This window comes from Littorina saxatilis, linkage group LG9, assembly GCF_037325665.1.
Source record: "Littorina saxatilis isolate snail1 linkage group LG9, US_GU_Lsax_2.0, whole genome shotgun sequence".
In the NCBI taxonomy this organism is placed as follows: Eukaryota; Metazoa; Mollusca; class Gastropoda; order Littorinimorpha; family Littorinidae; genus Littorina; species Littorina saxatilis.
This window is the reverse complement of record NC_090253.1, coordinates 60,603,168-60,675,256: the sequence shown is the minus strand read 5'-3', so window position 1 is coordinate 60,675,256 and position 72,089 is coordinate 60,603,168. Positions and strand designations below refer to the sequence as shown.

At 40.9% G+C, this 72,089-nt stretch overlaps 2 protein-coding genes and 2 long non-coding RNA genes across 5 annotated transcripts; 2 read left to right on the top strand and 2 right to left on the bottom strand.

Annotated features, from left to right (window-relative positions):
- Window positions 1-31,337: 31,337 nt before the first annotated feature.
- On the top strand, window positions 31,338-58,650 carry LOC138976685 (uncharacterized). Of its 2 annotated transcripts, XR_011459115.1 has the most exons (5): window positions 31,338-31,550; window positions 47,129-47,292; window positions 54,173-54,246; window positions 55,740-55,848; window positions 56,417-58,650. It is a non-coding gene; the product is annotated as an uncharacterized lncRNA (long non-coding RNA). The 2 variants fall into 2 exon arrangements; XR_011459114.1 differs by lacking the exon at window positions 31,338-31,550 and having other exon boundaries at window positions 46,878-47,292.
- On the top strand, window positions 31,921-33,752 carry LOC138977495 (uncharacterized). The gene is made up of 2 exons (XR_011459309.1): window positions 31,921-32,072; window positions 32,623-33,752. It is a non-coding gene; the product is annotated as an uncharacterized lncRNA (long non-coding RNA).
- On the bottom strand, window positions 33,909-37,112 carry LOC138977494 (uncharacterized). Its single transcript, XM_070350344.1, has 3 exons — window positions 36,913-37,112; window positions 36,204-36,407; window positions 33,909-35,823 (listed from the first exon to the last, which is right to left on the bottom strand). Exons 1-3 carry the CDS (start codon window positions 37,035-37,037, stop codon window positions 35,808-35,810), a joined length of 345 nt encoding a protein of 114 aa, XP_070206445.1. The 5' UTR covers window positions 37,038-37,112; the 3' UTR covers window positions 33,909-35,807.
- Window positions 49,221-52,664, bottom strand: LOC138976684 (keratin-associated protein 4-4-like). The gene is made up of 3 exons (XM_070349559.1): window positions 52,172-52,664; window positions 51,836-51,920; window positions 49,221-50,185 (listed from the first exon to the last, which is right to left on the bottom strand). Exons 1-2 carry the CDS (start codon window positions 52,662-52,664, stop codon window positions 51,880-51,882), a joined length of 534 nt encoding a protein of 177 aa, XP_070205660.1. The 3' UTR covers window positions 49,221-50,185; window positions 51,836-51,879.
- Window positions 58,651-72,089: the final 13,439 nt, after the last annotated feature.

Genomic DNA, 72,089 nt, shown 5'->3' with positions numbered 1-72,089 from the left:
AAAATATTGTTTGTAGATTTTATGTCCCTCATGGACACACATTGGTGTCATTTAAGTACCAATGCATTGTGGACAAATACGAGATACCGCTCGCGAAAGATTTCAACCGACGCTCGATCATACCGGCTTGTGGTGAAAGCGTGCTAGTGTCTTCTTTAATGCATTACAGTGTCCGTATGTTTTCAGCTGATTCCGTGGTCGAACGGTTCTCACGTTCGCCTGATGCGTGATTGAGTCGAGTTCAAATCTCCAACTGCCCGTAATTTTTTTTTTTACTCTTTGGCATTTGTTTATTTTTGTTTATTTTCTTCATGTGCAAAAGAGTACGTTATAATAGCAAAATTGATTTAAAAAAAATAATTTTAGGCTGGAATGTTTTTTTAAAATCTTTGGTTAACATGATATTAGTTTATTGATAAAGTTGGTAAACATTTGATTAAACAAATTAAATAAATAACCATGAAGAAGGATTCTTCCCGCTTAAAAAAACAAAGGTGAGAGAGAAAAAACCCACCTAAAATGCGGTAGCAGCCACCTGCATGCAACTGAGATTAAAAACAAAAAAATGAAAAATAAATAAAAAGGGTCTCCCCGTGTTTTTATTTCATTCAGTTTGTTTTGGTAGTTGCTATTGACTTTGAAACTGACACGCTGGTTAAAAAGCTGCAACATTGTGTCCTTCAAAGTCAAACTGTCGTTTAACTACCGCCCAGTATTTATTTTTACTGCCCAGTAATTATTTATTTTTCCCCGGTATTCATGTGTGTCTAGCGGATGGTCGGCAGCTACCAGTTGGTTATTTTTAGAATTGAAGATTCCCGATGCTTGCTCTTCTCTGCGCACGCGTTACCGGCGTTTTTGCCGGCGTGTCAGTTTCAAAGTCAATAGCAACAAGTCGCGTAAGGCAAAAATACAATATTTAGTCAAGTAGCTGTCGAACTCACAGAATGAAACTGAACGCAATGCCATTTTTCAGCAAGACCGTATACTCGTAGCATCGTCAGTCCACCGCTCATGGCAAAGGCAGTGAAATTGACAAGAACGCTTTTCTGTACCTCTCTTTGTTTTAACTTTCTGAGCGTGTATTTAATCCAAACATATCATATCTATATGTTTTTGGAATCAGGAACCGACAGGGAATAAGATGAAAGTGTTTTTAAATTGATTTGGACAATTTAATTTTGATAATAATTTTTATATATTTAATTTTCAGAGCTTGTTTTTAATCCGAATATAACATATTTATATGTTTTTGGAATCAGCAAATGATGGAGAATAAGATAAACGTAAATTTGGATCGTTTTATAAATTTTTATTTTTTTTTACAATTTTCAGATTTTTAATGACCAAAGTCATTAATTAATTTTTAAGCCACCAAGCTGAAATGCAATACCGAAGTCCGGGCTTCGTCGAAGATTACTTGACCAAAATTTCAACCAATTTGGTTGAAAAATGAGGGCGTGACAGTGCCGCCTCAACTTTCACGAAAAGCCGGATATGACGTCATCAAAGACATTTATCAAAAAAATGAAAAAAACGTTCGGGGATTTCATACCCAGGAACTCTCATGTCAAATTTCATAAAGATCGGTCCAGTAGTTTAGTCTGAATCGCTCTACACACACACACAGACACACACACACACACACACGCACACACACACACACACACACGCACATACACCACGACCCTCGTTTCGATTCCCCCTCGATGTTAAAATATTTAGTCAAAACTTGACTAAATATAAAAACCTAAACAAACTGAATGAAATAAAAACACGGGGAGATTATATTTGTATTTTTACACCCCCGGTATAGGGGTGTGTATAGGTTTCGGTCGATGTGTTTGTTTGTGTGTTTGTGTTCGCATATAGATCTCAAGAATGAACGGACCGATCGTCACCAAACTTGGTGAACAGGTTCTATACATTCCTGAGACGGTCCTTACAAAAATTGGGACCAGTCAAACACACGGTTAGGGAGTTATTGGTGGATTAAAATTATACAAGGACTTATAGAGGGACATCTTAATGGTCAAAGGGAAATAACCATTCTCACTCAGTCACTGCCACCAACTGAGAAGGTTATTTCCCTTTGACGGGGGTGTTTTTCCTACCTCGGAGGAATTTCTTGTTTTTATAAACCTCAGTTGCATGCAGGTGTACAGGGTTATAATACCTAGTAAACGCCCACCCCCCAGTTTCGACTAGTGGAGTAGACAAGGAAAATAAAAGATTATTCAGTCTGCTGTTATTGTTGTTTTTCAATTGTTTCCTTTCCTTTGACATGTTTCGGGGATTGGACAGAAAAAGGTTAGAGAATCGCAATACATTTTTGACTGGGAGGAAAAAGAAGAAACGAGAGCTTTATCTTTGGTTTAAACATAAGTTTATTTCAACAAATGTTACAATCATGACATGTATACAAAAGACACAGGTAACAGCAACAAGCTAGAAGCTTATAGTGGTGTTCCTGCATGGATATTATAACTTGACGTAAGGCGGTAACGGCTGAACAATTTGTCTAAATAAACCAATTTGGAAATCCAAAGCATCATGATTATAATCATCCTCATCTCATTAATCATCCAAAATTATAATAACATAACAAACGTTGCATAATCATTATAAAGAAAGACAGTAAGAGGAAGGAAGGAGGGGAAGAAAAGGAATAAAAAGAAGAGGGATGGGTAGGAGTTGTGCAGAAATTAAAGTTGTTGTCCGGCTTGTGGAGCATTGATTCTGGTTTGCCCAAAAACACTAAGGGTCCCAGTCGAGATTTTCATTGTAAATATCGTTTTCCGGACAATGATGAATCTTCCAAAGACTGTTGAAATGTGTGGAAATTACCAGTGTAATGTCGTTTTCAAACACAAATCGAAACAGCGTCAGATCGGCAAAACGAAACAAGTCTCGTAAGGCGAAAATACATTTAGTCAAGCTGTCGAACTCAAAGAATGAAACTGAACGCACTGCATTTTTTCACCAAGGCCGTATAATCGTAGCCTCGTCGGTCCACCGCTGGTGGCAATGGAAGTGAAATTAACAAGCCAGAATAGCGCGGTAGTGGTTGCGCTGAGCAGGAAAGCACGCTTTTCTGTATAGATCTATTCTTTTTAACTTTTTGAGCTTGTTTTTAATCCAAACATATCATATCTATATGTTTTTTGAATCAGGAATCAACAAGGAATAAGATGAAATTGTTTTTAAATCGATGTTTAATTTAAATCGTAATTTTCATATTCTTATTTTTCAGAGCCTGTTTTTTTTTTATCCAAATATAGCATATTTATATATTTTTTTAATAAGAAAATAATGAAAAATAAAATAAAATTGTTTTTGGATCGTTTTATCAAAAAATAATTTTAATTACAATTTTCAGAATTTTAATGACTAAACTTATTTATTAACTTTTTAGCCTCAAAACTGAAAAGCAATACCAAAGTCCGGCTTTTGTCGAGAATTGCTTGGCCAAAATTTCAATCAATGTCATTGAAAAATGAGGGTGTGACAGTGCCGCCTCAACTTTATATACAAAAAGGGTATGACGTCATCAAAGACATTTATCCAAAAAATGAAAAAAACGTCTGAGGATATCATTCCCAGGAACTCTCATGTACAGTTTCATGAAGATCGGTCCTGTAGTTTACTCTGAATCGCTCTACACACACACACACCACGACCCTCGTCTCGATTCCCCCTCTATGCTAAAAGTTTTAGTCAAAGTTATTGTAATTTAATCTAACGACGATCTCTTTCCTGCTTACATGCGGTTGCAAACAGACCGAATTGGTTCTGTTCTCTTCACATAGGCCCTACTACTTTCAGTTCACTTACCTGCAAGGGTCAAGTCCCAAGAAATATGTTTCCGTATTCCTATTTTATCACTCTGCTCCTATATTGGTTTTTATTCTTTGACGTACATTTGTACTTCTTTTTTGGCTGGTTACTGGATAAACAACTCAACAGTTTTCTTTCCGTCCCAAACGCGATGTTTGGAATTGACTGACCTATGCTGGAAGAATTCATGCATCAACTTACGTCAAGCGATCACATGGTCTAGGTATTTTGTGGGCCTTTTCTTACTTTTAAAATGACCCTCAAAGCTAACCGAGACTGGTTGAGGTTGTGTCAATGCGACTTGCCAGCAGGTGATCATTGGCTTTTGTAACTATGATGACCAGTAATTTTTAATGAGTTGGGGCATTCTGACCAATCAGAGAATCTGTTTCAGTGAAACGCCTACTTGATTGAATTACATGTACAATTTTTGTTGATACTGTTTTACTGCATGTATCACATCCTCATAAAGAGTAAAAACTACATAAATATAAGAAATATGACATTTGACATAAGACGGTGAACATGAGGGTATGCCATCTTAAAATCTTCATAAGACAATTGACCAATTGGTCCAAACAGGTGTCCTGTTGAGACAACACGATTCTCAAGCCTTGTCTCCACAGACATGTACATTATAATGAAGTGGTTCTGAAACAAATTCATCAATATTCTGAGGCACACATTCACAGATAAATCTTGTATAATGCTTAAATACATCAAACCAACAAGGATTTTTGTACTTTATGCATTCAAACATTTGCAAATTCTCCACCTCTTTCTTCCACACAACCAGGGGACTGCATATCTTAAGAACTATGTACATTCTTCCCAGTAATCAACAAAATCCTTTTCAGTCACGTCAAATTCAGAACAACTGAATAACAATATACAACAGTCATCTTTAGTCCCCCATTTTCATGTGGTTGTACAGCTGAGATCTCTTTATTTTGTCCTTTTTTTCATCCCATAAAAAGCATACAACAATGTATTCAATTCTGGGAGAAAGTCTTTCTCTGGATCAAGTAAATTCATAAACAGGTGAGTTAATCTTGACATAATCAATGTTTTTATTTAATGTTACTTTTCCGAATCTTCAGGTTCCTCTTTGACCAAACATTTAAATACCTCCGAAATTCGTGAAGCTTGATTTCATAACTAATATAATAATAATAATAATTGTCAGTAAGTACTGGTGTCACATGACTGATGTGAACCAGTTGATTGGCTAATGGCGATGCGCTTAAATCTGTTAGCGCACTCCTGGAGTGCGCTAACTTTTCCACAGAGCGTATTCTTACACCCTTTGCCAAAGCGAGACTGTACTCTCATCCTCAGAATTAATTAATGACATGTAGCTTATATTCTCCACAATACCAATGATTATGACCATAAATGTCCTGCTTTTCAATTAAAGCAGAAGTGTTTTTTTTTCTGACAGATTGCATGCGCCTGTGCCACCCACAGTCGCACTGATCTAAAAATAGAACCCGCTGTGTCTAATTTTTCCGTTTCGACTTGCGAAGATTCCTCTCATAATTATGCCATGTTGGTGGCATGTACCTTATTATCCACATTACCAAATGATGAGTTAGTATACAATTCCCAGCAGCTAACAGAAAACACAAGTGTTATTCCGATAACGTAGCAGCTAGATCAGCACGCAGCAGACTACACTGAAATACGACTGCATCTGTTCAGTAAATGAATGTTTTCCGTTTATTTTAAGGCAAGAACAATCGGAATCGAAAACGTGTAGGGTTTAGAACGTTCTTACCACATATAAGACTTATTACCAGCCTGCTTAATGACACACAGTGTGCAGACTCAGTGCAACGGGACGAGCAATTTTTGTTTTTGAAATGAGACTCAGTGCAATAGCCTAGCAGACGACATAAATCCCGCTCAGCAAATTAACATGTTAGGCAAATGTGAACGATAAAACGATGGGGATATAATACGTGTAGGGTTCAGAGCATTCTTACCGTTCATATTTAGTACCAGACTCCCCGATGAGGGAAGATACCACACGAAAAACATGCCACGTTTATTTTGAAAATGGGCTTTCCGTCGACCTTGGCAAGGGGCAAAACTCTGCACAGTCAATCTGTCGAAGCTCGATGAAGGTTTCGAACCGCAAATAACTGAAAGCACAGTCCTTTCTCCGAGTTCAAATGAGAGAAAGATCATCACTGTTTAGCTTAACGCTACACTGGAATTTACCAACAGAAATTAAAACAAGAGTTTGCGTGTGATGAAAGCACGACACACGAGACAGCCCACACAAAAGTAGATCTTCCATACGACCTGACCACACAGTTATGCCTATTCAAATGCGCGTAGCAAAATGTGCGTGTTGTATCTTCTTTTTTCTCTGGCGGTACCGACAATATCGTTATTGAAACAATCCCAGTGCACTAAGGGATTTATAGAGCAAATCTCGAAAATAATTATTGAACTCAGCGCTATGCGCTTCGTTCAATAATGAATTTTCTCGATTTGCTCTATAAATCCCTTAGTGCACTGGGATGTCTCAATAACTTAAATAATAATAATAATAATAATAATAATAATAATAATAATAATAATAATAATATTAATAATAATAATAATTGTCAGTAAGTACTGGTGTCACATGACTGATGTGAACCAGTTGATTGGCTAATGGCGATGCGCTAAAACTGTTAGCGCACTCTTGGAGTGCGCTAACTTTTCCACAGAGCGTATTCTTGCGCCCTTTGCCTAAGCAAGACTGTGCTCTCATCCTCAGAATTAATTAATGACATGTAGCTTATATTCTCCACAATACCAAATGACCATAAATTCCCTGCTTCTCAATTAAAGCAGAAGTGGTTTTTTTTCTGACAGATTGCATGTGCCTGTGCCAGTGCCAGTGATCTAAAAAAATGGAAGCCGCTGTGTTTCATCTAATTTTCGCCGACTTGCATAGATTCTTCTCATATGCCGTGTTAGTGGCATGTAGCTTATCATCCACATTACCAAATGATGAGTTAGTATACAATTCCCAGCGGCTAACAGAAAACACAAGTGTTATTCCGATAACGTACCAGCAAGACCAGTTTGGAAGACTGACTCGATCGACTCTGTAGCAGACAACACAGAAATACGACTACATCAGTTCAGTAAATGAATGGTTTCAGAATTATTATTTCAAAGCAAGAACAATCGTAATCGAAAACGTGTAAGGTTCAGAACGTTCTTACCATATATAAGATTTATTAGCAGCCTGCCTTATGCGTACAGACTCAGTGCAGACTGCAGTCGTTCCATTGCCCAGGTTGACAGGTAGCCTAGCAGACGACATTAACCCCGCTCAGCAAATTAACATGTTGGGCAAATGTGAACGAAAAAACGATGGGGATATAATACGTGTAGGGTTCAGAGCATTCTTACCGTTCATATGTAGTATCAGACTCCCCGATGAGTGAAGATAGATCATAGAACACGAGAAATATGCCACATTTGTTTTGAAAATGTGCGAACCGTCGAGTCCCGCTTTGAGTCAATTCAAGGGGAGTCACTCCGCATAGTCAATCCGTCGAAGCTCGACTGGAGGTTTCGAATCGCAAATAATGAAGAGCCTTTCTCCGAGTTCAAATGAGGTCTCTCTGAAAGATCATCACTGTTCAGATTAAGGCTACACTGGAATTTACCAACAGAAATTAAAATGCGTGTGACGAAAGCACGACACACTTGAGACACCCCACACAAAAGTAGATCTTTACTGTGCACGACCTGACCACACAGTTATGCCTATTCAAATGCGCATTGCAAAATGTGCGTTAGGAATCTTCTTTTTTCTATGGCGGTACTGACAATATCGTTATTGAAACAATCCCAGTGCACTAAGGGATTTATAGAGCAAATCTCGAAAATAATTATTGAACTCAGCGCTATGCGCTTCGTTCAATAATGAATTTTCTCGATTTGCTCTATAAATCCCTTAGTGCACTGGGATGTCTCAATAACTTAAATAATAATATTAATAATAATAATTATAATAATAAATGAGCATTTATATAGCGCAACATCATAACTTTACAATTATGCTCTTTACACTTGACACATTTAAAATTAAAACACAGTTATACAAGCATTTACATCTACATTCATAGTCAGCAACGCTTAATTAAAAGCATACACCATCAAACATACATTACAAAAGATTCTTCCACTAACTAAGTAATAAAAACATGAATAAAATAGGTAGTGAAAACAAGGAAATACCAGCTGAATACCCTTAATCAAACAGAACATGTTATCAACAATACTGAAAACAGCCCTAGATGTTTATATACATTATCACATTATCACTAAAACAACAAATACACTACATGTAGCCTACTGATGGACTGAGAAAACAAAATCAGGGGTTGTATTTCTTGAAGAGGTGCGTTTTAAGTGCTCGTTTGAATGCTTGAGGTGACTGAGAGTGGCGGATGTGAAAGGGGAAAAAATTCCATTGTGTGGGTGCGCAGAAAGTAAAAGTGCGTTGTCCGTATGTTTTGGTTTTGGTGTGTGGAATGGTGAGGATGCGACAGTCAGAAGAGGCACGGAGTTGTCTTGCTGGAGAATAGACGGTGAGGAGTTCAGAGAAGTAAGCAGGAGACGAGCCAGAAAAGAAGTTAAAGCAGAGGGTGGACAGTTTGTAGTCAATGCGGGCTTGAATAGGTAACCAGTGCAGTGTGTGAAGAAGTGGTGTTGCGTGATCTCGTTTTCGTGCTTTCAGAATGAGGCGTGCTGCCGAGTTTTGGACTTTTTGTAGTTTATGCAGGAGGTACAGAGGACAGCCAGAGAGAAGAGAGTTGCAGTAGTCAAGTTTAGAAAGAACAAAGGCACAGACAAGAGTGTTAGTTGTTTGAGAGGAGAGTGTGTGGCGAATGGTGCTGATCTTACGAAGTTCAAAATAAGCTGCTCTACAGACTAAAGATATATGTTTGTTAAGGGTCATGTCAGATGAAAGGGTGAATCCAAGGTTTCTAGCTGATGGTAAGAAAAGAATGTCGGTGTTGCCTATTTGAACAGAAACAGGTTGGGGAGAGGGAAATGTAGTGTTCTTCTTTTTGCACAGTAAGACTTCAGTCTTATCATCATTCAGCTTAAGTTTGTTATCGATCATCCAAGATTTAACATCAGTGATGCATGTCTGAATGGTCTGGATGGCGGAATGTGTCTCTGCAGGGGGACTGGGTTTATACAGCTGGGTGTCATCAGCAAAAGACTGATTTAAAACAGAATGGTTTTGAATCAGTGTGGAGAGGGGCTTAGTGTACATGATGAAAAGGATGAGACCGAGTACTGAACCTTGAGGAGCGCCGAAAGAAAGTGGGGCTGGAGCAGACATCTGGCCATCGACAAGCACAGCCTGAGTCCTGCCAATGAGATAGGACTCAAGCCATGCTAGCGGTGGACCGGATATGCCGTACAGAGTCTGGAATCTATGGAGAAGCGTGACATGGTCAATCGTGTCAATATGTACTATTTCCTCCACATTCATTGAGAAGTTTATGCAACGTACACTAGATACAAATTTAATTCTGGCACAAATTTGACTTCATTTTATGTATGACCCAATCAACAGCGTTATCATAATTTATAGTAAGTTCAGATTATAATGCAAACTGTTGTAAAACTTTTGCACAGAAAGATTATTTGGTACCATCTAGAAAGAAGGTTGTGTCATCAGCAAACTAGGATCAGATGATCGCTTTATCTCCAACCTTGATTTCATGTATATTCACATTCTGGCAAATTGGAACAGACAAAATCTCTGCACAAAGAATGTACATAATATGGTAAAAAGGGATACCTCTGCCTGATTCCACGCTTTACACAGAACCACTTGGAATACTGACCATTCACATGTACACAGGACTTACAGTTGAATCTGCTAAAAAGAATGTCCAGGCGGAAAAAAGTTGGTTTCTTATATCCGATGTTGTTGGTTTTTTTTTATTCAGAGACCTCGGATATAAGACATTGTAAGGCCATTAATTTCTCTTATTCCAGGAGTCTCTTCTTATATCATATTTCGGGAAACGGAGTTGCGTTATATTCCCCCAGGCAGCTACGTGAATGTGCATGTAATTATGAAGTTGACCGTCGCCACTCGGTTTGCGTCACTCGCAGTGGTGTGTTGTACATTAAAAACTTGACTAAATGTAGAAGCACACACCCTTTGGCACGTTTAGGTCACCTGATTTATCAGCCCTTTACACAGACTCAATGTGTCTACTTAATTCCCACTTGAACATTCAGAAGGCATATAAAGAGAAAGTAAAATGACAGCCTACAGAAGTGTGTAACCCTTCACTAGAGATCCTTTAATCACCTCTCTGTCCCAGCTGACCAATAAATAGGTGCCTGTAACACTGATGCAGTGTGGCCGGGTATAGTGCTCTTCTTTTTCTTCACTCCCACATAAGAAGAGCTCTTCCCATTGTCCAGACTGTGTTCTGACCAAAACTTGACGGGTGTTCTTGCTGGCCACGTACAGGTTACCGTTACGATCCGTGCAGACTTTGCCCTCTGTTTTGAAACCAGAGTATGTGATCATCTCAGAATCTGATGTTATCAGGTTTACACGATGTACATGGTCACTGACATTGTCGGAAACGTGAGCAAAGACTCCGTGGTTATACACGTGACTGTTAATGTTCAGACTAACTGGTGTTGTTCTCTGCACTTTTTTCACCCTCTGCCCATCCTGTCTGAGGATATCAACACCGGGAGTTATTTTAACGTTTGGTTGCTGAGACTGGACTGTGTGCTTGTCATGCTTGTGGTAACTAAGCACGAGATTACCGTCACCACAAGTCCCTACTCCGTGATAGATTCTCTTAGTTTTAATGTACGTCACGTTTGTAAAATTATTCTCGCTGACACCAACGAATCGTATACGCTTTTCAGTTTGTGAAGTCACTGCAAGATGTTGTTTGTCTGGCAACAGCGCTATTCCAAAGGGTTTGAATGAGAGACTAATTTCAATGACAGTTCCTGGTGATGAGAGAGAAGATACCTTGATACTGTTATTGTTACAGTCCGCCATGTAGACACGATCTGACCGCTCGTCTGCCAATAACGCCGTTATCAAGGGTGTCTCCGTGTCGCCCTCTGTCTGAAGTCGAATGTTAAAGATGTATTTGTACTTGGGTGTCGTTGAGATAGGTGATTTTGGAAGGCCTGACAACAAAATTCAGTAGATCATATATAACATCGACAGCAGCAAAAATAAAAAGTATGCAAATTGGAGCAGGGCAACGCCCTCATGATTCCCATTTGCATGTGTTTAAACTGTATACATTTATTACCAATTCAGTGCCCCATATGGCTTTTGACCAATCAGGACGGATTCCAGGTGACCCTCTAAATGTGATGACGTTCAGGCAGGGACCCTTTTTGTTTATCACACTAAAAATAAACAAGACAAATTAAAATTTAAATCAACAAATTCAGCGTGATGTATTCTAAAAAATGACACTTCAAATGATGTCAGATAATACAGTCAATACTCTCTTTATCCCCCCCCAAAAAAATACCGAAAAGCTTGTCGGTGGGTGCTTTACGGAACAGCAAGGCACCACCCACTCTCTGAGTTTGCAATGCCGACCGGCTCACTTGAAGTCTAAATTATCAAAGTTCCGAAAAATCAAGTGAAATTGCGTCACTCGCTTTAGGTCAAATGTATCTTTACGTCATTTCCCATCCGTCTGGAGTCGGTTCTAAATCTGTCGCTCTCTGTTCAACAAGAAAAACCAAAGCATCCGAAACGCATGTTCAACATGGTTTATCTTGTGAGATTTGTGTGTCAAACGCATTTGACCTGTGAATATGCATCATGTCAGGTGTGTGACTCTGATTGGCTGAACCAGGTCACGAGAATTCTTTGATTGACAGGCATAATCAGGTAGGAGCGCTCACCCAATAAACATGCCAACATTGGCCCAGTGCTGGCGTTTTATTGGCAACCCCTGGCAAAGGCGGCCACCAAAATCAAGCATTAGCCCATAGATGGCAAAACAGAACCGGGCCATAAATGGCATGCCTTAATTGGCCCAGTTATGGCATGCCAAAAGCTAATATGGCCATTGAAATACCAGAACTGGCCCAACATTGGCTTGCCATTTATGGCCTGGTTCTGTTTTTAATGGAAGGGCGCTGGTTCTGAGCGACCCTTAGTTCTCCAGATAGGTGTGACCAGATGACGTCATTCATACTTTTGTCATCGGAGATCTTTCGTATTTCAATCAGTGTCATTTCCCAATTCTGTGTTCTGCGGTCGTTTTGACTGACTTGACAAGTTGAGAAAACCAAAGACACTTCATTTTTGCGAAGCAACTGAATATGAAAAGAAAAGAAAGCGTGCAGAAGTATGTTTGGGTCCTGCAAGACTTTATGGCCAACGATTTCTCCCTTGGAAGTAAATGAAGATGTCTGCTTTTCGTCTGCTTTGAAGGTAGGGAGATTTTACAGCGCACACGGTAAATTGCAAGTCGTATTGGACAAGAATTTTGTTATTCTTCTTTCTTCGAAGTACCATAGATTTGTTCTTGGCCATATTTTCGACCTGTGCATCGTTATATTATGGGAAAAACACGTTTGAACGCAAATTCGCAAAAGTAATTTTGACCATTTGCTCCCGAAATGCAACGTCGATTTGCCAAAACAAAAAGTTCTGGCTCAATATGCGGGAACATGCTGGTAGTGTCATATTTTTTTTAAATGGGTGTGGAAGAACTGCTCATAATTAACATAGTACTCCGGCCCTGTTCTTTTTTTCGTCACACCCAAAACCGTTATTTGTTTTGGGCGACGCAGCATTATTTGCCATTTATGGGCCATTGTTTTTTGTGTGTGTTGACATTCGTCTTTTGTTATGCGTGGTTTTAAAAACCAAGACTTTTCTCGAGACAATGCTGTGTATTACGTTAAAGCAGCTGACGTCACTGGTGATGATGACGCATTGTCAATCAAATCCGCCCTCCATGGTGTTTCTGCAGACGTGCGCTTATTTGCAGGCAACGTCTGCAGACTACCAGTGGGCAGTTTTCAATGTTTTGCATTCAAAGAATTTCCAAAGCACCTTCTTCGATTGCAGTACGTGTCCGATCTCCTCCGGCTTGTGGAGGTATATTTACTGTAACTTAGTCTTATTGGCATTTTGCTGGCAATGGCAGAAATGTGGCATTTTGCCGGGCCAGTTGTGCCTCACCGCCCGAGGCTACGGCAGACGTTGGGATGACGTCAGTAGATGTTTGTGTCTCTGTCTGTTGTGGAATTGGTAGGTCACTGCCCGAGGCTATGACAGACGTTGGGATGATTTATTTCAGCAGGTAAAGGGCCAATAACGGATAATATATGGGAAAATGCTGGGTTTTATATGGACCGGCAAAATGCTGGCAAAAGGCTGGCAAAAGGCTGGCAAAAGTTTGGGTTTTTGATGGCAAGCCATCAATAAGCCAGCAAATAAATGATGGCTAACGTGCACACTGGGGTAGACGACGAACTTTTTTTTTTTTTAAGCCTCTTTTCCAAGGTGTGCCTTTGGTCTATATGTCTTGGTGAAAACATGCAGTGCGTTCAGTTTCTGTGAGCTCGACAGATTGACTAAAATGTTGTAATTTTGCCTTACGCGACTTGTTTTGGTATACGATTGCATCGACGTTTCGTGTCTTCATACTCATTGCAATAAATTCGTTTCATATTAGTGTGTTTAATTGCATAGGGTGCATGCAGACCAACACAGTGTGTGAGTGCTTACATTAAAGTGATGGTCACATCTGCGTTACGCTTACGGCTTATGCGTCGCCTTATGAATGTTTTGATAACGCGGGATTTTGCCGAGTGGCCACACAAGCTTATGAAATGTTCATGACGTGGTTCAACTTGGTTCCGCACGACGTACGGAATTTCTTAGATTAGACAGCTGTTAGAAAGTTTCTTTTTACTTATTCTTGAAGAAACATTCAAATTATGTGGTCCAGAGTGCTTCTTGACTTCTTCATAAACCAATAACATCGTGACATTGCGAGGAAGATAACTGAATCGGGGTCCTGATTTGGCCTATTATGGTCCGCTGGACCCGAAAAGCAACAGCTAACTAACTAACTAACATAACTGAATCGAAGTCCGCCATCTTGTTTAAAGACTCCCGCCTCGTGCCGCGAGCGGTCGGCGTCACCGCTTGGCTTCTCATGATTGGTCAACTTGCTCCACACTAGGAAAAGATCATAAGGAATACAGCGAGTTCTAAGCTTATGATTTTATCGTGAGCCCACGCGCAAGGCGCTGCATAATAGATTCATAACGCAAGTGTGGCCACCTGCATAGCGCAGGTCGGACCGGGCCTTTAGGAAAACACCAGCTCTTTGTGCACGTGACATGGTACATAGTGCGCAATTTGGACAACAATCAATGGGATTAGATAACAAATATCCGAATCAATCTTGACTTACTTGAATCAACCAAGAAATGTTGTGGTGTTTACGCTTTGTGTCATTGTCCAATGAATTATTATTTACGCGTTTTATGGAGAAGTTTACGAAGACCATATTAATATGTAACCGAGTGCCGAAACACTACGATCACCTCGGGAGGCGAAGTGCAATCAAACAGGATTGAAAATGTTAGGGCTAATTTCTTAGCCCTATAAAAACTGTTATGCAAACCCGAAGGTTTCCATGAACATACAGACAATCGGAAACCACCAGACCCCATCACAAACAGATTTCTACAATCCACTGGTGTTGACTTTAAAGGCCAACAACTCGGGTGCAGAGTCTGCTGTGAAAGGAGCGGTAGCCTCCCCTGTCACAATCGCCCCCGTTTGAAATGAACTTCGTCCCGAAGTTCCGAACCGGGGGACCACTGTCCATCCCAAGTTCGCAGAATGGGAACAGCACGAAAATGTTCAGTGGTCATATTATGCCATTACCTGAACATATCATGCCGAGTCCCATCCCTGCTCGCAAGCGCCAGATGTAACCGAGTGCCGAAACACTACGATCACCTCGGGAGGCGAAGTGCAATCAAACAGGATTAAAACTGTTAGGGCCAATTTCCATGAACATACAGACAATCGGAAACCACCAGACCCCATCACAAACAGATTTCTACAATCCACTGGTGTTGACTTTAAAGGCCAACAACTCGGGTGCAGAGTCTGCTGTGAAAGGAGCGGTAGCCTCCCCTGTCACAAATAAATCAGCTAGAAAAAAACAACTCAAGATTACCTTGCGCTGTTCTTGAAGCCGTAGCTGGTGTCGGAATGTCGTATGGATTTACATCTGAGGCCACCGAAGATGTTTGAATGACGTCTGTCGACGTTTGGGTGTCTGTCAGTTGTGGTATTGGTAGGTCACTGCCCGAAGCTATGACAGACGTTGGGATGACGTCAGTAGATGTTTGGGTCTCTGTTAGTTGTGGAATAGGCAGGTCACTGCCCGAGGCTATCTCAGACGTTGGGATGACGTCAGTAGATGTTTGGGTCTCTGTCAGTTGTGGAAAAGGTAGGTCACTGCCCGAGGCTATCACAGACGTTGGGATGACGTCAGTTGATGTTTGGGTCTCTGTCAGTTGTGGAATAGGTAGGTCACTGCCCGAGGCTATCACAGACGTTGGAATGAAGTATGTACAAAACATAGAAATACGTTAAGCAAAAGCATTATTGATATAAATATAAGATGTTGGCTGGGGAAACAGTAAGTTATTCAGCCATACTTTAAACATAGTGTGTGCGTTAAGGAAGTGTTTCCATTGGAGGTCAGTCATCTTTAAGTCCGTACTATATTGACTGCAGTTGATCCTCTAATTCCAATAGCATGATACATGAACCATCCTCCCCTTTACGTCTGTCGTTAGCAAAGAACGAACTTGACGGTTAAAGCAATAACTAACATGATTATGGCTTACATCTTCGAGTATACTGAAAATCATGATAAAATGCAACATTTAAAAAAAAATTAAACTCAACTACACACAAAAATATAATATTGAAGTTCTGTTACTTACTCTACGTCCAAATAAACTTATATCATATATTACAGAACATAGCAAACAATTGTTTTTCATAATCACAACAACATCAAAACAGAAGAAATCAAAACACTGTTGAATCTCTTATTAAAACTATTTTAGCACTGTTTGAATATAGCCTTTAACTTTCACAGCAGAATGCAGTCTGTGAACCGGTAAGAATTCAGTTCTACCGCTCAACGTCAAAGACCTTGAATGGGTCGTCAAGTAGTCATTGATACATAGAGGGTAGGTTTAACCAAGTACTATTTTCCTTTTGCTTAAGTTCTATAGTGCGCGTTAAAAACAAAGTTCAATAGAGCCAGAACTGCAAACAGTCGCGTAAAATTCCAAGAGTTTTTACAATTATTATGATTATAATTACTTCTTTTGAATGACTTTTAACACAGCAACACGGTATCTTTCATCTGTAACTAACATATACATCAAAACACATGTTGTTTTTATTCGTCTTCAATTGAATTGTGTCATTGGCCAAATAAAATTCCCCAAAAATGTGACGACATGAGAGAGAAACAATTTTATGAGCTGCAGTCAAATTCTAATAATATTTGTTTGTGTGTCGTCTTCTCCTGATTGTTTTTTTGTGTTGATTTGTTTTTAGATCGTCGTTTTTTTCCTACCAACTCATGCCATGTGGTTTGCATAGTTTAAAAAAAAAGAAAAACAGAGATAAAGAGAACAAACGAACGTACGAACTTAATGTTATAAGGATAAAGGTTTTAAGGAACAATGCCTTTTCCAACATTGTTAGTGTCAGTGGTCATATTATGCCATTACCTGAACATATCATGCCGAGTCCCATCCCTGCTCGCAAGCGCCAGATGTAACCGAGTGCCAAAACACTACGATCACCTCGGGAGGCGAAGTGTAATCAAACAGGATTGAAAATGTTAGGGCTTCCATGAACATACAGACAATCGGAAACCACCAGACCCCATCACAAACAGATTTCTACGATCCACTGGTGTTGACTTTAAAGGCCAACAACTCGGGTGCAGAGTCTGCTGTGAAAGGAGCGGTAGCCTCCCCTGTCACAAATAAATCAGCTAGAAAAAAACAACTCAAGATTACCTTGCGCTGTTCTTGAAGCCGTAGCTGATGTCAGAATGTTGTATGGATTTACATCTGAGGCCACCGAAGATGTTTGAATGACGTCTGTCGACGTTTGGGTGTCTGTCAGTTGTGGTATTGGTAGGTCACTGCCCGAAGCTATGACAGACGTTGGGATGACGTCAGTAGATGTTTGGGTCTCTGTTAGTTGTGGAATAGGCAGGTCACTGCCCGAGGCTATCTCAGACGTTGGGATGACGTCAGTAGATGTTTGGGTCTCTGTCAGTTGTGGAAAAGGTAGGTCACTGCCCGAGGCTATCACAGACGTTGGGATGACGTCAGTTGATGTTTGGGTCTCTGTCAGTTGTGGAATAGGTAGGTCACTGCCCGAGGCTATCACAGACGTTGGAATGAAGTATGTACAAAACATAGAAATACGTTAAGCAAAAGCATTATTGATATAAACATAAGATGTTGGCGGGGGAAACAGTAAGTTATTCAGCCATACTTTAAACATAGTGTGTGCGTTAAGGAAGTGTTTCCATTGGAGGTCAGTCATCTTTAAGTCCGTACTATACTGACTGCAGTTGATCCTCTAATTCCAATAGCATGATACATGAACCATCCTCCCCTTTACGTCTGTCGTTAGCAAAGAACGAACTTGACGGTTAAAGCAATAACTAACATGATTATGGCTCACATCTTCGAGTATACTGAAAATCATGATAAAATGCAACATTTAAAAAAAATTAAACTCAACTACACACAAAAATATAATATTGAAGTTCTGTTACTTACTCTACGTCCAAATAAACTTATATCATATATTACAGAACATAGCAAACAATTGTTTTTCATAATCACAACAACATCAAAACAGAAGAAATCAAAACACTGTTGAATCTCTTATTAAAACTATTTTAGCACTGTTTGAATATAGCCTTTAACTTTCACAGCAGAATGCAGTCTGTGAACCGGTAAGAATTCAGTTCTACCGCTCAACGTCAAAGACCTTGAATGGGTCGTCAAGTAGTCATTGATACATAGAGGGTAGGTTTAACCAAGTACTATTTTCCTTTTGCTTAAGTTCTATAGTGCGCGTTAAAAACAAAGTTCAATAGAGCCAGAACTGCAAACAGTCGCGTAAAATTCCAAGAGTTTTTACAATTATTATGATTATAATTACTTCTTTTGAATGACTTTTAACACAGCAACACGGTATCTTTCATCTGTAACTAACATATACATCAAAACACATGTTGTTTTTATTCGTCTTCAATTGAATTGTGTCATTGGCCAAATAAAATTCCCCAAAAATGTGACGACATGAGAGAGAAACAATTTTATGAGCTGCAGTCAAATTCTAATAATATTTGTTTGTGTGTCGTCTTCTCCTGATTGTTTTTTTGTGTTGATTTGTTTTTAGATCGTCGTTTTTTTCCTACCAACTCATGCCATGTGGTTTGCATAGTTTAAAAAAAAAGAAAAACAGAGATAAAGAGAACAAACGAACGTACGAACTTAATGTTATAAGGATAAAGGTTTTAAGGAACAATGCCTTTTCCAACATTGTTAGTGTCAGACATGACATTTATGGATAATATATATGAACATGCATGTATAATGAGTACTTAATTAATGATGAAATGATGCTGCATTTATTTGTTTAATTTTTATCCTGATTGTTTTTATCTTAAATTAAATATACCGAGCAACAAAAGAAACGCGAATTATTTTTCGATATTTTGATTTTAAAAAACGCAACCCCCCGCGGGTTAAGGGGAGTCTCATATTGGTTGGGACGAGAAAGAATTTACCCGATGCTACCCAGCATGTTGTAAGAGGCGACTAACGGTTCTGTTTCTCCTTTTACCCTTGTTAAGTGTTTCTTGTATAGAATATAGTCAATGTTTGTAAAGATTTTAGTCAAGCAGTATGTAAGAAATGTTAAGTCCTTTGTACTGGAAACTTGCATTCTCCCAGTAAGGTCATATATTGTACTACGTTGCAAGCCCCTGGAGTAATTTTTTGATTAGTGCTTTTGTGAACAAGAAACAATTAACAAGTGGCTCTATCCCATCTCCCCCCTTTCCCCTATCCCATCTCCCCCCTTTCCCCGTCGCGATATAACCTTGAATGGTTGAAAACGACGTTAAACACCAAATAAAGAAAGAAAGAAAGTAAAAAACGCAGTTAATCTGAGTGACAATTTTCTGGACATAGATGCCCTATGCAGTCATGTGTAAGAAAGCTGTTGTGTGAATATTTTCCCATTGCTGCTGTCTCAACGCACGGGACAAGCAGTTTCCACGTGAAACACATGATGCGCGCTTACAGCACGTGCAAGCGGAGTAGGGGAAACCTCATGTGTGAGATGTGTTCACTGATGCATTAGTAATAAAAAGAGACCATGGCACGCTCACTGCCAGTCTAACTTTTGACAGAGTCAAGATGCCAAGATTGACACCAGAACAACGCGAGAGGGCAGTGGGTCGATTATCGGCTGGTGATGACCCAGAAGCGGCAGCAGTCGCTTTCAATGAGCATCTGTCAACAGTATATCGCTTTCAGCAACGTTTTGTCAACACTGGAAGAACTGCTGATACACAACGAAGTGGAAGACCTCGCGTTACCACACTGAGACAAGATCGCCAGATCCTGCGTCATCATTTGAGAAACCGATTCCATACAGCCAATGAAACAGCCAGGAACACCGTCGGTAACCACCAGAGACCTATCAGTGGCCAGACAATACGCCGAAGACTTGCTGAGCGAGACCTCCAAAACTGCCGTCCAGCTAGAGGACCAGTCCTCACTCAAAGACATCGCATGGCGCGCCAGCAGTGGGCCCAGGATCACATCAACTGGAACTGGAGACAATGGCGAAACATTCTGTTCACCGATGAGAGCCGTTACTGCATTAGTCATGTTGATGGGCGTGTCAGAGTGTGGCGAAGAAGAGGTGAACGCTATGCTGGTGACTGCGTCATGGAACACAATGCCCAGGGTGAACCAAACGTCATGATCTGGGGTGGAATCGGCCTCAACCAATCTTTGGGACCTGTGTTTTTCAACAATCTTGGTCCTGGTCGGGGAAACGGCATCACAGCACAGCGTTATATTGACCAGATCCCACAGCCTCATGTTGTGCCCTTTTTCCAGGCGCGCAGAAACTGTGTTCTGCAGCAAGACAACGCTCGCCCGCACACAGCCAGGCTCACCCAGGCCTTCCTGCAGCACAATAACATCGACATCATGGCCTGGCTCGCCCTCAGCCCATATTTGAATCCTATTGAACATTTCTGGGACCAACTTCAAAGAAAGGTCAACCAGTTACGCCCAGGACCAAGAACTGCCGCAGAACTGCGTCAGGCCCTTATCCACGCCTGGTGCAACATCCCGAGAGACACCATCAACCGACTTATTCACTCCATGAGGCGCCGCTGCCAGGCCGTCATCAACGTCCATGGGGGTCACACACCGTACTGATCATCTGCAGAGGCGCCCTTTGCCCGTGGCAGCAAAAGACTATGCCATAGCCAAGAACAGTGTGCGAGGAACATACCACCGTGATTTTGATTTGTTCCGATGTTACGTTTATGAGAAATGACATTTTAAAATTGTGATTGAACGTTTTTCTGGAGAAAATTCGCGTTTCTTTTGTTGCTCGGTATATAATGATTATCTTAATTTGTATTATCATTATAATTATTTAAGCGTGTATTATTATTATTATTGTAATGGGGATTTGGTATTGTTGTAGAAATCAGCTCTCCACAAAATAATGTCGTGGAAAAATCTATGCAAAGCATAATAAAATTATTATATGAACACAAAATATAACTGAAATCTATATGAACACCCATAACAAACATAAAAACATTAAAAAAAAATCAGATTAAACTAAAAAATTTAACCTATAGTAACTTTGAAACTAATTATCTACTCAAAATAAAGGCTGATGTTAATGGTTACATAAAATTTGTTCTCAGCATTTTTTCATTGTATTTTATTTTGCTGTGGAAGAAAATCTATAGATGAAAGTTTAATTCCAGGGGAGACAGTTACCTTGACTGCAAAGAGCAATTTATTGAAGTTATTTCCCTTGTCTGTCAGACATACTTCAATCTCTAACTTCCTGTTGGCTAGAAGTCTGTCAATCCACATGTATCGGCGTTTTTTTGCTTTTTCTTCTTATTGACTTAATAATAATAATAATAATAAGAACATTTATATAGCGCTAAATCAAAAACTTTCGTTAAAAAGGCTTGCTCTAAGCGCTTGACATCTAAACTAAAACGTCATTCACACTCTTTACAATGATGTACAAGAACTTCATGTCACACTCTTTCATTCAGTATAGCACCATTCACACAGTTATTATTCTGTACAAAACAATAAGCTAGTCTAACATTTAAAATGTTCATAAAATGAAAACAAGAGAAAACCAGACTGATTAAAACAACTGCTTAGTGCTAACAAAACATGAATCTTAATAATAACGTAATACATATTTAACTATTAAGACCATAAAAAACCTATATGCTAAAATAACTTCGAACTTTTAAAAACTTCTTATAAAATACACAACACATCTAGATAAACACCAGAATGATAAAACAAAAGGCAACTCGTTAAAACTATTAAATGCATCAATGTCTAAAACACGAAAGACTCAAATATAAAATACACAATTCTCTAAAATTGTTTATTAAAACTGAAACCGACCTGCTCAAAGTAAACCATACCCACCCCCTCCCTACCCACCCCCAACCCTCCTCCTACACCAAATACTAATTATTTCTACTCTTAACTTCCCAACTACACGTTATCCATAAACTATGCACAGGAACATGTGTGTCAGCATTATGTGGCACCGACATGACTTGTGCATATCTAGCCTACAGCTAAGGGTTAAAAAATTGTATTTTTGACTTGCTTATTGGATGCAAGTTAATCTTATCCTTCTCTCTGAAATGAAGAATGACTTCTTTCAAGAATAGGTAAGTTGATCAACTGAAGGAAAGATTTGGGAATTTGACATTTTGTTAGCGCGCGGCCTTCGGCTTCGAGTTTGCTGGCAGAGAGAGTTTCTCACACTTTCGATTTTCTTTTCGCCTAGAAGAACACTGTTCTATTTATTCATGTTTGTTTTGTCTGAAAGATGAATGAATGAACTAACTTTTCCAAAAACATAAAGTTGATTGATGCAGTGGTTTGTTTTTAAGTTGTGGAAGAGTGAAAATGCCATCCGAATCCCGATTCGCGGGTCGCATAAATGTATACGGCACCATAAAAACTGAATTTTTGTTTATCATGTTATGTCTCATTGTCTGTTTCTTGGTGAACTTTGGTTGGTTCCTAATCTGGTCGAGTCATTGTGGCAGCAGTTGTCAGTAGCTTTAGTAGTAATAGGCTCTTCATATATCTGGGTTTTTTATTTGTATCTTTTTATTTTTCCACAGATGTTCAACGTTCAGTTCCGCATACTGACACAGTGGAATATTCTGTGTCTGAGTCTCGGAAAAGAGAAAAATTACCCTTGTTCCCGAGGCATGTATAGACCAGAGAGGCAGGCAGAGGCTGTGTCAGTGTGTGCGGTGATAAAGTTGAAAAACAAATATTTTTTTGAAAGAGAAATAAAAAAAATACATCACAGAGAAAATAAATGTACTAGATTTGTGAAAATGAGATGCTTATATTTAATAATTAATATTCCAATTTTGATGTTTGCGTGTTTCTGTTAGGTTTGGGAATCAATGTGATCCTATTTAACTTCCAAGTATTTATTTTTCAGAAAGCTATAAGTATCATGGTGCTCACTGCTTATTTGAACTGAAGGGGAAGAAGCTCCCATGGGGTCGCCTTCACGCGGCGGGAGTGTTTCCACAGAGCTACCCCACCCCTTCACTTCTCTTCTTTTGTCTTATTTCTGCCTTATCAGTCCTTTCACCTATATTTCCTTCCAAGAAAACTCGCCCTACTATTCCCTGCAGTTTTCCAATTCTTTTCTTGTTGTCTTATTATGACTGGATTCATCACCTTTATTTCCCTTACCAAAAGTCTTCTTTTCCACATCCTTATTTCTCTGCCCCCCGCATGTCGTAAGAGGCGACTAACGGATTCGGTTTCTCCTTTTACCCTTGTTGAGTGGTTCTTGTATAGAATATAGTCAATGTTTGTAAAGATTTTAGTCAAGCAGTATGTAAGAAATGTTTAGTCCTTTGTACTGGAAACTTCCATTCTCCCAGTAAGGTCATATATTGTACTACGTTGCAAGCCCCTGGAGCAATTTTTTGATTAGTGCTTTTGTGAACAAGAAACACTTAACAAGTGGCTCTATCCCATCTCCCCCCTTTCCCCTATCCCATCTCCCCCCTTTCCCTCGTCGCGATATAACCTTCGTGGTTGAAAACGACGTTAAACACCAAAAAAATAAAGAAAGGGGAAGAAAGCTGAGATGGACAGTGACGAACCGGATGAGGGACTCGTTCCTACCGATGGCTGTACGACTCTACAACCAGTCCCTGTGAATGTGACAGTATGCTAGATAGACTTGAGTGCTGTAAAATTTGACTGTGAGGACTATGGGTGATGTGAACTGTGATGTGAGGACTATGGGTGATGTGAACTGTGACTGCGGAAGGGCAATGAGTGCTGTGAACTGTGACTTGGAGGACTATGGGTGATGTGTAGTAGGTGTGAGCGATAGTAGAGTACGTAGAGGACGTGTGATTGGCGGGAGGGGGGGGGTAAGAGTGAAATGTTGACGTCTGTTTACCTTGTATGATGGGGGGGGGGGGGGGGGTTATGATGTAATGTAATGTATGATCATGTACTATGTGTTGATTGCGTATGTATGGGGGTTATGATGTAATGTATATGTATGATGATGTATTCTGTGTCGATTGTGAATGTATGGTGGGGTGGGGGGGTATGATGTAATTTAATGTACGATGATATATTTGGTGTTTGATAGTGTATGATTGTTTGTTAGTTGTAGATTATAGTACGATGTTTGATGTTGTAATGTTTGTGCGTGTGTTATAATGCAATATGTTATGATGTAATGTGTGATGATGTATTCGGTGTTTGATAGTGGATGTATGCTTGTGCGGGTGTCATATGTAGCCGTACGAGGGTTCCAGTGTGTGAGTTGTGCATGGCCGGGCGCTAGAGTGCTGCATGAATGAGTAAGTGCATGTGGAGTTGTATGGCTGGGTGAATTGTGGGTTGCGTACGTCCGAGGGGCACATGTAGCCTGTGTGTCTGAAGTAGTGGGTATGTGTGCGTAAGGGTGTGTTGATATTGAACTTCAGTTGTTGCTTTGTAAATGTCTATGTATCAGTGTATTATGTCTTGCCACACACATGCCAAATTTCCTTGTATTGATGAGGACAATAAAATTTCTTGTATTTCTTGTATCTTGTATCTTGACCTTAACACCGCCACCGATGCCAGTAACACTGGGCGAAAAGTCACGTTTTGGCACTATAACGTGGCATATAACATGAAACATGAAGTTAATCAACTGAATTTTGTGGCATTATACCTGTGCGATTCACATCAAGTTAGAAAAACTGCCGTAACGCAATAAAATCCCTGAGATTTTAGCGGGTTGCAAAACACAGTAAAACATCGAGTTTGGGTGTCTGCGTTTTGGACGTTTTCGCTACATTAACGCACGGCGATTCACGTCGTGTTAAACGCGTTTCAGCAGTGCGCAAAACACCACGAAACCTATGGAGTTTCGATAAGTTTTTCTGGTTTCTAAAACTTGATGTTAGAGTGTTGTTTTGATGGATTATTCTGCGTTTTCATCAGCCTGGTGCCGAACCTGCAGAATCAGACGAGTATCGGCTCCCTCTCTCTCTCTCTAGTTTCTCTCTCAGCACGGTCACACACACACACACACACTGCACATACATCATACACACACACACACACCGTCACACACATTCACACTGTCACTGCACACGGCACACACACATGCACACACATGCACACACACACACACACACACTGTGACTGACACTGACTGACCGTCACACACACACACACACACACACGGTCACACACTGACTGACCGTCACACACACACACACGGGCACACAGTGACACACACACACCCCTTGAACTGACACACACACACGCACACACATACACACACTGATCATCAGTTTATAAATGTGAAAAAAAGTGCAGTGCACAAACATTTTTGGGGGTATCTCTTATTTTCTCTATAATTATGAGCCTTGTCACAGTACAGTGTACAGGAGAGACTGCATTGCCCGTGCGTTGAGCAGAGAAAGTAGGTCATTCTAACCTGACTATTTAGCGCGGTCAGATTTTAGTTTTCTTCTATATTCCTTTGCACTTTTGCTGGGGTACTGGCCGAGTTAATCGTTTTCCCATGTGTGTGGGACCTGTAAGGAATTCGAAGCGGCGAAGGACCACATATAGGCATTTGTTCTACTTCCCCCCCCCCCCCCCCTCCCCGAAACATCCGTCCGAGATTGTGGCTACTGACTGGACTTGCAACTTTCTCAACTTGTACAGTACGAACTGCAGTGACTCGAATTTGAGTTTTGGGATTTCTCTTGCTCTACCTTTTCTGATAATGTTTTACTTAGCTCGTGTTTAGATGCAATACATACTGTCTCTTTACATTTAGTCAAATTTTGACTAAATGTTTTAACATAGAGGGGGAATCGAGACGAGTGTCGTGGTGTGTGTGTGTGTGTGTGTGTGTGTGTGTGCGTGCGTGTGCATGTGTGTGTGTGTAGAGCGATTCAGACCAAACTACTGAACCGATCTTTATGAAATTTTACATGAAAGTTCCTGGGTATGATATCCCCGGAAATTTTTTAAATTTTTTTCGATAAATACCTTTGATGACGTCATATCCGGCTTTTTGTAAAAGTTGAGGCGGCACTGTCACACCCTCATTTTTCAATCAAATTAATTGAAATTTTAGTCAAGCAATCTTCGACAAAGGCCGGACCTCGGTATTGCATTTCAGCTTGGTGGCTTAAAAATTAATTAATGACTTTGGTCATTAAAAATCTAAAAATTGTAGAAAAAAATGTATAAAACGATCCAAATGTACGTTCATTTTATTCTTCATCTGACATCATTTTCTGATTCCAAAAACATATAAATAAAAATATAATTTTTTTTATCAAAATTAAATTTTCGAAATCAATTTAAAAACACTTTCATCTTATTCCTTGTCGGTTCCTGATTCCAAAAAAATATAGATATGATATGTTTGGATTAAAAACACGCTCAGAAAGTTAAAACGAAGAGAGGTACAGAAAAGCGTGCCATCCTTCTCAGCGCAACTACTACCCCGCTCTTCTTGTCAATTCCACTGCCTTTGCCACGAGCGGTGGACTGATGAAAAATTGCATTGCGTTCAGTTTCATTCTGTGAGTTCGACAGCTTGACTAAATGTTGTATTTTCGCCTTACGCGACTTCTTTTGTTTTAGGATCGATTTTGATAATGATTGCGAAAGGAGAATAGCCGGTGTTAGTTTTACAGTCGGTTTTATGAAGTTTGAGTAAAGAAGTGCGTGGTTTTTACCCTCCCTTTCGTTTCCCTTCCCCTTCTTTAGTTTGCTATTATTGTGCCTAAGAGCCGAAATGGCTGCACTCTAACTCATCTTTGATCTCCCAAAAGACTCCATAAACAAACTAGTGTATCAAGAGGCTGGCTGGCTGCCCCTCGATGAAGAAAGAAGACTAAAGTCGGCCCAGTACGTATCAAGAGCAAGTACTTTTGACAATGCTGTGAACGAAGAGCTCACTGCTGAGTTCGACACAATAACCTCGGCCTCTTACCAAAACCTAAAAAGAAAAACACCCAAAATACACGAAGCAACGATCCCACTAGCAGACTATATGTTCAACCGATATTTCAAGAAAGTGGGGGTAAACCCAGGTAGGATGGCCCACATTCCCATTCACCCCTTCCCATTTTGGTTCATGGAATCCCCCATTATCATCCCTGATCATGATCTGGGTGTAACAAAAAAAAGATAACCATGTACTTGTCTCATCAATAGTAAAAGAAATAATCTCAAACAATAACAAAGATCACCTACAAATATTTACTGACGGCTCCAAAAAAAATGATGACCAAGCTGACTGTGCTTTTGTCATTCCTGACCTCAAAATAAGTTTAAAAAATTAAACTCAACAAGGATGTGTCCATTTTCACTGCAGAAATGCTGGCTACGTTATCTTCAGAGCATGCCACTATATCAATGACCCCCCTCGACCTCCAACAAGAGTCGTGATTCTCTCCGACTCAAAACCAGCATAACTGCTCTTCAAAATGGTTCCAGAAACCGGGAAGAGCTTCAGACGGAAATATTGTTCCTCTGTCACCAGATCATTGCCTCTTGAACAGAACTGACCCTTAGGCTACGTACTTCCCCTCACACACATGGATCAGAGGCAAGGATATGGCTGACAGAGAAGCAAAAGAGGCTGTTACAGATCAAGCAGCATTTCATGACATAAAATTAACAAAGACGTCCCGAGCAAAACACAAAATGGCCAAAGTTGCCTGGCGTCACTGGGACTGGGAAACAGAATTGAAAATAGAAGGCAATGCCCATGGTTGGCTTATTCTGCCCCGACAAACAAAACAAAACAGGCCTACACTCCCCACCTCCCTCCTTAAAATACTTCTCAGAATTCGCACGGATGGCCATGGATGCGCTCACAAGTGCTTTCCCCGTCTCTGTGAATGTGGACAGTTTATATCTTTGTTACACCTCTTTGACCGCTGCCAATCACTCCAGCAAGATTTCTGCAACCTACACACCCTTGTCAACGAACATAACCTGAAACCCCATGAGTTTTTTTTAGATAAACATTGCACGCTTCAATGGAAGCTGGCATACACCCTGTGTCTCTCAATAGTAGAAGGCTGAAATAGGATATCTGTTTTAAAAAACCCTGATCTCCGTTCCTCACACCGAGCTTTTTCTTCTTCATTGTATTATTTTTCCAGTTATCTATTTACTTACCTATTCCGCCAAAAATATAACAATATCCCACATAAAAAAAATTAAAAAAAATAAGCCTACAAAACCGCTCCAGTCCAACCATATTCCGCGTACACAATCTTCACTTCCATCCCCATTTTGAAATATCGCAACAGACTTCCAGATATAATTATAACACGATCATATATGTGTTCTCTGGTTGCATGTTTGTTCAGTGTCTTGTCCCCACATAAAGCATATTAACTCTACCTGTCCTAAAGCAAGTTGCAGTTCTAAGAGGACGTTAAAACTAGTTATCATCATCAACACACACACACACACACACACACACATATGAAAGAACCCATGTATATTTTTATGATTGTTGTTTTGGTCTGAATACAATTTGGAATCTTACTACACTCTTGTTAATTGATTTTACATTTTGTTGTCAGAAGTATTTTGTTCGTCGGTTCGTGTCTGGTGCGTGTGGTTTGAATGCCGTCCTGTCAAATGTCTTTTAAAAACACATTCACGGTAACATCTTCGACGCAGACACAGACAGTTAGGAAGGGCTCCTAATATGGACCACTTTTTGTTTCATGCTGATAACTTGCTTGTTTTCTTGCGAAGAAGTTTTATTTTGTGTTTGGTAGTCCTTTTCTCTTAGGTTAACCGTTAGGCCTAATTAGAGTGAAATAGCTTTGATAAACATTCCACAAAAATTAAATACAGACAAAATCACAAATGGTCCATAATAGGAGCCTGGGCGCCTAATATGGATCAGTGAAGCGGCCTTCACAAATCACTGTAAAAAGCCCCCTATACTTCAAAATAACATGATACAACTTAGTGTACAAGTCAGTCTAATTCAAATATGCTTTAGATTGATCTGTTTCGGGTTGATGAGAGCATTATTTGAAGCACACCAGGAAACTAAAGAAGCTTATCAAAAACAGAGTGAAAATAAGTGAAATTATCAACTTCCACGAAAAGAAGACTTTTTTTTTTTAAATCTCGAGGACTAGTTATAGGTTATTTCCAGCAAGCTTCTTAATGAATTATTGAAAATAGCTTTTAGCTTTTTTTTCTCGATTTGTTGAAGGTGGTCCATATTAGGGGACTCGCACATACTTTGAGATCTTGCTAATATTTTTTGTTTGCACGGTAAAAACTCGGGGTCAACCCTGCTAAAATGTAACAAATGCGGTCTTAGCTGTCATATATATAGCAATTTTTGTGTGATAAAAGCTTTGGCTGTGGACAGAAACGAGTCCGTTTTCGGCGGCAAAGCCGTTTAGAGTGAACGCTGCCAAACTGAGTGAAAACAAGTCGCGTAAGGCGAAAATACAATATTTAGTCAAGTAGCTGTCGAACTCACAGAATGAAACTGAACGCAATGCCATTTTACTCGTAGCATCGTCAGTCCACCGCTCATGGCAAAGGCAGTGAAATTGACAAGAAGAGCGGGGTAGTAGTTGCGCTAAGAAGGATAGCACGCTTTTCTGTACCTCTCTTTGTTTTAACTTTCTGAGCGTGTTTTTAATCCAAACATATCATATCTATATGTTTTTGGAATCAGGAACCGACAAGGAATAAGATGAAAGTGTTTTTAAATTGATTTGGACAATTTAATTTTGATAATAATTTTTATATATTTAATTTTCAGAGCTTGTTTTTAATCCGAATATAACATATTTATATGTTTTTGGAATCAGCAAATGATGGAGAATAAGATAAACGTAAATTTGGAGCGTTTTATAAATTTTTATTTTTTTTTACAATTTTCCGATTTTTAATGACCAAAGTCATTAATTAATTTTTAAGCCACCAAGCTGAAATGCAATACCGAACCCCGGGCTTCGTCGAAGATTACTTGACCAAAATTTCAACCAATTTGGTTGAAAAATGAGGGCGTGACAGTGCCGCCTCAACTTTCACGAAAAGCCGGATATGACGTCATCAAAGACATTTATCAAAAAAACGAAAAAAACGTTCGGGGATTTCATACCCAGGAACTCTCATGTCAAATTTCATAAAGATCGGTCCAGTAGTTTAGTCTGAATCGCTCTACACACACACACAGACACACACACACACACACACACACACACACACACACACACACACACATACACCACGACCCTCGTCTCGATTCCCCCCTCTACGTTAAAATATTTAGTCAAAACTTGACTAAATATAAAAAGAGAAAAAGCCTAACGGTTTTGAGATTTGTGTTTCTGCAATACAGCGAACAAAACTTTTTTGAGCGCTCAAGCGCCGTTAGTTTTTCAGAACAGGAGGTGGTCCATATTAGGAGCCGGTCCATATTAGGAGCTACGTGAAGCTACCACCGCTCGGCTTTACACACACACACACACACACTTTTAATTAGTTGCTTTTGGCACACGGCCTCATCATCTGAACTTGAAACAAGTCGCGTAAGGCGAAAATACAATATTTAGTCAAGTAGCTGTCGAACTCACAGAATGAAACTGAACGCAATGCCATTTTTCAGCAAGACCGTATACTCGTAGCATCGTCAGTCCACCGCTCATGGCAAAGGCAGTGAAATTGACAAGAAGAGCGGGGTAGCAGTTGCGCTAAGAAGGATAGCACGCTTTTCTGTACCTCTATTTGTTTTAACTTTCTGAGCGTGTTTTTAATCCACACATATCATATCTATATGTTTTTGGAATCAGGAACCGACAAGGAATAAGATGAAAGTGTTTTTAAATTGATTTGGACAATTTAATTTTGATAATAATTTTTATATATTTAATTTTCAGAGCTTGTTTTTAATCCGAATATAACATATTTATATGTTTTTGGAATCAGCAAATGATGGAGAATAAGATAAACGTAAATTAGGATCGTTTCATAAATTTTTATTTTTTTTTACAATTTTCAGATTTTTAATGACCAAAGTCATTAATTAATTTTTAAGCCACCAAGCTGAAATGCATTACCGAAGTCCGGGCTTCGTCGAAGATTACTTGACCAAAATTTCAACCAATTTGGTTGAAAAATGAGGGCGTGACAGTGCCGCCTCAACTTTCACGAAAAGCCGGATATGACGTCATCAAAGACATTTATAAAAAAAATGAAAAAAACGTATGGGTATTTCATACCCAGGAACTCTCATGTCAAATTTCATAAAGATCGGTCCAGTAGTTTAGTCTGAATCGCTCTACACACACACAGAGACACACACACGCACACACGCACATACACCACGACCCTCGTTTCGATTCCCCCTCGATGTTAAAATATTTAGTCAAAACTTGACTAAATATAACAACTACAAAACACAGCAACGTACAACAACAGCATGGTTGTGCCTGTCGGGTTATCAGTCACCATAAAGGTGCCTGTACTTGTCAGTCTCTCTTTTTAGATCAGTGCCAGTGGCCTGTGCCGGCGATAGTTTGGTAAAGTCGCGCAGACCGCGCATGCGCCATGTGCAGTAAAATGTTATCAAAAATGGCGGATAAATCTAACTCGTGCTAAGAAACGTTTCAAAACCAAGCTTTATGGACGTTTTTATGACTACGTACTCCAGCAGACATCAACTTGTGGTCGACGTGTGTGGGTTTTGCTCAAAATACGTAAGTATTCGTCAGCCGTTTGGCTTCTCGAATTAAGTTTCAACTTTGTCTCTGTCTCGAACCACAGGCGGAAGGTATCCTTCACTGGACCACAACTTTCTATGAGTATGAAAGTAGTCTGGTGGTCCAGTGGACGATACCTTTCGCCTGTGCTCGAACCAAATACTAAGCTTACCAGTTACCACACTGTCATACTCATAGTCATAGTGATAGCACTGATACATTTGTACAGGTAAACATGGCTGTTTGCTGAAAATCAGTCTTTGTGAAAAATTGTAATGATCATGATGTCTCTGAAGTTTGATAGACGATTTCACAGTTCCGAAACTCGCGCATGCGCATTCGAAACCTCCGCCGCGTACGAGTAAAGCGCCGACCTCTTCATTGCTCAGTTGATCACACCATGGATTTGAGCGACATTTCTCTGCAGAAACTACGACTCTGGAGCGTTGATGCGCTTAAATACTTCCTTAGTGTCAGAAAACTAAGCGTTGATGGCGATTTTGATGAACTTGTTGCGAGGTGAGTGAACATTTAAGGTTGTTTTTGTACGTTCTTGACATGAGTTTTGCAGGTGCCACTTCAGTGAGTGACGATCGTGGCATACTCATGATACTGATGGTCTTTAGGTATATATCTGTGCGTCTCACTTTTCTCCTGTTTTCAACAAACAATAGTTTAAATATTTACAATGAGTAAAAGTATTTTTGCATCTAGATGCCAAAATTATAGCTCATGTGATGTATGAAAAGACCCTGCCAACCTGCCCTCACTCTCTGTTGTGGCCGTGTCTAGATCAGACTGATCAGTGCATCTATGACTCTGTTTCCTACTTCTTTTTCTCAACTACTGTAACAGTAGAGGATGAAATAAACTTGTGTTTTTTTAACACCATTGTAATCAACTGTTCATGAGATTTCTCGTTCGTGTGGGTGTTATGTTGTGTTGGATATGAGTTAACTTTAAACTGTGGACACAGTGTGGTTTGGTTAAACAGAGATTTGATCTGCCTGTGTGTACACTGTTCTAAGAGTAAAAAATAAAATTAAATAAATATATTTTTCTGTCGCAGGAGCTGGGCTGCCTTTGAATCGGACACCCCAGTTGACGATGAAGCTGAGCAGAGAGAGAGGCGGCTTCTTTGCGAATACAAGAGCAAGCTGACTGTTGACGGTGAGACTTATCCGGATCCTGCTACCTTTGATGATGGGTGGCTGTCTGAAGAAACTGGCAGGTTTTCCTGGCCCAGCTTGTATATCAGCGACATTTCTGACTATTTGAAGAAGACTGCAGCAAACCAGATCGACCTGATACACCGTCTTCTCAATAACTACAAGGAAGGCAAGGCATACAGGTACTTTACTTGTGAGTGGGTACGTGAGATAATGTACCACCCAGGCTGCAGTGTATCCTTCAATGAGTATCCGGAACAAACCCTACAGAGTCTGGGTGATGATAACCAAGAAAAATGAAACCTCTGCAGGTGGCGAGATCAAGACGGCCCACTGCACCTGTGCAGTCTACTAGTACTGGCGCTTCAACTTCATGAGGCAGACCCATGCCGTTCAAAAGAACAGATTTTTTGTACAACTACAAGTGTTTTTGACCTATGCTGTCCAACATATTGTTGTCATGGAATTATTGCCTAAGGGGGTAAAAACCACTGTGTTGTTTTACAAATGATCAGTATTGGCCAACTGCTGAAAACCTGTCTGTGCTTTTGTGAACAAGAATTTTTAGAAACAATTGACAAGTGGCTCTATCCCATCTTCCCCCTGTCGCGATATAACCATCGTGGTTGAAAACAACGTTAAACACCAAAGAAAGAAAGAAAGAAAACCGGTCTTAAACAAGTTACGCCAAAATTCCATGGCAAGACGAATGAATGAGAAAAGTTGACAAACACAGAAATAACTCTTTGTTTGTGCAGCCTGTGAAGTCTGCCAGCTTTTCAACATAATTGATGAGCAAGAAGCAATGCCATGTATAATGATGGTTTTGTCTAAATTCAATACATATTTTTCTTATTAAATTAATGCAACAATTTGATGTGTGAAGAGTGTGCCTGCTTTTCATAAGACTATTAAGAGTAAGTCATGTGCTCTAGAAGAATGGATGAAATGTATGAATATAGTTTTGATCAATATCTTATTTTTATTTGAATTAATGTGACAAGTTGAATAACACAGAATTGTGAGCCACCATATTTGTTTATCAATTTGAACTGTGTGCATGGTCTGTGTGTGAACTGTGAGAAAAGTGACCCTAAAAATAAGATTTGGACTGCATCTCACATCCATTTGATCAACTCTCATACACACACTTAGACATAATTAGACATTGCAAAAGACTTTGGAACAAATCACAAGATTTATTGCATAGGTCACAATAATACTTACACAACACATTATCCATAGTTAAGTTATGGTATTGGTAAAGATCCAACTTGTAACCCCACAAAAGCATCTATCTAGCAATGGTATCAATTTGCACAACACACAATCCTGGTATGTCGGATAAAATAAGACTAGTGCATCAAATCACTTTTGGTCGAACAAATTAAAACATGAAAATTGAAATGCAAATAAAAACTCCAGCTAGTATTCATAACCTCAACAAACTGAACTATTTGTGAAAACACACCTTTCCTCAGCTTTATGAAAACTATGTGCACGAAGAAGTCTAGACATTGCCAAATAGAAACCCATCAAAACACAAACATACAGTGGAACCTCCCTTAAGACTCCCTCCTTTTTTGCCTGTTCATATCCTCTGTAAAATTACCCCCACTGTTTAAGACTCCCTTCTTTTTAAGACTTGGTTTCCTCAGATCTGTTTAGGTCTTAAAAGGGGGGTTCCACTGTACAAAAATCTTACAACAAAAAAATTCTGTGAAGATGTGCATGTCCTGAGTTTTTTTTATAAGAAATGTATCCAAAATTTACAAACAACAATGTTCTATTGTTCATAATTCACACTCTACTAAGCAAGTAAAAACAAATCCTAGTTAATTATGTATAATGGTCACAACCATCTTTACACTCTCTGACCATGTTGCAGTTTGTACAGTTATAGCAGAGTACTGTCAAACATTTTCACCATGCTGGAGTGGAAAAGTACATTCATCATATCTTTTGGTAACCAGAAACTGATTTCATTGCAACACGGTACACCCCCTTTTCAATGATAGAATGAAACACAAATGCGCATATTGGCGGTTTGAATTGAATCACTGGGCAGTCTGACAGCATTTCTGAGTCATGTCCATATGTCTGATATTCGCCCCTCATACACCGCCGAAACATAACAAATGTAACTGTTGGGGCATACAGCCACAAGGATTTTCAAAGTGTTGTGATGTTTGTAATCGCTCCAGGTTGCAGCCTGGGTTGCCAAATCTTGGTGTTTCGATGAAAATTTCAGTGCAATCAATGATTGCAACAAGGTTCGTCAGGTCTCTTCCCCTGTAGCGCACTGGCTTGGTTGCGAGAACAGTCTCCACATCAGGTATCTGCACCATATGGCAGAGAGTTGCAGACAGCGCCTTCATCCAGCTTGTAAACACTTTTGATGCCAGGCTTACCGAAATGGCAAATCTGTCCGCCAGGTCTTGGAGGTCAAGGCCTAGTCTGAGTCTCATCAGCACTAAGACAAGCTCGTCGATGCTACGGAGAAAGCGTTTGGGGCCAAACTTTGATGGAGTTTTACGGAACACTCGCTTTCTTTTAACACTTGCCTGGCCCAGATGCCGTCTCACAACGAAGTCTTTCACAAAGTCGTGAATCAACTGTACAAGAGCTATGCTCCGGACACCAGTATAGTACTTGACATTCTTTGCTGTCAGCAAATCACGGAAAATATTGGGCTGGCTTTTTGCATGTTTACCTTTCACTAGCACTCGACACTTTTTTGAGTTGCTTCTTTCAGGCTTGGGTGGAAGGGGTGAAGCTGCACTTGCTCTTTCTTGGGTAGTCTGGCGCAGGGCTTCAAGCTCCTTTCTCAGCTGTGAGCACTGCACGTGAAGCGCAAGGATGTCTTGTGTCAGTCTGCGGACTTGTCAAAAGAGCTGGGTTGCCACCGTCATCAGGACAAAGATGGCCAGCAGCAAACCGTTGATGCTGAGGGACCCTCCTTGTGTTGCCTGGACCTCGATGACTGGGTCTGCTGTCTCCATGGGCTCCGGTGTACCGCCTGGTTCTGGGGCTGGTTCCGGCACTTCCCGTCTGGCCCGCTTTGACAAAGGCGCGGAGTCGTGCATCAGCACTCTGGCAACCTTTAAAACATAAAATTGCAAATCATACTTAGCCACAATAACATAAAACAAGTGGCATGAAGCGAAATTACCACATCTAGTCAATCTGTTGAACTCGCAGTGACTTAAATTGAATGCACCGCATCTTTTACTTGACCAGGTAATATGACATCATAAGAGACATTAATAGAAAATATATAAAAACAACAAATGGGGATATCGTTCTCAGGAACTCTGTGGTAAAGTTTATTGAGGATTGGTCCACTAGTTTGCCGCAAAAATATTACATCCCAAGATGTCTGATGAACTATGCACTCCGGTTGGCCCCGTCTTAAATTAAAAAAAAAAAGAACGACCATCAAAACAGAAACTTAAAATGGTTTGCAACGTAACTAACTGACCTTTTTTTTAAAGTCCGGAAATCCAAGAAGTTCTGTTGGGAAGGGGTGCCTGTCGGTCGCCCATCCACAAAATGTTTGGAGCAGATTTTCTGATCCTTGGAGGGTGAAAGAAGCCTTTTGCTTGCTGGATGAATCCTGTTGATGAGTATCTTCCATTTGTCACGACTGCTTGGATTGGTCTTGCGTGTTGGAATGGACCACAACCTGGAAGAACACAGTTAGGAATAACATGAAATTCAAATGAAAGAAAACATTATGAAAATGAGGCCACATATCAAAGCAAAGTGTACGCTCTGCACCTTCCTCTTGAGTCTTGTAGTTGTACTTTTTGACTTGTCAGTGTCACATGGGCAGATCAACTGCATATTATTATCCAAATACACATTGTCTATCGCCAGTACAACTATCTTTACAATACCGGGATGTTCGTGCTTTATTTCACCAGTCAGTTTGTATGACTGTGATCATGACACTTCAAGACTGTGTGACAGACAGCGAGTTAAGTCAGTTACCTACTCTCACTCACTGACTGCAGTGACTCAGCTGCGAAAAGGGGACACTACAGGCATATTTCACTTAAAACCTTTGTTGTGAGACAACAAAATTAAAAATAAGTCCTAACAAAACAGGTAAATACTATTGTTAAAACTTATATGAAACAAATCAATAGCTCAAAAACGAACATTTTTAGGAAAGAAAGTAAACATACCTGAAGGGTGCCGAGCACTCGCACTCGCTCTGCAAAACGTCATGAACTGCGCACGTTGTGGTCTTCCACTTCTTCAAACGGTACATGCCATTACTGCATTCATTAACTGCACAATGGTACGCCATTGATTTCGCCTCGAACGTCAAAATACATGTACTAGGATGAAATAAGTTGAACAATGTCTACTCCAAATCGCAGAGGTATGGTGCCTACTCGACTTCCGGTAAGGCCGCGAAAATGGTTGCGCGCGCATACGGAGAGCGATCTTCTTTGAGCCTATGTTTTCACGGAACTGTGAAAGCGTCTATTCAGTCCCTAATTCATTCAGTGATTCATTTTGATGGGACGTCAACCCATGGTGAGACTAATAATGATATTTGATCGTATTCTGCCAGTGCCATTGCCAACTGCCATGGTTGTTCTTGTGTGCACTAATTAGTAATTTACTAGCAATAGGAGTTCGAGTTCTACTATAGTAGTATTTTACTAAATCATTACTACTAGTACTAAATACTACTGCTACTACTAGCTTTAAACAAGCTATGGTTTGAATGACCAGCTAAATGCTAATAGTTAATAAGTACATTATTTTTGCATCAGCGAGGTATACATAAATTTAACGAAGTGGATTCACAGCGCGCGTCGCGTTGTGCAGCGTTGCGATTTACAACGCGCTGCGCTACGAGGAACGCTGCGATTCACGACGCGCGATGTATTCTGCCGATATATTTCCTTCACAATCGCAAAGTTTACAACAGCTACATCTATCTGATCTATTTGAGAAATAAAACTGTCAATAAAACGAAAAACAGAGCTGAGCCATTCTCTCTCTCACTCTTTCAACTGAATTCACCAGTATATCGCCGCGTCGATGTAAAAACGTGCCTACCTCTGCTGAACAATCCTTCTCATTGCGGTCAATGCGCATGCGCCAATCTTGGACTTACAAAAATGCGACCCTTTGACCGATCGAACCATGGGTTAGGGTAAGGCTAAGGGTTAGGTTGTTCACGACCTGATTAATCTCCCCATGTTAGCGCATGCGCATTGACCGCAATGAGAAGGATTGTTCAGGCAGAGTTTTCAGTTTGTGACACCGGCCTTGAATACTTGGCAGTCATACTAATACTCATATCACTACATGTCATTGCAATGGCTTCTACTATATATGGAAAGGAGCTGAGTTTTTAAACTGGGATGACGTTTTTAAACAATTATCCGAGTACAGTGCCGCGGAACTGTTAATCGGTGTCACACCAGTTAACACTTCAGCAGCCATTTTGGAATTCGCGCATGCGCAGATCATTTTTTCAGCGTGGGTTTTTTTTCCAGTTGATTTGAACGTGTATATGGCCCAAAGTCAGAATTGGTGTCCATTTTTGTGACATACAAAATCAATTTTAAAAATGAACATTTTCTTTGTTTTGAAAATAGAGATGTATTTTAGAGCATAAATATGCAAGGAACAGCTATGATTTAAGAAAACTAATGTTTGATCACTTCACAGATTCAGGTTTAAAAGTTTGCAGGAGTTCATAACTTCACACCGTCACAAAATTTAGACTTGTTAAATCATTGTTGCTACATGTATTGGGTCTGTTTTAGACATCTGAGCAAATTGCTACAGCAAATTAAATTACATATCTTATCCCGACTCACATCTAGCATTAACCTCTGGTTTAAGTGCCGGGACGCTGAACTACGCTTCACCCCTTAAGGGGAAGTAACCCTAAAAAAGAACAGCCTAGACCCCGTAAACTGGGTCACAGGTCAAGGCCATACCGTCACGTGACTGAGCACGCGAGACCGCCGCCGCCATATTGGAATACTTCACTCTTTCCTCAGCGGTCCTAGCGCTAGGACGTTGTTCTCTCGAGCTACGCATTTTGGCTTTCAGCCTGCTGCCTGGTTGGCAGTTTATCTTCACCCCGGTTATTCTTCACGGTCTCTGCTTCTACGGCTGTATTGGTGAGATCGTTCTTTGTTTGTTTTACTTGAATTTTTGCCTTGTGTCCGTCAACTTTGTTGTTGTTGTTCTACTCTCTGTGAGTTGTTTTCAACATGGCGGACAAAGAGAAGAAAAAGCCTAATACTCGACAGTTAGTTGCTGATTCTTCCCCTGCTAGTAGTCAGATAAAGATAAACCCAAAGGGACAACGGTTACTCTTGTAAAACCGGTGTCTAATTTTTCGCTTTCGGTTGATATTGTTGTACCAGCAAGCCCTACCATGCCTGTTCTAAAAGAATCTATAACAGGAGTAGGGCTCGTTCGGCTAAGCCTAAGAAGAGTGATAAGCAAGTTTTCTCTTCCCTTTTCTCTTCTTTCTCCTCGCATATGTATACCATGTTTTCTCAACAGCAGCAACTTGCCGCCGATCTACAGGCTACGCGAGATGAGTTGCGTTCGCTGCCCAAGGGTGTTGGCGATGTTTCTTCACTTTCCCGCATCCGGTTGCCTCCTTCGGCCACAGTCACGTCAGCGGACTTGCGGGCGGGATAACTGGCGCACGCCAGCTTCGGAGAGATGGTCCCTCGGGACACTGTTGCTTCTGCACAGCAGGCACTCTCCTCAGGTACGTTGGGTTCGCCGGTAGCCAGGCTCTTTGGCGAAAGCGTTCCGCATAGACCGCAACTAGTAGCTCCCCCGCCTCATAGGTCAGGGAGTGAAAGTTCGACATACCTGGGGCAAACGACTCACACGAAGCGGAGCTCATGGGGTGTTGACGCGGGAATGCAATCGATGTTACATGGGTTCGCCGGTAGCCAGGCTCTTTGGCGAAAGCGTTCCGCATAGACCGCAACTAGTAGCTCCCCCGCCTCATAGGTCAGGGAGTGAAAGTTCGACATACCCGGGGCATACGACTCATACGAAGCGGAGCTCACGGGATGTTGACGCGGGAATGCAATCGATGTTACATTGATCTGGAGACCAAGGTGCACACGGGCTGTCTATGACTTCCCCCGTCGGTGTACTTGCGTCACCACTTCCGCCTGGGCAGGAAGTTTGGCTCCATGCAGGCTCTGCACCGAAGTTCTACTTCCGGTTTGCAGTCAGCCTCGCTTCCGGTTGATCATGTCCAAGACTCGGCGAGTCACGCGGACTTTTCGACTCATACGGAAGTGGAGTCGGAGCTCGACGATCATCTCTCATTCTATGATGACGACGTTGAGTTCCAATTACCGTCAAAGCTGAAGCCAACCTTAGCTATTGCAGCACAGGTCGCTTACAATATGTTTCTGACGGCGTTGTTTCATAGGCTGGACTTGTCTTACCCCCACCATCAGCGGTGGGTGACTTCCGCCCAGCACCAACAGCAGCTGAAGGTTTTCAGTTCTCTGAGTCTTCTTTAGTTGCTTATGAGCTCTCTAATATTTTAGCAAGCTTTCCAGGCACGGCGAGCTCCCTGACTGTCGGCACGGTGCCTCTCCTCTCTGCTCATGGTCAGGCTCCAGTCGCTGCTAAGCCTTGGCTTGCCACTGTCCGACTTCCACAGGCTAGTGTATCTGCCCTTGCGCGCAGGTTTTCACTCAGCCGTCGGCCTCAGAACCTTATTGACACTTTTGCCCTACTGAGTGCAGCCCTTCCGGTCACGCCGTAGCTGTCCACTCTTAGGGAGGACGGTTACCGTCAAGACAGACCTTGTGTCTACACAGAAGGTTCTCTTATTGGTTTGGAAGAGACAGGCAGGTACCCTCTTGATCTTGCCTCTCTCTCTGAGACACTCCTTTGGACACTCTCTCGTTCTATTAGGTCTTCCCTGGATCCGTTTGAGTTCCGGAATGACGCAAGTGTTAAAGACGTTTCGACCTTAGCTAAGGTCAACACTGAGCAGATGTCTGTCCCGGCACGCCGTTTCTCCCACGCCGTGTTTACACGAGGTCTCTCACTTCCGATTTCGCTTCGGCTGTTTGGGCGAGTGAAGGATCGTACGCATTAGCATCAGTTCGCACCACCACGGTGTTGCGGGTACTTCTGCACTGGAGTTTTTTGGCTACTTCTGGTTCGTCTTCCGGCGCTCCGGCTAATCGTAGCACTTTGTTCTTTCCTGTCCGCAACTTACGACGTCAACCCTTTGGGGCTCTGGGTCGTTGGGGGCAGTGATGCCTTGTATCTTAATTCCTGTTCAGCTTCGCCTGTCTCGGATGATAAGGTTTTGTACGTGATGGCATCTTTTATACAGCTTGCGTCGGTCCCCGCGTCTGACCTTTGGTCTTTCATCGATGAACAGACTAGTTCTGGTTTTTCGGCCAAACTCAGGGTTACTCTCGATTTGGCAGCAAAATTAATTCCAGGTTTTTTTCTTGAAGACACTTCGTCTTTTGAATCTTTTGACAGGTTGGCTTCCTGGTTTTCGGTATGCCGACCAGTAGTTGCTTTGATTTCTGTTTTTGGCTTTGTTACGTAGTCATTTGCCTACAAGCAGACTGACCTACGGGCACTGTGGCTTTCAGCCATTTCGTTCATGCCACTCCAGGCTTCGGCCTTTGTGTTTCCCGCACGTTCGGTTGCTGACGTTCAACCAGAATCGCGGCTTCCTCGTACTATCTCCATCTGCTCATGCATGGACTGGAGAGGATAACTTGTGGTCAGTTGGACTTATCGTTTTCTGTTTCGCTGAGCACACAGACCTCTTTTTATCACGAAACTTTTTTGGATTACTACGAGTCTGATCAGCATTCTACTTAGGTAGAAAGCGGATGACAGACTTTGTTTGAGTAGATAGACGGTCATTCACGACAGCTGTCGGCCTTTGAATGCACTCTTTTTTGGCCTCTTTAGGAGGTCGTTCGGACTTTCTTTTAACTTCTTCTGTTTTGGCAAGAAGATTTAAATTCAGTTTGTGGGCAACAGGACTGCCGGTTTTGGCACTCTTGTTTAACTTACTCGACGGGTATTGACAGTCCAGTTCATAGCCATGGTCTTTCTTTGGCTTTTTCTGTCACAACCCATGAGGGTTATGAGTCCTTGTCTTTCTTAGACTTGGACTCTTAACGCAGGAAGCAGGACTGCGTCATACACTCGGTCTTGCTTGGGTAGACACTCAAAGCAGGTCATGCACCAGTAGTAGCCTACTTTTGGCTAATCGTTTGGATCAAGCTGGATTCACAGCTTGGTTCTTTGGAGGTGTTTGTCCCTTATAGTTTAGGAACTTCAGGGACACTTATGCTCTATCTTGAGGTTTTTTTTCCTCGCTAATGAGGGCTTGATATCTTGTACTCAGGTATCACCCGTTTATCGGGAGGAGATCGGTCACGTCTTTCTTGAGCTGACGTCTATCTCCTAGGCCTGGGGGGCTTCACGCCTTCCCGAGGTCTCACATACTTTCACATTATGTTTTGACGGTAGCCTACAGGGTTCGTCCTATTCAGTTTTGAGCGGACAGCATTACGTACTGATCGTTCTGTGTTCGGCACAACAGCAAGCGCCCACTTTGACGCTTGCTCCCTTCCTTGTCGATTTAATTTTCATAGCTACTTGCTAGTGAGAATTAAGTTAAGACTTTTGCCGCTTTTGCTTAAGCCGCATTGGTTTGTTGATGAGCAATCTCGGTTCATTTTTTGATGAGAGGTTGCAGTCTCGCCGGTCTACAAATTATTTCCTTTGTTTACGGTTTTAAGACGTTCTTTCGACTCTTCTTTGTAAAGAGTCTAGTTTGTCAGATGGTTTTTTGTCTTGCATCTTTTCATTGAACAAGGGACAAGTGTTTGTCTCTGGTTCATTACGAACATTAGCGTCTACCTCATGGGACTATGGTGCTGTGGTTTACTCAAGCCATAATCCTTTAGTGCTTCACTCCTCGGAGGGTGTTTCACTTGTGGTCATTTGGAACTCTTTGTTCTATTCAAGCGGGAGACGCACAGGTTCGTTTTGTTTTACTCGCTCGCATCGGAAGACATGTCTTGTTGTCTTCCGAACTTTCACAGCTCTCTTTTGAGTTAGGACTGTCTTCCTGGTCTTGCTGATTGCAAGAGATTGTTCACTCTTTTCGTCAGCTACGATCAAGACAGGTCAGTGAGGTTGGCGCTCTTTTCGGCTTCTGGAAGACGTAACTCACGAATCCATATGTCTGTATCTGTCTGTTACGCTGTACTTGTAATACAAGTCATCCAGATGTCTGGCATTGTTGCAGCGAATCTTAAGGTTTTTCACTCGGCTGTTTCACTCAGGTCTCAACAGACTTTATGTGAAAGGGTTATTTATCTAATTTGACCTTATCTGGTGGTTTTTTACTATCATTAGCAATCTATGGGTGGTTGCGACCAAAAAGCAAAACAAAAAAAAACAAACAAAAAAAAAAGTTCACGAGGATGCTAAGATGTTCCACGAACTTTTGTTGTTGGCGGAAGACGATGTTTCATTAGTCTGGAGAAACATCGTTCAGAACTAGACAAGTCATTTCTCTTTTTACGCCCAGCGTGAAAAGGGCCCTGTCTTCAAGCCTTTTGTCTTTTGTTTACGTACTTTTTGGGTCTCACGCAAGATATTGGGTATTTTGGACATACTCATTCTTGCATGGCTCATTTTGGAGTGCCAGACCAGTTCTTTGGTTCTTTCGTTTTGGACGGATAGAGTCAAATTTGTGCAAGGAAGCACTGGCTAGATGGGCTTTCACACTCATTAAACAAGCTTATGAGTGTGGCAGTCAATGGGGGGGGAGCGTTCTGTCCTTCCTCTGAGTTCGACTAGAACTCATGGGGCCTGAGCTTGGGCTCTTTTATTCAGCGGTTCTGCGACCAGGCAAATCTCGATCGGCCTCACATAGGTGTTTTGGACGTTTTTTAGGACGTCTTTCTTTATTACTTTTGGCGGGTTTTCTAATACCCGCTGGGATGGTAGTGGTTGCTTACCAGTCATGGTTGAAGCAGGCCGGTTTCTTACTAGAAATAAGTGAGTTTCACTGAGAATCTGTTTACTCGTCAGGATGGGACCAACACCTTTCCGGCTTTTGTAGCCTCAGGACAGGTTCTCTCCAACTTGTAGAGTGAGTTTCTTTCCCACCACCTACATTAGCAATCTGCTAGATGTGAGTCGGGATAAGATATGTAATTTAATCGAAAATTTTAAAAGTAAATTTTGATTTGATTAATATACTTACCCGACTCACATCGTTAATACCCTCCCGCCTACCCCGCTCTAATTTACCCTAAAAATGAATGTTTCGCTTCGTTTCGAGTGAAGTATTCCAATATGGCGGCGGCGGTCTCGCGTGCTCAGTCACGTGACGGTGTGGCCTTGACCTGTGACCCAGTTTACGGGGTCTAGGCTGTTCTTTTTTAGGGTTACTTCCCCTTAAGGGGTGAAGCGTAGTTCAGCGTCCCGGCACTTAAACCAGAGGTTAATGCTAGATGTGAGTCGGGTAAGTATATTAATCAAATCAAAATTTACTTTTAAAATTTTCGATTACTTTGCATTTCAAGCAAGTTAAACTTGTTTTGGCCACGCATGATGCAGATGTGAACTCCATTAATGGGAAGTTCATAACTTCACATAATTTACTTTTATTGGTATAATAAATTTAATTTATACAAACAGGAAACAATTTGTTTTGTTTTTTAATCTGAAAAAGGTGAGCTGGAACATGAAGGTAATTTTTGAAGATGAAGTGTGGAGAAGATTTTTTGGTTATCTGTATTATTTATAGAAATTAATATTGTCACAATTTTTTCACAGCAAATATTGGCATAAGTTATCATTAAATCTACAATTTTGCTGTTTTTGTGCAAAATGTGCTTGAAAAGTACCATCAAAAGGATTTCAATACACCAAAATGTTTGTCTGACTCAAAGAGTTGGCAGAAACTGAAAGTATTTTTAGAATGTCCTAGGAGTTCATAACTTCACACCGTGACATCACAAACTATGGCTAATTCAAACCAAAGTAAGAAAGTGCATATGTCATCTTATTTTCTCTCCAGCTACTCTTTGTAATCAACATACAACTAAGTAATAAAAGTAAAACATTTGTGAAAACAAACGATAACAAAAATCATAAAATGTGAGCGTGCGCATAACTTCACGAGAATTTTTGTTATGTTGGTCTCTAGTACAGTTACTGTATAATATATTTGCAAAACAATGACAAACTGAGAACACAGAGTTATAGTATAGGCTAAAGCTGCACTTATATTACAAAATCAGATTTTAATTGCCAAAATAAAACAAATTGTTTGAAACTTGTGAAAGTTCATAACTTCACATCAATCACACATTTATACTAAAATAACTAACTAAAGTCTCTTGCAAATAATTCTAAACAACTTAATGATTTACTTAACCAAACTCAGTCATGAAAACTGTTACCGAAATCATTATTTAGTTAGTGTTTATGTCAGCTGACTGTGTGTTCATAACTTCACATCATTTATTTAACTGAAAAGCTACGTACTAAAATCTGCTGGTAAATTAAAATAAAAATGACATCAAACTGTAACAGCCTACTCTGGAGAAGAGCAGCACATCATTTGAGGTAGTGATTTAGTGTAGTAAATTAATTATTGTGTATAAATCATACTCATGGCATGTGTTCATAACTTCACACCGTGGGGCTGAGGGTCAGTTGATGTGAAGTTATGTACACCGTGCAGTCAACCCAGATTCATGCTGGAATTATCAAAATGTAATTTTGAGGGTTGATGTTCAGAAAACTTCTTACAAAATGTCCAGATAAAGTCAAATGTACTCTTTTGCTATTAACAAGGCATTATTTTAAACACGCCCTTGAAAAATGAGCTTGAGTTATGTGAAGTTATGAACTTCATGACAAAACGGCTAAGTACTTCAGAAAGAAACAGTCAGCAGCCAGTAGATTCTTTTTGTGATGAAAATCATGGTACAGTGTAATTTGGAAACTGAAAATAGTCATTTTACATATATTTTGGGTTTTGACATGAGTTAGTAACTCTCACATAAAAATAGTGCGCAAGACACAGAGAAAATGGCTAACTAAAGCATACTGCTTGACTTTAGTGACAAAAATTGCTTAGTATCTAAATCTAATGTACTTTTATATGCAAAATTGCTGTTCCACTACAACCTTAACTTTCATGGCTAGCATTTAAGGACAAAAAACACTCTCAGTGGAGATAGTAGGAAAGTTCATAACTTTCTCACAAGAATTTTTTATTTCTCAATTACTCAAACACCAATGAATGAACTTGATGCAAACTTTCAGTGTGACTGCTGCTAGTGGATCCAAATGCATTACAAAGCTAGGTGTTCCCCAACCAGTCAATTTACTCTTTTTATAAGGCAAAAGGTTGGAAAGTTCATAACTCTTTTTTCACAAGAAAATCTGCACGTAAACTTCAAACTACTTTTGAACATGCAAAAACAAGTCAAACAACCCTTTTTATGTTTTATACCTCTGCAAAACATACTGTAAAATACTTTTTTACAAAAATATATCAGGTTTCAATCTTTAATTATTATTTAGAGCTGATCAGTGAACAAAATTGAAGTCTTACGGAAATAGTTATGAACTTTCTGTGAAATTTTGTCTCCCCATTTTCTGCAGGCTCACTGACAAAATTCAAAAACTTTGCTTTGTCAAAGGTACATTTGAGTTTTACTGGCTCAGTGAAAAGTCATTCATGACATTCTGTCCCATAAATATGACAGAGTAGACCATGTTTCAATATGCTGTAAGGTCATGTCACAAAAAATGGCCAAAATGTAGTGCTGCTGACTTCAGATAATGGCGACATTTTCATTAAAAACAACAACTGAGCACACAATGTTTCTCTAGGTGTGTACTTCATACTTTTTTTTACAAGTCTCATTAATCTTTACAAGGATTTTATTTTTCTTTGATGTACAAATCAGGTTAGAGCCAAGGTTGCACAGCTATTTCAGCTGTGGACACCATTTCAGACTTAAGGCCATATATATATATTCAGTCTGCATAAAGTGCAATTTTGTAGTTTTGCAGCCCTGAAGTTGCTTTTGCATGTCCAAAGAAAGAGTGTAAAATGTTGCTGATAATCATGCATACATGTACAAAAATAAAGCGCATCAACAATCTGCGCTGGTGAGAGCAATAGCCGCGCTCTGGGAATCGCTGCGCTGCACAACGTGCCGCGCTCTGTGAATTGCCGCGCTGCACAGCGCGCTGCGCTCTGGGAATCGCTTGCCTAAATTTAAATATTTTATTAAAAAAATACCGCATGGTTTTGCTTGACCAAATCATTTATCAGCTAACAATATGCTTTTATTTCAGTTGGACCTGACTTGAGCATGGTTCCGTTGTCTCCGCAACAACAGATTGGTTACTCAAGAATTGCAGGCATGTCCAGTTTGCAGCATGTGCAGGCTGACCCCGCTGAGTGTGAAGATCTGATGGCTGATCTAGACACAACATAAGCTGCTTGACACTATTCCAAGGTAAGCAAGAAGCTTTGAAAATAGTTACTTTAACTTCAACTTTAAGTGTTACTTAGTAAGTGTACATTTTTGTGGGTGAACCATCGGTAACCGTCCCACCCACCCCCCTCGACACCCCCACCCACACATACAAACACGCACACAAACTTGGGTTTGTACTACAACTATTAGTATTAACTACTCTTCATAAATGAGTTATGTAATTCATCAGAGGTTTGAAGTCATTATGGTTTTGCAAATTAGTAAGAGACTATGTGGGTGCATGGATTCAGTAATGCGCAATTAATACATGTGAACAGCTCAGATCATGGGTCACTGAAGTGTTGCACAGACGGTCAAAAATAAAGTGCAAGAGAATGCTTTCTAAGTGATATAGTACTGTTGCTTAGAGTCTGTAGGATGCAAAACGGCGAAAAACGCAAAAAGAAACAAGCGTTCCAGACTTTGACAGTCTTTCTGTGTTGGTCATCGGAAATTCTTCTGCTCATACAGGTATACCAAACAAGTTAAGGATATGTCTTCAGTGCTATTGATCAGATGTTTAACAGCCGTGTTTGGGTCACAGACTTATGTGTATTCAAAGATATGCATTTCTTCTTCTCAAAACCGTTGTTCCTGGATTTGAGCAATATTGTACTATGACGTCACAGGTCCTTGACCACGCCTACCCTCAAAATAGCGTTTTTGATGGTATGACTCACTTTCAACCGTGGAAACGGCGACTTAAACTGAACGATATTCAGATTTTTTGCCCCAGAGAGTTTGTTTGGTATCTGAACTTACAGGGCATACCCATTCCGTGTAAATCCACCGGGCAGTCAGGCTGATTTAGCCTGTAAAAGAGAGTGACCGCCATATTGGATCGTGGTTCTGGATGGTGTTTTTGCCGGGTAGCTGCAGTTGATGTGCAATAAATCTAACACCTTAGGTAGCAGGCTCCCCACATTTTACAGAACAATGACAGAAACCCTCATCTGTATTCGTTTCAGTACTAAGAGCAAAACGAAACAGAAAATGGTTGCTGTAACGGTTTTCCGTTAATATTTTGTTATATCAAATCTTATCTTATGTACGCGCATAACGTAGACACCAAGACATTCCAATGCATCCACACACATTGAGGCAACACTGTTTCAACATATTTTATGATAATGCATTCAAGTTGGCCGCATATTTTATTGGAATGAACTGACTAGCAGGGGGAAAATTCGGCCTGAATACGGCTGGAAACACAGAATCAGTCTATGTTTCTCGCAATACCTTTACACTCAGTTGACAAACAAGAAGGGCAAAGCCCATACGACTCACATGCTTGACCTCGACCTTTAGGGTAACTAAACCTAGCAATGACATCATACACTAAGAACTGCTTTACACATTTTTCCTACCAAAATACATGTGACCTTGACCCAAGGTCAAGGTCATCCAAGGTCATGCAACACAAAGCTGTTAATTCAAGACATAGGAAGTACAATGGTGCTTATTGGCTCTTTCTACCATGAGATATGGTCACTTTTAGTGGTTCAGTACCTTATTTTGGTCACATTTCATAAGGGTCAAAGTGACCTTGACCTTGATCATATGTGACCAAATGTGTCTCATGATGAAAGCATAACATGTGCCCCACATAATTTTTAAGTTTGAAACAGTTATCTTCCATAGTTCAGGGTCAAGGTCACTTCAAAATATGTATACAATCCAACTTTGAAGAGCTCCTGTGACCTTGACCTTGAAGCAAGGTAAACCAAACTGGTATCAAAAGATGGGGCTTACTTTGCCCTATATATCATATGTAGGTGAGGTATTCAATCTGAAAAACTTCAGAGAAAATGTGAAAAATGTGAAAAATAGCTGTTTTTTAGGCAACATTTATGGCCCCTGCGACCTTGACCTTGAAGCAAGGTCAAGATGCTATGTATGTTTTTTGGGGCCTTATCATCATACACCATCTTGCCAAATTTGGTACTGATAGACTGAATAGTGTCCAAGAAATATCCAACGTTAAAGTTTTCCGGACGGACGGACGGACGTCCGGACGTCCGGACGTCCGGACGGACGGACGGACGACTCGGGTGAGTACATAGACTCACTTTTGCTTCGCATGTGAGTCAAAAAGGAACATAACTAATTCTAACAACCAATACATCAAATTAAAGCTACGACCTTTAACTTTCCAGCAAAATAAGTAACATTACGTAAAAACCGATATTTATTTAATAGGATAGAAAAATAACAGTTGTAGCGAAGGCACTGAAACTTCTTCGATGCAGAAAATAACAAAACTCTCCAAACTGAGATAATCGGCAAACGTATTTATCATACACATAAAAAGTAGAACTCGAGACAAACATTCTGATATGCATTACATGGGGGAACATTATACAGTGACTTAGCATGAAACGAAAAACTCTACCAACTGAGCTACCGGGCCCCCATCTGGGAATAGCGCGCGTCCTTTTAAACAATTAACCAATCAGGGTCCAGCATCTAAGACACACTTCCAAGTTTACAATAAACACAGCGATCCTGAAGGCAGAAACAACGGGTCAGGGTGAGATAATTAGATAAGGACTGAAAGAGAAAAACAATTAAATGACCGGACATAACATAACTCTATGAGTGTTGGCAGTTCACCCTGTCACAGTTAGAAAGTATGGGTCGTACAAGACCCACATCTTCTGGACTTTGTAGGGCAAAGAGTGATTCGGTGCAGGTCAATCAAAAAAATGTTTGCCCTTTGAATCTATTCTGCTAATACTGTAGACATTTTCTTGACAATTTCCTCATGGACATGGAACACGAAGGTTTTGTCATCCAATCCCAAGAAAACGTAGTGGCTCCTCACACGTTTCATCAACCGGACCTGAACACCTTCCTCTTCCAGCTTGTCGATCTGGAACAAATACAATAAGTACCGACTCATCCCTAAATCCGTTGCAGAGTATTATATTTATTTACTACCATGGAAGTTGATGTTAACCTGTGATTTGTAAAACTGTAAAAACATTTTACAAATTACGTCGAACCTAAAAACCACAAAGTAATACATGCCTTTTCATTTTATTAGTATTAATATTTGTTGTCCAGATCCCAGTCAACCAGGCCAAAATTCCACATGAAAATGGAAGTGTTTGAGTAAATCTGCACATGTTATTATTTTCTATAATTCGATTTCGAAGCGTGATAAGCGCAGATTTGTTTGTCTGTCGGTGTGTCCGTCACAAACATGTGCACGCGAGTTCTCAAAAACATTCTCAACATCGTAATTACCGCCAAGCTGATAGATCCCTGGACTTTCGAGATGACAAGAAAATATCGGGCGCATTTACGTCATTTGTAAAAAAAAAATGTTTTACATATCTCGCGGTGTGCCACGTGATTTGTAAAACAGTGGTTACAAATCACGCGGCGCGCCCCGCGATTTGTAAAATGTTTTACATTTCTACAAATCACGAGTCAACAGTTGAGATCAGATACATGACGTAAAAAGCTCTGTCAACGCAGGTATGATTTGACAAAAATGTCATCTTTGTGTACACACGGTTTAACAACATTATAAGATGTTGGCGTGTGAAAGCAACTTTCTGTGTTTTGAGTTCATAAAATGTTGGGATAAGTATGCCAGGTTGCACAGTTCTGTAGGTTCCTCTCAGTATTCCACCCCCTTGGTTTTCAGTTGTAAATATCTAAGCTTAGTGATTGAATGTGGAAGCTACGTTTGGTCAAAGCTCACATAAGATTTACATCGTGCAAGCAAGGTACGGTACGTTGGGTCAAAGGTCACAGAAGATGTGCGTCGTGCAGCGAAGGAAAGAATCGCGATCTTGTTTCCGACTCAGTGCCTCTTTGTTTTTCATTAGACCTGTCATTCTGCTTGCTCGGCTTTGTTAGATGTTTGCATATCTCGTTGCTCTGTTCTTTGCTTTTATTATTATTTCTTATTTGCGCTTCGTTTAGCGATACAGCGTCTTGTGCACGGGTCAAAATGTGTGTGTCAGGGGTCAATTGGTTTGACTTGAACTTGACGTTCCTGTTTCTCTGAACGTCTGTGTATCGAAACACAGATACACGCACTCCATGACCTTGTACGAAGACAAAGCGTATCACTAGGTTTCATTTGTATGTGATGAATTTATGACCTTTCATGAAGTAGTTTTGTTTTTTGTTTACTTGTGCCAGTTTGCCAGTTCATTTTTTGGAACTTTGCAAAATAGTGTCGTCTGTCTAGGTCTGGTGAAACGCCAATGAAAAGAGCCGAAGAATCCCCGAGCGTTTCTATTGGGTTTGCTTTTGATCATCCATGTATAGCCCGCTTCCTGCAACTATGGTAACCGGGGATTTATTGCATCGGGAACATGAGATTTATTTCCCAGGTGTTTGTGAATGAAAACTCGTGAAAATGATGACAGTATCAGTTATTGCGTGCTACACTAAGTAATATGCTATTACAGTACTAGCTATCAATAAATTGAAAAAAGTGATTGCGAAATTATCACACCGTGTAGTGTTGTGCTATGCATTAATGCGCTCAATCAAAACTTACTACTGCAACACAATGCTTTCCCTTGGCTGCAATCCCATTGACAGTCAACAGGTAGGCTCACACGTAGTCCCCAATCTTGAGTTCCCTGTTAAAAAGAAAATCTGTGCCAGAGTGTGTGAACTGACTTTAGTATTTTATTCAAATTTTGAATTCCTCATTCTTTTGTTGAAAACAGTATTCTTGGTGCATGTGAATGAGAGTGATCAATATAGATTCTGTACGTACGATTTTAAAATAATTATAGTGAAACCAGTGTGTGCAATTGCAACCAGTTTTACTTTTAGTCTTATGAAATATTTACATTATTGCAATTCATGTTAAAGTCTTTAGGTCTACCTCTTTGCTGGATGGTCTGGCAGCTGTTGAGGCGTCGATGGCTGATCTGGCAGGTGAACGCGCATAGATGGCTTATCTGGCAGGTGTGCGGGCGTAGCTGGCTGATGTGGCAGGTGTACGGGCGTAGCTGGCTGATGTGGCAGGTGTCCGGGCTGATGTGGCAGGTGCACGGGCGTCGCTGGTTGATCTGGCTGGTGTCCGGGCGTAGCTGGCTGATGTGGCAGGTGTCCGGGCTGATGTGGCAGGTGCGCGGGCGTCGCTGGTTGATCTGGCAGGTGTCCGGGCGTAGCTGGCTGATCTGGCAGGTGTACGGGCGCCGGCGTAGCTGGCTGATCTGGCAGGTGTACGGGCGCAGCTGGCTGCTGTGGTAGCTGCACAGGCGAAGCGTGTCCGGGGGCCGTTGGCTGGTCTGCCCGTGCTTGTCTACGTCTTGGAGGTGCAAGTCGCGACACGTTCCAGTCTCCAGCAATTTCAGCATTTTCACAGTCAGCATCTTCTTGGCAGCCCTGGCAAAAACAAGAGCGCTCTCGTGTTGCAACCACGAAAGGTTGGATTCCCTTCACGCAGTGAAGTCTCTGGGTGTTCTTCAGTGGCTTTGTCCCTGTCCGCTCTGGCCTGTGCCTGTTCACATCTTCTGCAGGCACATACACAAACCGACGTTTGATGTGGCTGTGCTCATCCGTTCCTGCACGCGGAAGACAATTCATGTGTTGACATCATGACAAATAAACGCAACAGCTTTTAAGCTTAAGAAAAACACCAAAAAGTTAACTAACAGACCTCATTACTTTGACGGCCACGAATTCGGGAATCACAGAACATTACAAATCACGTATTTCCAAGTGCTGAAACGTATTTAATAGAATTCAGTTCCAACCAATGACTTTGGATACAATAGAAGAAACATTTCTTACCTTTGGATTTGTTCCAGCTTCATTAGGACAGCGCAAAAGTCCAAAACAAGAACATCACTGACAAAATCTCACGCCCATAACAGGTTTGATAAATTTGACGGAACGAACTATGAGGTCACGCTCTCAATTACGTCATATTTTCACACAATATTTGGTGCATCAAAAGTCTATGGGCGCTAATTATGATACAGACAGCAATTTTTCAAAACAATATTCGTCTACTACAGCGTTTGAACACAATCTTCCGCCCATAACGATGTGACACGAAACTCATTTGACTTAACGAGAGTCGTGTTCTGCCGACACTATAATGTTTTTCTTTTTTAAAACACATTATTATGGTAAAGCTTTTCTATTTCTATGCTAAAAATGACTTTTCTTTGTTGTTAATGATATTTTGCAAGAATGCGACCTGCCTCAAGTTTGCCCATAACGTGTGACACCAAAGTTATTAGCGGAAGACAAATCTTCCGAGTGCAATGACGTCTTAAAAGTCAGTTTACTGCAGCATTTTATCCCTCAGGCACATAAAAGAACAATAAGACTGTAGTATGCAGGCCTCCATTGCTTTCTTCTGTCATTGATGAAAGTACTGGCCTGGGTTTAAAAAGTGTACTGTCGCTGTGCAACAAATCAGTCGCCATTTTCTGCCGTGTTTTGTGAATAAAATGTGTTTAAAATCCACACACACAAAACAATGTTGTTGGTTCCTTTCATTTCGTTTTTGTTCATTTCAAACTAAGCAGTGTGGTATGCTTTGTTTCCTTTTAATTCAAATGGATGGCTTTAAAATGAGCATTTTAATCTGGTGGTGTCAATTTCACCCATGATCTGAGCCGTTCACACATGCAATACTCCTGCTGGTGAGTTCACTACAAACAGGTACTACATTAGAACTGATCTATGTAATTTGTAAATGAGGATGATTAATCGTAATCTCACTGTCAAACTGTCATGATACTATTGCCATTGACAGTGCTAGATCACTTCATAAAGTTATTTTAGTAAGTAATCATATGATATTGATAATTTTGATATAGTGATTTACTGACGGTGACAATGACTTGTTATCTTCATACTATTCCAGGTACAAGATGCTAAACGTGCAGATATCAAGGGCTTGGGATTTCGGCTCCTGGAGATGCTACTTGTAACTCTTTTGTGAGTACCGATGTATACTGGGTGTTTTCTCAGTTTTTGTCCGCTGTCAGTGTGAGATTTATATTGTGGTACAGTGGAACCCCCCTGTTAAGACCCCCCAATTTAAGACTCCCTCCTTTTAAAGACCTTGTTTTCTCAGACTTTCTGTTCATAACCTCTGTAAAATTACCCCCCTTTTAAGACTCCCTCCTTTTTAAGACTGAATTTTCTCAGATTATTGGAGGTCTTAAAAGGGGTATTCCACTGTATAACCTGTTTTTCTAGTTTCATGGTTTAGCCACGACTCACTTTGAATGAGGCTCATCTGCCAGGCATTTAGCTGATTATCTGATAGTGATAAGTGATATTTATTAATTTGCTATTTATAAATTACAGTTGCAGTAAACTAACACTGTCGCACAAAGTATGTGACTTTAAAAAAAGATTTGTTTGAAATCATGTGAGCTCTGTCCACTAGATGATGGAGAAGGGAATTTTTCCAGTTGAGTCTGCAACATGGATTTTTCTCTCTCAGGATAACAAATACAGCAGGGTTCGTACAGGTCATGGAAAACCTGGAAAGTCATGGAATTTGATTTTTAATTTTCCAGGCCTGGAAAGTCATGGAATTTCAATTCAAGTCATGGAAAGTCATGGAATTTAAAAAAAATAAGAAAGAAAGAAAAATTAACCTTTAGCACGCCAGCGGCGATTTTCGTTGCCCAGCCATTCCACCCCCCCCTGCGATTTGCGTCTCCAGCACAAGGCTTGTTCGTATGACCAACTTCTCGTTCGTATTTGCATACGAGAATAACGGTATTTTTAACGGCACTTGAGCCAAAGCGAGGCTCACTTCCTTCCGTTATCTCGTCGTGTCGTCTGCGCTGCATTTGAGTCGGTTTCGTCAAAGTTTTTTGTTTTTGCATCGATAAAGTACTTTAGCGCTTCGACAAGCAAGATGGAGGATGATGAGTTTGAAACTTTCTTTCGAGTTGTTTCTTGACAACAAAAAGTATGCGGAATTGGAACGAATTACCGAGGAAGATCTTCGCAATGAACTGTGTATCGCGGTGAAAAAAATGACAGTTCGTCAAGTCACAGTGACGGTTACGAAACGGAATTTACGAAAGTGCAGATGGATACAAACAGTGGCTGGTCCAGTTTAGTGAAATGACAGGACCAGCAAACATTACCGATAATCTGACTGCGTAGCAAATGCTTGACTTGCTTGTCGAAGAGACACTGCGTAGAAACTGACTCAAATTCAGTGCAAAGCAAGCCAGTGTCAAAACTGGCAGTGACAAGACGTAAAAAGTTTGCGTGTTCGGAAATGGCGACCTGTGGATCTAGTCATGGAAAATGTTATTGAGGCTCATGGAAAAGTCATGGAATTTTGTTTCTAAAAACCAGTGGGGACCCTGTACAGTATGGAAGGAAAAATTTAGGGTTGGTGTGGCGATAACAATAAAGATATGTCATAGTGACTTGACTAATTGATTTGAATTCTGCTGCAGGTCAGTCGTCCCCCACCTCCTGCTCCTGACCTCCGAGGAAATACGACAGGACACCCTTCAGCTTGCTGCACCATGGTGTCTCTTGGAGAACAGCAAGGAACAGATACAGGTGGGGTCGGTTGGGATACCGTAAACAGACTATTTTGTTTTGTTGGCCTTAGCATAGAGTCTGGGGATGTGAGATGTGCATGATGTGTTGTTTGAATCTGACAGTGATTGTATGAATTTTTTTATACATGTATTGTTGTCACGCGCTTTGAACTTCTGATAAGGCGCTTTATAAATGCCCGTTATTATTATTATTATTATTATTATTATAAATAGATACACGAACTTATGTTAGTTTTCACATGTGAGCATGAAGGAATGTGCCTTTAATATGAGGAATGTATAGTGGCTTGCAATATTGAATTTGAGGGACGTTTGCAGTTATATAATATATTAGCACAGCTCAGTTTTCTTGAGGGTTCCGTGAGAACAGTGAAATTCTCCTTTGAGGACTGAAAAATATCTTGGATAATTGGTCTTAATTGGAGGGGGGGGGGGTTTAAAACATAAGTACATTCACATGTGTTTTTCATTTTCACTGTGTTAAGGTGGGGAGGTCCTTCTCTACTTCTTTCTTTGTTTGTTTTCCCATTGACATATTTTTGTTCTTGTCTATATTTTTTACATAGGTTCACCATTAGTCCTCATCCCCAGCCGACTGTTTCCGCTGAAGCCGTGAAGGATACTTCTTCATGTAGGCGTGGACATCTTTTTCGTCGCCATGCAAGGCTTCCAGTACCATATAATTTTGTGAATACTCTGGGGACCTGTCATCGACTTTGGAAGGACGCTTTATTTTATAACACTTTGTACCCCATCTATGTTGACCAAGATTTTTTAAGCTGAGACCAGCTGTGCTGCAGCAGGTCACTCTGAATTGTAGAAACTGTGTATCAACAGGCTAGAATGCTGGCGTTAGATCAACGTTACAGGAAGCGACTGAAGCTAACCGTCTAAGCAGGATGCGGATATGTGCCGAATGAGAACAGATGCAATGTACATAGTGACTGTGTGTACGGATATATATCCATACCTGGTCAGATAGAGCCATATGAGTGGGTACGGATATATCCGTACCTGGGAGACAAGGAGTTAAGACCACATCTGAACTGAGGATTTAGTCTCTCCATAATCAAACGCTGAAGAAGATTTCAGAATGAACTTTGTTAGATAAATTATCAATCAATCAATCAATATGAGGCTTATAGTTATATCACGCGTATTCCGTGGGTACAGTTCTAAGCGCAGGGATTTTGTTTTGATTTTTTTTTTATGCAATTTATATCGCGCACATATTCAAGGCGCAGGGATTTATTTATGTCGTGTGAGATGGAATTTTTTTACACAATACATCACGCATTCACATCGGCCAGCAGATCGCAGCTATTTCGGCGCATATCCTACTTTTCACGGCCTATTATTCCAAGTCACACGGGTATTTGGTGGACATTTTTAGCTATGCCTATACAATTTTGCCCGTCGCGATATAACCTTCGTGGTTGAAAACGACGTTAAACACCAAATAAAGAAAGATTACAATTTTGCCAGGAAAGACCGTTTTGTCAATCGTGGGATCTTTAACGTGCACCCCCAATGTAGTGTACACGAAGGGACCTCAGTTTTTTGTCTCATCCGAAAGACTAGCACTTGAACCCACCACCTAGGTTAGGAAAGGGGGGAGAAAATAGCGGCCTGACCCAGGGTCGAACACGCAACCTCTCGATTCCGAGCGCAAGTGCGTTACCACTCGGCCACCCATGCCGGTTGTTATGATCGCCACATTTTAGGTCCCCCCCTCCCCCCCTTTTCAAACTTCCCCGCTTTTAAGACCTTACGTTTTTGGATTTTCTGTTCACAACCTGTTGTGCATTTACCTACATATTAAGCAGTGTTTCTTGTATAGAATATAGTCAATGTTTGTAAAGATTTTAGTCAAGCAGTATGTAAGAAATGTTAAGTCCTTTGTACTGGAAACTTGCATTCTCCCAGTAAGGTCATATATTGTACTACGTTGCAAGCCCCTGGAGCAGTTTTTTGATTAGTGCTTTTGTGAACAAGAAACAATTGACAAGTGGCACTATCCCATCTTCCCCCTTTCCCCTATCCCATCTCCCCCTTTTCCCGTCGCGATATAACCTTGAATGGTTGAAAACGACGTTAAACAACAAATAAAGAAAGAAAAGAATTCATCAACGAGTGATTACTGCCTCACCATAGCAGTTAGGCCAGTCTTACTAACTCTTACTTTTATTAATGTGCCGTGATGCAAAGACGTTGAGCAGTTTTCAGATGTTTATGAATCTAGGGCTTTCAAAATTTACTGACATGTTGGACTCCATGACATCCAAACATGAAGTTCAGTTACCCCTTTTCAACTTTGAAGGTCACATTGTGGGCGAATTTTTAGCAAAAAGTTGGAACATTGGTGTGACTGTTCTTACTCACAAGGGAAGTGATTTAGTTATTTACTGATTTTTATTTTGTATGGCCTTCTTTCACCCATTTAATCATTCATAAATGTTCATACCCAAGGGAAGTAATTCACATATATATCTATGGCCAATGTTTTCACAGGGCATCTGCCCCCCTCCCCCCCCCCCCCTCCCAACACACACTCACATGGGCTAAAACTTACATGGCTTTTATGGGTATGACGCTCTTAATCACAAGGGAAGTAATTTACTGATGGTGTGTTTTCATTTCATGTGGCCTTCACCGATTTGAATAATTTATTTTAGCTTATCCAATTATAGTGTGGATGAACACTGTCTCCACTCAAAATAGTCCTTTGCTATTGTACATTGTGAATCAGCATTTTTGTTTTTGTCCTGTTTGAATAAAGTGCAATAATTTTACAACCAAAGTGTTAATGTTAAAGATGTTTACATAATGTGTGAAGGATGATGCATTTGAAAACTAATATTGTTAAATGTCAATTGACCTGTGACAAGTCAGCAAAGTGCAATATCCAAGCATGAAACCCGCACACAATTCCCAAACAACATGCTTTCTTTTCCACAAAATTCCATCCAGGTGAAAACAATTATGTGAACGTCATAACATGGTGTTTTTTTACATTAATAATCAAGCCTAACACCAACTAACATGGTGTTAATAGGCATTTGAGCAAGCTTTAACACCAACATAACATGGAGTTAATAGGCATTTGAGCAATCTTTAACACCAACATAACATGGGGTGTTGCATGTCACATACATGATGTTAATCACATTACAAGCAAGCTGTAACACCACCAAAACAAGCAGTTTTGCAAGTTAAGTCTACGATAACATGATGTTACTTGGCGTTAAACCAAAGCTTTAATGCCATCAAAACTTGACATTTTTGCATGTTACAGACATGCTGTAACATGGTTTAACATGATGTTTTGACCGTCGCAAAACGCGCTGAAATTCCAGGCAATTTCGCAGCGATAACTTCAACAAAATCCAATCAAAATCTGGCGTTGTCGTGAACACCAAAATGTGATAAACCCATTGAAACTTGAAGTTTTGTTGGGATTTTGAGTAGTTTTGTAAGATACAAAACGCCACTTTTCGCCCAGTGTAACGCAGACTGTCGTTCCGTCCCCATATGGCGAGGTGAAGATGAACAGGTATGGCTCGATAGCAATGAGTGCCTTATTCAGAGTCATTGATAGTGACAGCGTCTTTTTGTTCTGTGACTTTGGCTTATTTTGTGTTTTATTCTTTTAAGTTATAACCAGATGTGTCAAACAAATTCAGCTGATCTCTTTTACTGTTTTAGTGAAACAACTGTATCGATTCCAGTAAAGGGAAAAAAATAGGGTGGGGGCGGTAGGTTGATTTTATTTTTATATTTAATTTAAATTTATTTTTTATCTTAATAGTTTTATTGATGTTTGTTTTTAATTAACACAGGCATCTCATTGATGAGAAAGTGTGAACGTGTGAACATGTGAATGATTTGATAGTTGTCAAAGCTTTTACACTTCACGTTAAATTGCTAGAAGCCAAGTTCATGAGCTCAGTTGTCAGTGTCATGGATTTTCGACTACATACGAAATAAGGATGTTAGCAAACAGTATGAAGTCGTCACATATATGCGTCTGCATGTCATAATACATGTATTATGAATTTCCGAAGGCCCCCAAATAAAAAGTCATAGTAAAGGTAACTTCAAAACAAATATTAGGGTAGGTATTTTTTTTACTTTTCTTCTACAAGGATTACAATATGTTGTAATGTCCTCACTCAAGTATAGTTGGTGTGTTGTAAAAGCGAATGGTGTGTATGCAAGTTTGTGTGTCTGTATGTTTTTTAGCAAATTTACAGGCGTCAGGAAATAAACGTTAGACTTTTCTCAAATCAATGATAGTTGTTTGATGATCTAAGTTCATGTTATTTGTTGTTTTGTCATGCAGATGCTGTTCCGTGAAGCTGTACGGGTGCCACAGGTCAAGACCTTGAAGACGACCGTTCAAGACTGGTTTTTGGAGGCCTGTGATAAATTTAAAAAGAAAGAGACAACAGGCCATGGAAGAGCCTTCATGATTTGGTTTACAGTCATTGAACTTTGTAATCTCTGTAGCCTTATTTACAATGCTAGTTGCAATAATTTGATTAATGCAAGATTTGACTCACCTTAGAAATTGCTAGTGAGTAATTGTATGACACAGTTCAGGTATGTGTGGCTGATGGGTAATGTACAGAAGAGGTTGGGTTTTTGTTGGACATTATTTAAGCTAATCTTTAAACTTCGCACTCTTCTACAGATGATGTTCAGACATGATGTACCCTTTTTAGGTTGTGTCAGAACGACAGAAGATTAAACTAGAAGTGCTCAACTACCATTACTATCAGTGGAGACGCATGGATGTATTTGACCTTTTCTTGTGGGTATCCCCTACTAAAAATAGAATACAGGATCCTGGGAAAGCTGTTCAAGGGCACTTACACACTATATTCGATTATTAATACACGACTCAAAACCTTCAGAAGAAATCAAAGTGAAAAAAATACAAGTATAAAGAGTTCAGAAAAGAAGAGAACAAAACGTGAAATAAATAGAGAGTAAAGGTTTTAACAATTCCTTGCCATTTATGGGAATCGAACCCAAGACCGCCATGACAGGGGGCTAACGTACTACCACTGAGCCAACCAAGCACACAATTCCCACGTATGAACATAGACAGTTGAACTGCAAACATACATTACACATAGGTTCTCGAGAGTGTAGTGTCGACTCGTCGGTTTCAGACTTTCTCCGTTTGTATTTGGGTTTTGTACATTTTCTTAATATCACCATTACATGTGGTCGCGGTGATACCCATAGGGCATTTGACAAAAGCCGATATTACTAAAAAATAAAATAAAAATAGAAATGGTAATTCTGGGAAATTGTCTGCTGGAAGTACAAAATAATTATGCAACCGTTTGATTATTTCGATTCATTAGATCATCAAAAACGTTCGGAATGAAGAAAATACAAGCATTACAAATTACGAATTTGTTTGTTTAAGGTAATGGAACAAAAATGCAGCGGAAGAGGGTCAAACCCGTGAACAACAATGTAAGAAATAGCAATCGGGCGCTTTACCAACTGAGCTAATTTCTCACGGTTGATTTTAACTTCAAATATTACACTTGTTCTTGAGTTCTTGAGCGTGGGTATCAGTATTGACTCGACTTAAGTGTCCAAGTCTCTCCGTTCACATTAGTGTACTGTACATTCTCTTTATCTCACTGTTTGAGTTTAAGTTATTAACTGACCCTATTCTCCCGTTCACATTGTATAAGAATAAAAAAAAGTATCAAGTAGCGTTAACTTCAAGTGTGACCGACATTATGTTGTTGTCTGGCTCCGAAATGCATTAACCAATTGCCGAAAGGCACTGACGCCATTGCATGAAAGGGAAGCAAGAGGTTAAAAACGGGCGTCGACAGAGCCAATGAAAGGGGATACCAACTTTGAGTTCTCATTCACTTGTGGTTGTGTTCAGTTGTGTTAAATGTTTATTAAGCCTGAATTTGCAGCAGATTTGTTGTGGAGAGGATGTTACATGTAAAATACGCCTGTGTTGCACAACATTAGAAAATTTGCCTTTGGCAAGTGATTTTCATCAGTGCACTTATGTTAGATTTTTTCATGTGTACAATTTGATGGTTTAAAAAAAATTAAGCTGATGCTGCAACAAAAATTAGTGGTAAAAACCCCAAAATCAGGAACAGAAAATAAAAAACCCATTCTGGTCAAAAATCCAAACTGATGTTGTCAAGTGTTTATCTGCTTCACATCAAACATTTTTGTTTAAAGCTGTGGTCTATTTATGACTTTCCGGGGCTACGAGGTTGAAAAATAGGGACAAAATCATGTACAGATTTCTGTACAGCAAACATTACCCGAAACCCCACCTATACGGCGTGTATGACCTTGAGAGCTTCAGTCAACGCTTGAATTTTGCAGTGGTAACATCCGGTTTGCTCGCTCAGAGCTGAGCATAATTGTCAAGAAGGATCGAGCAGAAAAAAAACCGACTTGGCAGGGATTCGAACTCAAGGCCTCGGGGCCTCGAAATGTCGGGGCCGATGTCTTAACCGCTAGGCCACTTCACCAGTGTTGTCAAAGATAAAAAATTGATAATTTTATATCATTCTACGCTTGAATTACCATTCATGCGTTGCAAAAACGTAAAAATTGACATTAAAATTTTCCTTTATTTGCAAACATGTTTCACGGAATCGCAGTACATGTTTACACCGTCATGCTACACGACATTCGCGCCTTGCAAATAGCTGCGATATCTCTATTTACAACATGCAAGAAAATGACAAGAACAGTAATTGAATTTCTCCAAAGCTCTGCGCAGTTGAAACCAGACATCTAAGAAATAGTTATACATGTATTCACTTCTGAACAATGGGCGGATAGAGATATAAATCATGCTGCTTCAAGAATAACATAACATGAATTCATATCAATGTTTTTCCTTCTTTTTCTCAATTGGCGCAGTAGCCTAGTGGTTAGGACATGAGACACGAAGTCTCGAGGTCTCGAGGTCGAGAGTTCGAATCTTCGCCGGGGCGTTTATTTTTTCCCCTTGATCTCTCTTGAAGATAAAATATGATCAGTCTTGAGAGAGCAAACCGGATGTTATCCCTGCAAAATTCAAGCGTTGACTGAAGCTCTCAAGGTCATACACGCCGTATAAGGTGGGGTTTCGGGTAGCGTTTGCTGTACATGATTCTGTACATGATTTTCATCCCTGACTTTTCAACCTCGTAGCCCCGGAAAGTCATAAATAGACCACAGTTTTAAGTACAGCACGGGTTATGTTTCTGATATGTATTACACATGAGCAAAAGCTTTTTTTCACATTGGCTTTCTGCGGGTGCAATTCAGTCTGCACTGCATGTGCTGGACTGCTTTTTATCAGTTTTGTTCTAGTTATCCTTTCTTCTGGTCTTTTTTTGTTTGTTTGTTTGCTTAACGCCCAGCCGACCACGAACGGCCATATCAGGGCGGTGCTGCTTTGACATATAACGTGCGCCACACACAAGACAGAAGTCGCAGCACAGGCTTCATGTCTCACCCAGTCACATTATTCTGACACCGGACCAACCAGTCCTAGCACTAACCCTATAATGCCAGACGCCAGGCGGAGCAGCCACTAGATTGCCAATTTTAAAGTCTTAGGTATGACCCGGCCGGGGTTCGAACCCACGACCTCCCGATCACGGGGCGGACGCCTTACCACTAGGCCAACCGTGCCGGTTTCTTCTGGTCATCTTGAAGCCTGCTTGATAATGTTGAAAACTGAAGCTTTATTTTTGTATTGGGTATTTTCCAGGTTGACTGAGTTGCTTGTTCATGCTTAAATATCTGCCCATGGTTCACAGCCATATGTCAGGATCAAATGTCCTTCATTTTTATACAATATATGTTTCAATTTTTGGAAAGTTCGTTAGGGTTAATATTATTTTTGATCAAATGAACACTTGACCTTTGTTTTCATTATTAAAATGTTGTGGACAGCCAATTATTTTGTTTGTTTAAGTAAGAGACTGTGCTCTTTGAATGCATTACAATTATCGTGTGATGTGTGTGTAAAGTGATTGTGTCGTCTGCGTGAGAGTGTGTAAAGCAATTTTGTGGCCTGCGTGAGAGTGCGTAAAGTAGTTGTGAGAGTGCGTAAAGTAGTCGTGACCCCCCGAGGGTTAGGGGGAAGAATTCACCCGATGCTCCCCAGCATGTCGTAAGAGGCGACTAACGGATTCTGTTTCTCATTTTACCCTTGTTAAGTGTTTCTTGTATAGAATATAGTCAATGTTTGTAAAGATTTTAGTCAAGCCGTATGCAAGAAATGTTAAGTCCTTTGTACTGGAAACTTGCATTCTCCAAGTAACGTCATATATTGTACTACGTTGCAAGCCCCTGGAGCAATTTTTTTATTAGTGCTTTTGTAAACAAGAAACAATTAACAAGTGGCTCTATCCCATCTCCCCCCCCTTTCCCCTATCCCATCTCCCCCCTTCCCCCGTCGCGATATAACCTTGAATGGTTGAAAACGACGTTAAACACCAAATAAAGAAAGAAAGAAAGAAAGTCAGAAGTGCTCGATCAGGGTGTTATAGTGTATTTTTAACTTACAACAACAAAATATCATTACGGCGCGCAGTTAGCTTATGATTAGTCAAACCGTTTTTCTGGAATTGTGGGATAGCTTGGGTTTCCTCCATGACCACAGGCGGGTTCTGTTTCGCTCTTCGATTTTTGTGAGTACACGGTATTTGTTATGTCAACCACTTCAAAAGTGTGTGTGTGTGGGGGGATTCCCAGTTAAGGTGGAGATCATGTAGTGGAGCTCCTGTAAGCGTTTTCTCTGTATACAGGAGATACAGAAGGGTGACACCCTTGTAGGAAAATTCGATACTGTTCAGTTCGGCGCCAAGCGCGTGACTGCCGCCGACTAGACTTCCCCTTTCAAAATTGCGGCTCGACAGGAAAATATTGTGACCTGTTATCACAAAACCTCTTCAAATTCCAGGGGTGTTGCCCCAGACCCCTGGCTTTGTACATGTAGTTTGTAAGCTGAAATCTTTTTCCAATGCTGGACCCTGACGGTGAACAGTATAAGGTGGTGAGGGTCAATGATTATGTGATTGAAATTCCACGTTTTTGTTGTATCGGATAGAACTATGCTTTATTTACCTAATACTTAGCTAATTGATGAAGCTCGATGGAGCGAAGCGACGGAGAGCTTCAATTAGCTTTGGTCGGGCGTCAATCCACGCTTCGGATCAATAGTACGTATGAATAAAATCAAGCGTAACATGTATGTTTGGATGATTTTGACTCGATCTACATCGTGGATTGACGCCCGACCAAAGCTAATTGAAGCTCGATGGAGCAAAGTGACGGAGGGATTCAATTGAGCTTCAATTAGCTTTGGTCGGGCGTCAATCCACGATGAAGATCGAGTCAAAATCAAGCGTAACATGTATGTTTAGATGATTTTGACTCGATCTACATCGTGGATTGACGCCCGACCAAAGCTAATTGAAGCTCGACGGAGCGAAGCGACGGAGGGATTCAATTAGGCTTTGGTGGGCGTCAATCCACGATGAAGACCGAGTCAAAATCATCTAAACTTACATGTGTTACACTTGATTCTATTGATCCGAAGCGTCATTTTTTGTGCTAAGAAAGGCCCACATTGTCATACTGATTTTTTGCAGAACCCTCGCTTATAAATAATACATTGTGAGCATGGATGATGTGTGTGTGTGAGTGAGTGTGTGTGTGTGACGTGGTTTGAGCGCACTCCTGTGTGTGGTGTCTCAGTGTCTGTGAGTGTGCGTGTCTGATAGAGAGAGAGAGAGAGAGAGAGAGAGAGAGAGAGAGAGAGAGGCGATTTGTTATTTGCTGGGGGTATGCAGTGCCTTGGCAATGCATTCTACTTAATTATCAAGTTAATAAATTAACTGTTTTGTACATGCATTGGTCAGATAAGATTTTGCTTCCATACTTTTGACACTGCATTTTAAGGTTAGGACGGTTTGTAGTGCTTGGCAATGTACTTATGCAGCCCTGAAAGTCATAAACAATCTGCACTAGTTGACTAATCAACTATCATGACTGCAAACTAACTGTTTTTATATTGCTTCACGCGACTTCAGTGCATTACTGCATTGTCAGCTTTTGCTTAACATCAGATAGAATGCGATTTCAGACAAGACAGTCATCTCCTGCGCTCAGACAAACCTGACCAAGTTTAAAGTACAATTACATTTTCATTTTCAGCGCAGCATCACACTCTTTGATTTCTTCCACCTGGACAATCCTCAGCCTGATCTTCAGCATATTTTTTTATTTCGTCACGAGCAACATCTTTGTGAGTACCCAACTTTATACTATTACTTATGTATATTCTAAGTTTTCATACAACATTAAAAAAAATGTGTCTAGGTTTTGAATTTTTTTTCCAGGCCTAAGAGTCATGATGCCCGATTTGTCTGCAATTTTAGAACTGAAATAATTTTTCGTCTCTGTTCTGGAAGTAATTTCAAGGCCTTAGGGTCCTGCCCGATTGTTCTGCGATTTTAGAACTTGAAATATTTTCCGTCTCCGTTTTCAAAGTAGTTTCCAGGCCTAGGGGTGCTGCCCGATTGTTCTGCGATTTTAGACCTTGAAATATTTTATTTTCCGTCTGTTCTGAAAGTAGTTTCCAGGCAAGGGGTGCTGCCCGATTTTTCTGCGATTTTAGACCTTGAAATAATTTTCATCGTGAAAGTAGAATCCTGCCGATTTTTGTGCGATTTTAGAACTTGAAATATTTTCAGTCTCCGTTTTGAAAGTAGTTTCCAGGCCTAGGGGTGCTGCCCGATTTTTCTGCGATTTTAGAACTTGGAATATTTTTCATCTGTTCTGAAAGTCCTGCCGATTTTTCTGCGATTTTAGAACTTGAAATATTTTTCACCTTAGTTCTGAAAGTAGTTTCCAGGCCTAGGGGTGCTGCCCGATTTTTCTGCAATTTTGGAACTTGGAAACTTTCAACTTCGAATATTTTTCGTATGGAGGTTCTGATGGTGGTTTCAAGGCCTAGGAGTGCTGCCAGTCATTTTGCACATGGTATATGATCTATTGCGCGTGTGCAGTTTTGATTCATTTTCTTTTGATTCTGAATTAAGTTTTGTTGTGCTTGCATAATTAGTTCTTTTCTGGTCTTTGAGTCAGAGATTTGTTGCCAATTTTGATTTGGTGACAATTTCTTATTATTATTATTACTTAATCCACACTTCACAGTCACTGTGTATCTTATTTGCTCCTCAGAATGGACTCAGTTGTGCAGTGTGTAGACTGCCAGAAAATGTTCAGTAGCCGTATTAGGCTATTGAAACATAAATGCTCTAAGTGTACTTCTTGTGGCAGAGTGTTTTCATCATTCCAGCGCCTTCAGTCACACAATTGTTCAGATTCACAGGATATTCAGGTTAAAGCTATTGAGCAACATGGTATCACATTCAACCCTGTACACTGCCAGTGGCAGTTAGACAAGTGTCGCCAGTTCCATTTGCCTTTAAAGCTTGCAATGCCTTCATCAGATCATCTGCTTCCGGCTGGAGCACCCAAACATTTTAAAAGGGTTGGTGGAGATGGTAATTGTTTTTTCCGCTGCCTGAGCTTTGCAGTGACTGGGTGTGAAGAGTACCATCTCCAACATCGAGCTGCAGCTGCCATTTCATGACACAGTCTGCACACACATATCGAATTGAGCATGTTCTCCTGCAACAACAAGGGCTGACAGCCGCATTTTATCTGACCAGGTCGGGCATGCGGAATTCAGGGACGTGGGCAACAGAAGTGGAGATTTACAGTGCTGCCCTCATGCTCCACACCAGAATCTGTGTTTATCGCAAAGTAGTCCAAGACTGATTGCTCCACTGACCCATGTGAGTTCACGGTGCATTTTCATCAACCACCTCAACAATAACCATTATGAAATTGTGACTGACGTCCATCTTCTATCTGATGGACCAGTGCTGTCATGCCAACATCAACAAGTTCATGTACCCGTGCTTGCAGCAGCAGAGTGTGAAGGTGCTGAGAGGCCACTCGTATCTCATACAACCGTGACACTTGTGAACCGCAGAAATACAATGCACAAACTGCGTCAAAACCAAGAGTACAAGCAGAAAGAGTCAGCTGAAAATAGGCAGAGAAAAGGTGAGAGGAGACTTAGTCAGGCATATAGGCACAAGGAAGCACACCTAGGCAAAGCAAGAATTGCAAAGAGAAGATGCAGTGGAGAGTTCAGAGAGCAAGAAGCAGAAAGAAACCGACTTAGAATGACAACAAAGAGAGCCACTAAAGAGTACAGTCAGAGAGAAGCAGATAGAACCAGACAGAGAATGACAACAAAGAGAGCCAATAGGGATTACAGTCAGAAAGAAGCAGGTAGAACCAGACAGAGAATGACAACAAAGAGAGCCAATAGGGATTACAGTCAGAAAGAAGCAGGTAGAACCAGACAGAGAATGACAACAAAGAGAGGTAGTGAAGAGTACAGAGAGAAATAGGCCCTAAAAGACAGGCAAAGGAAAGCAGAACAAAGACAGAATAGAAACTATAGGCGAAAGGAATCGGAGAGTGACAGATTGAGGAAAGTGAAGAGAAGGCGTTGTCCTTCATACAGAGAAGCTTATCAAGCTAAGGTGCGAGCAGCAAGGGACAAACTGACCACAAAAAGCGGTTGCTTGACGGTCGATGACATCAAGAAGCTCTTTCAGTCCAATGTTAGTCACGGACCTTCATTCATTTGTACATGCTGTAATGGTCTCTTCTACAAACACTCAGTGAGTGTTGCTCCCTCTTCTACATCTCTCCAGAACAAGGGTGTTAAGTCTTCCATTATAGAGCAGGTTCTGTTAGGAACAAAAAGCTTCCAAGACACTGAGTGGATATGTTCCACATGTCTCTCCAGTTTGAGGAAATCTGTGCTGCCCAATTTAGCTGTGAGAAATGGTCTTGAATTCCCGGCTATTCCGTCTACACTTGGTCTCACAACCCTGGAGGAACGGTGTATATCACCACGAATTCCCTTCATGCAGATGCGAGAGCTTGGCTGCGACCATCAGTTTGGTATCAAGGGAAATGTAGTGAATGTACCAGTGGATGTGCCAGCTATGGTGACTTCATTACCCAGGTGATTCCAAGAGACAGAGACAATTGCCTTGAAGTTGAAGAGACGCTTGCGCTACAAGTCCTCCTACCACTTTGAAAATGTGAGGCCTGGGAAGATATTTGCTGCTGCGGAGTGGTTGATTGGGAACAGTGTCCTGTTCAAGGAAGAGGGTATTAAGCTCGATCCTTCTTGGTTCAAGCCAGAGTGGGAGGAAGCAGAGTCGGTTGAGTTCAGAATCAACAGTGCAGATGATGACAGTTGTATCCAAGGTGAGAAAACCAACCATGCACACTCATGTGACGGAGGCAAACAACCTGAATGTGATGCTGTGAAGCAATTTTCTAATGTACTGCCACAAGGCCCTGAGCACTTGGTAACTGATCAAGCTTCTGGCACAGTGAAAGACAACAACAAACCAGAACAAGACCAAGATGGCAATCTGCAAGAAGTGTATGCAGATTTGTTTCAGGAGTGGCCGGAGGAAAACATACCTGCTAATGACAAAGATGACACCGGGGAAGATGATGAAGACAAAGAATGGGTAGAAACCAGTCAAGAGGCAGAACTGGGAGGTGGATGTCGTGACACTCTTCTGCACCCCAACGACTTTACAACCGATGGCCAGGCAGCACTGAACATAGCACCAGGTGAGGGTAAACATCCACTTGGTCTGTTCATGGACAAAGATTGTGAGGAGAAATCCTTTCCAACCATATTTTGCGGCCAACGACGTGTTGATAACTGTGATCGAATGAAGCCCTTCACCTACAGTAAGATCTGCAAGGCTGAGCTAAGAAGTGCTGACCGGCGTGCTGCCCACTCCATTGCAAACATCTTTTTCAAGTTGAAGAAACTACAGATGTTACAGATTCGAGATTTAGCCACAACATCACTTCGGAAAGTGAAAGGAGCAAAGACAGGCCATACTGCAGGGCAGTTGAGGAAAGATGGTGCCATTGAAGATCTTCTGCGCCAGGATCAAGGGTATCGTGTCCTCAAAACACTGCGATCCTCTCCCCCGTACTGGCAAGCGAAACAGAAGGATCTCTTTGCAATGATTAGGCAGCTTGGTAGACCAACTTTCTTTGCTACATTTTCTGCTGCTGAAACAAGGTGGCTTAATCTTCTCCGTGTCCTCTACCGCATGGAGCACAGTGTAGACCCCCCTGATGATGACCTTGAGAACCTGACCTGGCAGGAGAAGTCGCAGCTTATACAAAAAGATCCTGTGACTTGCGCTCGTCGCTTTGACTACAGAGTTCAGGTCTTGTTCAGAAAAGTCATCCTGAGTGATCTGCAGCCTCTTGGAAAAGTGACGGGCCACTTTTTCAGAGTAGAATTTCAGCAGCGGGGGTCCCCTCACATTCACTGTATGATGCACCAAAGGCTGATACAGACTCTGACGAAGATGTGGTGGCATTTCTTGATAAACAATTGACATGTCAGAGGCATGAAGAGGGTGAGTTGAAGAACGTTTCGAGCCTGCATGAACACAAGCATTTCAAGTCATGCAAGAAAGGTGGAAAACACGTGTGCAGGTTTGGTTTTCCTCTTCCTCCCATGTCAAAAACTATGATGCTCCGTCCACTGGCTCAGTCTGAAGCAAAGGAGAATTCTGGCATCACAGAAGACTTGAGAACCATCAAAAGAGAACTTAGCCAGATGAAACTGGGTGAGAACATTTCTTTTGAAGAATTTCTGGCGCGAGTCGGCATTGATGAGAATCAGTACATCCTTGCACTTCGTTCTGACCTTGACAGCACCAAGATCTTTTTGCAACGCGAACCATCAGCGACACGCATGAACAGCAGAAATGATATTCTCGCTCAGGTGTGGATGGCAAACACAGATGTGCAATTTGTCCTGGATGAGTATGCCTGTGGAATGTATATTGTGACGTACATCAGCAAGAGCCAGCGTGGCATGAGCGATCTTCTAAAACACGCTGATGATGAGGCAAAACGTGGCAACCAGAGTGTCAAACAAAAAGTCAGACACATTGCGAACAAGTTTTTGAACCACTGCGAAGTGTCTGCCCAGGAAGCTGTCTACCTCCTGATGCAGCTGCCTTTGACCCGATGCACAAGGGATGTGATTTTTGTCAACACATCACCAGCGAGTTGGTCTGCTCAAGAATTCCACTATGCTTGAAGCAATGAAAGATGAGGACACAGATGTGACTCTCACAAGCCTGATCGACAGGTACTCTGAAAGACCAAAGGAGTTGGAAAACATCTGTCTTGCAGACTGTGCTACTTCGTACGACGTGAGAAAGGCAGGATCAAGCAGCAGAACAGGTAAGAACACCAAGAAGAAGGAACAGGATTTCCTCCCTGAAGGTGAATATGAGGAGGATGCAACCGACAACATCTGGAACAATGACTCCTCTTCGGGTCACCTGTGCACACTTTCTGATGGCAAAGTCTTGCACCACCGGAGAAAACCAAAAGTTCTGCGCTGTGTTCGCTTTTCTCTGGAGTCTGACTCAGAAAACCACTACAGAGAGAAGCTGATGTTGTACATCCCATGGCGAAACGAGGACAAGCATATCATTGGTGGGTGTGGGACATACCATGAGAGATTTGAACAGATGAAAGAAACAGTGTTCGAAGTCAGCAGCAAGTTTGAGACCAATGCTACTGCTGTGGACCAGGCTGTGGAACAGGTGCAGAAGGATGGCATTGATGAGAAAGCATGGGATGGGGTGGCTCCACAAGCACAATACATGGAGAGCCGCCACGAGAAATACAACACAGAGAGTACCATCAATGCAGCGTTCCAACCAGACTCTGAACAGCACCGACAGTATGACATTGGTCTTGACCTGGGTTGTTACGCTACATCCGACATAACTCACGACCGTATAGTGAACAGGATACCAAATGAAGAATTTGATGCAATGGTAAGATCACTGAATTGCAGTCAGCAAACGTTCTTCTATCACATACTGCACTGGATGAAGACAAAGTGTAGTGGCAGTCTATCTGCATGCGAACCTTTCCACTGTTTTCTCTCTGGAGGTGCAGGTGTGGGGAAGAGTCGCTGTGTCCTGGCCATTTACCATGCCCTTGTCCGTTACCTAAGCAGTCGCCCTGGAGACAATCCAGATTGCCTTCGGGTACTTCTTGCCGCTCCAA

What these genes read in the sequence shown, in the direction of transcription:
- LOC138976684 (XM_070349559.1), bottom strand. Translation starts at nt 52,664, where the DNA reads ATGCTGACTGTGAAAATGCTGAAATTGCTGGAGACTGGAACGTGTCGC. An exon ending in CCAGACCATCCAGCAAAGAG is followed by an intron (nt 51,921 to 52,171) that starts GTAGACCTAAAG and finishes TCTTTTTAACAG; the next exon opens with GGAACTCAAGATTGGGGACT.
- LOC138977494 (XM_070350344.1), bottom strand. Translation starts at nt 37,037, where the DNA reads ATGGCGTACCATTGTGCAGTTAATGAATGCAGTAATGGCATGTACCGT. An exon ending in GAGTGCTCGGCACCCTTCAG is followed by an intron (nt 36,408 to 36,912) that starts GTATGTTTACTT and finishes GTGTTCTTCCAG; the next exon opens with GTTGTGGTCCATTCCAACAC.